This window comes from Haliotis cracherodii, unplaced genomic scaffold, assembly GCF_022045235.1.
Source record: "Haliotis cracherodii isolate W230 unplaced genomic scaffold, xgHalCrac1.p SCAF_3, whole genome shotgun sequence".
NCBI classification, from domain to species: domain Eukaryota; kingdom Metazoa; phylum Mollusca; class Gastropoda; order Lepetellida; family Haliotidae; genus Haliotis; species Haliotis cracherodii.
In genome coordinates this window covers 61172472-61244560 of record NW_027266286.1, presented here as the reverse complement: position 1 = coordinate 61244560, position 72089 = coordinate 61172472, and the positions used below count along the sequence as shown (strand labels likewise).

The 72089-nt window shown below is 41.3% G+C and overlaps 2 protein-coding genes across 2 annotated transcripts in view; one reads left to right on the top strand and one right to left on the bottom strand.

The window, feature by feature from the left end:
- The window catches only part of LOC139475587 (uncharacterized), a 14687-nt gene extending 7330 nt beyond the window's left edge, over positions 1-7357 (bottom strand). The window contains exons 1-8 of the mRNA XM_071258778.1: positions 7271-7357; positions 6924-7031; positions 5692-5760; positions 3993-4092; positions 2973-3089; positions 2199-2293; positions 1453-1577; positions 1-205 (exon numbers count right to left, since the gene is read on the bottom strand). The exon at positions 1-205 is cut by the window's left edge and continues 19 nt beyond it. Coding sequence (XP_071114879.1) covers positions 1-205; positions 1453-1577; positions 2199-2293; positions 2973-3089; positions 3993-4092; positions 5692-5760; positions 6924-7031; positions 7271-7357 — 906 coding nt within the window. The remainder of the gene's footprint in view (positions 206-1452; positions 1578-2198; positions 2294-2972; positions 3090-3992; positions 4093-5691; positions 5761-6923; positions 7032-7270) is intronic.
- A 4223-nt stretch (positions 7358-11580) lies between these two features.
- LOC139474232 (guanine nucleotide exchange protein SMCR8-like) lies at positions 11581-71486 on the top strand. Its single transcript, XM_071257153.1, has 26 exons — positions 11581-11906; positions 13006-13218; positions 13932-14020; positions 14654-14720; positions 15580-15662; positions 16784-16829; positions 18768-18852; positions 19723-19877; positions 27395-27539; positions 28621-28685; positions 30317-30433; positions 32316-32373; positions 32713-32779; positions 34335-34416; positions 37255-37355; positions 40108-41117; positions 42005-42077; positions 43045-43109; positions 46497-46659; positions 49167-49296; positions 50711-50767; positions 53562-53638; positions 56162-56236; positions 57239-57338; positions 64793-64856; positions 65554-71486. Exons 2-26 carry the CDS (start codon positions 13012-13014, stop codon positions 65616-65618), a joined length of 3246 nt encoding a protein of 1081 aa, XP_071113254.1. The 5' UTR covers positions 11581-11906; positions 13006-13011; the 3' UTR covers positions 65619-71486.
- Positions 71487-72089: the final 603 nt, after the last annotated feature.

Sequence of the window (72089 nt, the reverse complement as noted above, 5' to 3'; positions counted from 1 at the left end):
GTTGAAGCCGGATCCAAATCCGTGTGAGATGACGAGGGGCCGGGTAGACTCTTGGTACTGCTTGGCCACATAGAGGAATGCAGCCCCCTTGGGGCTACACAGCCACTTGTGGGCATTTGAGACGTAGAAGTCAGGCTGCAGGGTCCGGAGACTGAGAGGGATGGAGCCCAGGGCATGAGCGCCATCTACCAGCACCGGAACATTTCTGTAACAGAGCCCACTACAATGTAAAGAATCCGCTTCATAAACCTACAGTGACGTCATCCTGTTGTTTTTTTAAGTTTTTTTTCAAATAGTGGAAAGCCCGCATCGTGACTTTCTAACTCTACTGAACAGTGATACATCATCAAAAATTAATAAATAACCTTTAATATGCATCTTATGATGACTTTTCACTGGTCAAGCGTCACAATCTATCTACGTGGAAATTCCATGTGAATTGAACCTGCAACCACACACTTCATGTTTGGTATTGCAACCAACTGTTTTCCCATGCAGCCACCAGGGCAGGTGATGAACAGGTGTTCAATCTAACATATCACTGACTTCAGTTGTCTGCATGCTGCACATGGCCTTGTCTCACCCACTGTCATCAAAATCGTTTTATATTGTGATGTTACACCATAAAGTATCCGATGTCTTTTATTCTTACAGATAATTCTTGCACTTAGTTATTTAAGACACTCCTCGGTCTTGGTTGAAAATCTAAAACAGCAAGCACAGAAAACGCCCAAAGTCGAAGTTTTACATTTTCCATCAAAACCTCATCTTCCCGAGGCAAGGGAGTTAAGTGACTATGTAAGTCCAGTTCCACCCTTGCCAAACTAGGCTGGAATTATGGAGTTATATTTTAGCCAGACTAAAGAGTCTGTGCACAGTCCGATCAAAATCATGTAACAAAATCGGCATCAGGTTCCTCAACTGCCATGCAGATTTCTGTCAATTACAGGATTTACAAAGCATGTGTACCATCAACATGAGGTCATGGGAAATTTTTCATGTTTTTGATCAAGGTGCTCACATGATTTGATGCACTTCGCAAAGAAAGACCCCTTACAGTATAGATCTTGAATATAGATTAGATCGTCTTCACTGGGTGCTGCCATTTTGTTTGAAGCAAACACAAGCGATATGAGAGGTAGAATCTGTTGGTCAATAGGAGGGACATACAAGGGACATAACTTGTAAGAGCCACTAAGATCGAGCCCCGAAATTCAAACATGGTTCGGCAAGGGTGGAAACTGGACTTTACAGTTTGTTAACTCCCTTGCCTCTAGAAGATGCAAAAAACCTCAGATGTTAACTGCATTAACTATAACATTTGGTGTATATGTACCACTAACATTTCCATGATGGGGGCACACTACCTTAGTACCATTACATACAAAGAACATGAAGGTATATCTGGATTAGTTAAATACACATAGAAATGTTTGGGCTGTATGAACCCACCTCTGGTGACAGATCTGTATGATGTCTGACAGTGGGGTGATGTACGGCGTGTTGCTGGGGATGTGGTCAAATATAGCCAACTTTGTCTTGTTCCCATCTAAGTTGTCCTTTACCAAGTCTATGAGCTGCAAACAATATACATAAGATTAGCAATAACTAAAAGATATATTGGTAACTAGAAAAAAAAAGTATCTCTACCATTGTTTGTTTGTTGTTTAACGCTGCACTCAGCAATATTCATGCTACATGACAGTAGTCTGTAAATAATCTATACTGGATCAGACAATCCAGTGATTGACATCATGAGCATCGATCTAAGTAAATGGGATATGATGACATGCATCAACTGAGCCAACAAGCTTATCCAGCCAATCCCGTTAGTCGTATCTTGCGACCTAATCTTAACGGGTAATCACCACCATTGAGAAATGTTAGATGGCCTATTTGACATGTTCTTTTTCAAAGATAAGAGAAACAAAGACAAAAAGTCAAGTGACAGGTATCGTCTGTGTTTGTACATTTGTGACCTGAATTTATCTGCACCACATCAAATCTGTTTTTAGTTTAGTTTGTAGAATTGGACATGTTTTATCTTTTATGAAACTCAAACAATGCATGTCTTTCACTGATTGCAATCATGCCATATAACAAAAAATATATACCTAGTTTTTAGTCTTTCTTGTTTTCTACACTTTATTAAACCAAACAAGCATGTTAAAGACTTTCACATTCTGATATAATGTTACCTGCTGGGGTCCTTCGAGAGGGAAGTTGACCGTGACCTCGGACACCACAGCCCCTGTGTCCACACATACTTGCCGCACCAGCTTCTTCACAGCTCCTACAGAGTTTAGAGTTTAAATATACTTATTGGCAGAAATAAGGGAACACATATAACAGGAAATGTCCTGTGTCCTCCGAGTGAGTGAGTGAGTGAGTGAGTGAGTGAACAAAAACATGCATGACCCAATACATTATTAACTAAAAGAGCAAATGTAAAGCGCTGTCAAATCTAGAAACATATGTACCCAGAAAACCAGATGTATGTCCAGAGTACATCTTATATATATCTAAATTACAGATCTTTTTCCTCTACTTTTAAGAATGGGTGAGTGAGTGAATGATGTTCAGCATCACAGTCATAAACAATCAAGCACTGTCATTAAGGCCAGTAAATAATCGAGTCTGGACCAGACAAACCAGTGACTGAAAGCATCATCAGTGATCTATGACACATGATAAACACAATCAGTCACAGAGCCTGACTGCACAACAAATATAATTTTTTGATAACAAGCATGAGATACGAGGTACTGGGGATCTTCTAGCGCCTCACAGGCAGCTTGGGTTGTATACTCTCCAGGGAGCTGAGAATTAAACTGCACACTGATCCAGTGACCAGGGTAATAATATTGTAGCGCCATGAACATTCACTTGGTATCATAATTATTATTATTATTATTATTATTATTATTATTACTATCACAAGGAATGATCACAGGGCTTGCACATTGCCTCACCATAGGTGTTGGAAAACATGAAGATGACGTCGCCGGTCTTGAAGTCGAAGCTCCTGATGACACTGTTGATGCCAGTCGTAGCGTTCGTCATCAACACCAGGTCTCTTGGGTCACAGTCTAGGAGAAACAGTCAGCGTCAGGGGAAACCGTCATTGTCAACATTCAACATACACACATTCCATTCAGCATTATGAAAACAAGAAATTTTGTTTTCAATTTCTTAGTTCAAGGATCCAGTGACCAAACATTTCACAATATGGAATAACTCATAAAAACAACTCTTTTGTATCACTTTCTGTACTTGACACGACAACCAAATATGTTAAGGGATGTTAAGGGACGGTTACTTTCACTGTTATATTCACAACCACCGGCACACAATGATCTCTCATATATTGAGTGGCAATGTCTCATTCATTGAGCAGCAATGTCTCATTCATTGAGCAGCAATGTCTCATTCATTGAGTGAGTGGGTATGGTCTCACGACGTTTTTAGCAATATTCCAGCAATATCACAGTGGGGGACACCAGAAATAGGCTTCACACATTGTACCCATGTGGGGAATCGAACCTGGGCCTTCGTCGTGACGAACAAACGCTTGAACCACTGGGCTACCACACCACCCCCATTCATTGAGTGGCAATGTTTCATTAAGTGGCAATGTTTCATTAAGTGGCAATGCATCATTCAATGAGTGGCAATGTTTCATTCATTGAGTGGCACTGTCTTATTCATTAAGTGGCAATATCTCATTCATTAAGTGGCAATGTCTCATTCATAAGTGGCCATCCTGGATTATCCAGTGTATAATATCTCCATTCTATTGATGTAAATACCCTGAATCAATTTGCTACCATAACTTCATTAAGTTTGAATGACACGACACAAAAAATAACTGTCCCATCAAATTAAACTCACGTGAAAATCTGAAGAGAAAATGACAAACAATTTTTAGTCTGATTGCAAGACTTTGGATTATGAAATTAGGAGAGAAATGGTTTAACAAGTTCAAAACCGACCCACAAACTTGGCAAGCCTTCTTGTGACATACACAAGATGGGGGAGCAACTCCCTGTCGTAGAACCTCAGTGGTTGTGACTCTGTGTATCTCTGCCATTGCTGGAGGGAGAAAATACCCAGATTAGACAGAATGGGTATACTTTTAAGACAATTACAATGTGTTATGAAGTAGACCTTGTCTATTAACTTACTAACTTATCATAACCCGACCTGAGGGTACCACAGAGTATCCATATTACAAACCATTTGGGAGCAACAAAAGCTGAGGGAACTAGACAATCTCATCCATATCAGCTCTCAGTTCTCGCTACCACTAAACAAAGATCTGAAGACATCACACGACAGATCGTTTCAAAAGACCTTTTGCAAACTTTGACTGACCAATGAAATGACTAACAAGAAGTTCACATTAGCCAATCAGAAACCAGCTTTCTCAAGCTTTGAAAAATACTGATGAAAAATACAAAAGCTGAGCAAAAGAAATTTCTGGAATGTCTAATAAACGACCAAGATTGTAGGCAGTACTTCTGCTGTGGAAAGTATCTTCCATTTCTAATGTTTATCCCATTGAAGTGAGAGACAGGTAATGATTTAAATGGAATCAGGTGTACACCCTGTTTCTGTCGTTCAGAATACCCAGTGTTAACCCATTCCAAGTTGCATGATTAGAAAACATATTCCGACTTTCACTTTCCAGATCTGGTGACAGGTCATTCTGTGACCTGTAATGGGATGTCCTCAGGTCTTTATTTAGCAGCAGCAAAAACTAAGATCTGTGTTAATGAGATAATGTGTACTCCATATATACCACTCAAAACAAGTTAAAGACCACCATGAAAAATTAACTATAGCAGTATAAAAGAAGTTGGTGCTCTTTAACTTCTTTTGAGTAGTATATTATTTGTTTGTGCAATTCTTTTTGGATTTAGGCCATGTGTAAGTATAGGTCTTCCAGCTTTTCAACAGGACTCAGTGACTTTCCTTTAGAATAAGTTAAAAGTCTGCCATATGGTTAAAACAATGCCAATATAATGTAAAATTTTAACTAACAAGTAAAAGAATAAAACTGTCTTAACCAAAAGCAACACTACTCTCCTGACACTGGATATATGTGGACTATTACCTATCCATAGTCTGTCTTTTATACACCACCTTGATTTGTTTGTTTGTTGTTTAATACTGCACTCAGCAATATTCCAGCTACTGTCAAACACCGTTGTGTCGAAGTTAAAGGGGCCTACCTAAATACTTCGAGTTATCCGAGGATCGACACAACCCAAAATGATGAATAAGGAATACACAGGGACCAAGCTTTTACTTCGAGACAAATGTAAGTTCGACACATCAGTGAGTGAGTGAGTTTGATTTTACGCCGCTTTTAGCAATATTCCAGCAATATCACGGCAGGGGACACCAGAAATGGGCTTCACACATTGTACCCCTGTCAGTAATCGAACCCGGGTCTTCGGCGTGACGAGCAAACGCTTTAACCACTAGGCTACCGCCCCTTCGACACATCAAAGTTCAACACAATGGAGTTTGACTGTATATGACAAAAGCTTGTAAACAATAGCGTCTTGACCAGACACTCAAGTGACAAATAATATGAATATTGATCTGTGATTCAGGAGTACAATGCCATGCAGTCAACCACCCGATCACCACAGAACACACCATCTTCCAGAAAGATCTGTTTACCTGGGTTGCATCTAATGCCTCCTTCAACACTCCTCCAAACGCGCCATGATTCAGGAATGTGCAGCTTCCCTTAAGGAAATATTAATATGATAAGTAACAAGCAATCCGACAACAGTTCTCAACAATATTAGCTACTGTTATCATGCAGTAGTAAACATGTCAAGTTCTGCCTATTGCAAAAAAATTTGATGCTCATTTAATATGTACAACAAACATATCCTAAACTATAATCTAGAGTAAAACTTCCCCTGGGATAATATTTAGGTAGGATATAATCCTTACTTACAATACCACTTTCAGTGGAAAAGGTGGTATTCATAATTCATAATTGTGTCCCTTTGGCTTGCCAGGATCTGATGATCAGGAGTTTGAATCCCAATTTGCTCTGATCTCATCCTTGGTTCGTCAGCACCCCCTGTTCATGGGTTTTTCCAAATTGGTAAACATCTAAGACCTGCAATACTTTGGGAATACCTCCCACATCCAGCTGTCATGTCGTAATATGACTGAAATACTGTTCAACAGCTTCAAACCCAAGTCAACCACACATTCCTACTTCTCTCCATCTGGGATAACAATCAAACCACGTCCTCCAACACATCAACACATTACGCCACCACTCCCATCACCACACAAGTGAGTGAGTATGTGAGTGAGATGAGTTTAATTCCTATTTCAATTCATGTTAATCTATGATGGGGCATAACCTCAGCTTAGAGAAGTGGGGCCCAGGAGTTATTGGGATTCATAACCTTGTATAATAACCATGACTCAGATCAGAGCAAATTGGGGTAAATATGTATATACTCACCGACAACAGAAACACGAATACCATATATATATATGTTGGTTAATATATGAAGAAGTACTCAAGTTCAAGAGGAACCGGTATTATAAAGGTTTCATTCACAAACAAACATACTGCCATGTTGTGTGAACCAACACTCATGAACCCATCACATGTGACATCATAGATCTATGACTACATGCACCATTTGTCTTGTGCAGGATTAGCATGTACAGTTTGGAAATCATGTCAGCATATTGTGATAAGAATAAAGACACACTTGACTTATTGTTAGTTTTGTCATTAAATGGTACCCTCGTACATTGGAAACATCTTTTCCTAATGTACATTCTTCTATATGTTTCTATGGTTCGGATTTCTTTTGGCGGTGAGTATATATATTGTCTTCAGCGGAACACCACCGGGCATTGCTGATCGTGATTACCTCCAGGAGGAAGTGCTTCTCTCTGGCTTCCTTGCCAAACTGTAACTCGTCCTGCTGGAATAAGAAGGCTGGTGACTTGATGGGTAGCTCTGGCGGACTGTAGTCTTCCTGGGGTCAAACAAGATATACTACACCATATACATTTTCATATGTACAATATACAAGATATTCAATATACAAGAAACACAATATACAAGACTGTGGTACACAAGATATGCTGTACAAGATATACAAGATACAAGATCACAGTATACAAGATACATTATACAAGATACTAGTACACGATATACAACATAGATATACAAAAACGTTGAATACGGATATAATGGAACACCTCACATCCTCACCTCGGGGATGTTGATCAGCTCTTGTACATTGGAAGCATGGAAGGAGCCGAAGTCTCGCTTGTTTCTCTGTTCAGTAGGTTCCGACATGACCTCAGGGATGAAAGGTCACTGAAACAGTTAATTGAAACATACATCAGTTGGTAATGCTTGAACAAGTGACACTATTGACAATGTTGCCAGCAAGAATACACGTATATCATCACAGTCTGTCTGTCAAGTCTGGAGCACACATTTCAGTGGTTGACTGCATGAATGTGTCTGTTGTTTTACCCTGCAGTCTGCATCATTACAGCCTTATCACAGCTGCCTGTCAATAACTGAGGAGATTTTTACAAACTTTTTATAATTCCAAACATAAATACTCAAGTTATTCAGTACTCACACTTTTTCATGCCTACCCGGAGGTTCATTCTGTGTGACCTTGACCCTTAATGTCATGCAATTATATGTCAGACTAAGTCACAAAGGGTGTACCTGATACGAAATATATCATGTATATTAATATATATATTTATATATATCAGGTACAAAGTCTCTAATGTGTAATAAGTGTGTGGTTATGAAATCTAGATGCACCAGTAGTCTTGGAGAGGCAATCTGTGGTCGACAGCATGATCAATGTCTACACTTGTTTCGTAAGTGTGTGTGTGTGTGAATCCTGTTAGAAATGTTCCGGCAATATGAAGTCAGGCTATGGACAATCAATAAATGTTAAGCAATATGAAAACAGCCAAAAGACCATCCCTTGAGATGGGGGGGGGGGGGGGGGATTTCGTAAAAATCAAATTCGGGATACCGCAGTTTAAACATGCTGGGGATGGATTTAGTAAGAATTAGATAGCAGTGATATTATCGGCATTGAAGATATGGGCTGGGGAAGATAATGCCATAGTAGTGAGAGAGATGTTCAGGAGGAAGCAGTGTTCATCTTCAACCGCTCCCAAGTGGTACAGCTTACATCATCTTCGCTCATTTAGTTGGTTTATAGATCGCCCTCTCTAAATGCCAGCTACTGGGCACAGAGACGCACTTTGGTCAGAGCTTGCCGAAGGCTCGTTTCTGACAAAACTAACACAAGATTTTATTTGTAATTTGTCAGTAATGATTCTCAGCTTGTGTGTTTTGTCTTTTGCTGTATATTGAATCATTATTGTAGATGTCAATAAATTTGTTGTGCAATAATTCCATGAATGTATCTGGAGTTCATTTATGCCAGTCTTGTCAGTCTGAACACTGTCAATAAGTGTTGTAATTGTATGCAACCATGACAGTTTTGAGTTTTACCCTTGAAACAGCAAGTCCCCCATCATAGCAGCATCATGATACATTAGGCCATGCCTTTCTTATTTTTTCATTTCACAGGCCTGCTGTTCCTACTGAAAGGTAGTCATTGCCTGTTTGAGGGATCCATGGTCACCCCTAAATATGTGTAGGAGTTAGGGCTGGGACGGGTAACTCTGGTCCTCGGGTCAGGTGGGTACTGAGTAGGACCCGGATACCCACAGGACTACCCGGGCACTAGGTAGGTCATATGTTGTTTTATGAGAAAACTATCTGGAACTCTATGGTTACACTACAAGTCACTAATGTTCACATTTCTTTCTGACTATGAACCCATTCCTTCTGAATTTTACATGTTTGAATAAAGATAAAACTCCAGTGTTCGATGACCAGATCGTTTTATTTGTGTATCTAAATATTTTGCAAAGGCTACGGTCAATCTATCCCTAATCAGACATTTTGTACCAATCTCTTGAGACCTACAGAAGGTACCATGGTAGGGTCAGGTAATAACGGGGTGGGTGGTGCCCGGGTAGTTCATTTGGACTCATCCCAGCCCTAGTGGGACTCAGAGTCACAAATGTCAATGGTGTTATTGTTTCTGTAGCGCTGATGGACACCAGGGCCCCGTTCCACAAAGCGATCTTAGTGCTACGTTGATCGTAAGCCTATGCTGAAGTATGGGAGTTACGACCAACTTAGCGCTAAGATCGCTTTGTGGAACGGGTTCCTGGTGCCACTGCTTCATACAACAGTCTTAGTTTTGCTGAGGTTAATTTTCAGCTTCCATTCATCCCAGAAGATTGAAAGCTTGTTTATACTATTTAGCAGACTTTTCGAGAAATGTGATAACAATACAAGATCATCAGCATATAGTTTGTTTGTTATTTGTTTCACACTGCACTCAGCAATATTCCAGCTATATGACGGCAGTCTGTGGATAATCAAGTCTGGAACAGGAAATCATGCAGTGACTGATATCATCAGCATCAAAAACATATATCAACCAAGTCAGCGAGCCTTACCACCCAATATCGTTAGTCCCCTCTTACGACAAGCATAGTCGCCTTCAGGGCAAGCATTGGTTGCCGGAGACCTATTCTACTCCGGATCTTCACGGGTCCAGCATATAGTATGTGTGCAGTATCTAGACTGTTTAATTGAGGGTTACATAAAGAACCTTTGGAAAGATAATCCTGCAGGTAATTCATATAAATATTGATTTATGTGCAGGGGGCCTAGAAGTGTTCATATAATGGGGGTGCCAACCCCACCAAGTTAAGAACTGTTATGGTTCTGTTCTGAGGAACAAAACCTTCCAAATGGCAAGCTGGTTTTCTTGGGGGAATTAGTCAGCAAAATGCCGTAGTCACAGGAGACTAATTACAATTTTATTTACAAGAACAAGGAATAATTTACAATATCTTAACTTTACTGAGGGTGCCACAGAGAGTCAGTACAACCGTATGTATTTAACAAAAATTAGAACAATAAAAGGAATATTATTGGATGATACACGATGGGGTGTGCCCTATGGTTAATGAATGGCTAGACAGAGGGGAATATTTAATCCTGTTAATCCTGTTGGACTGACACTAATCTTGTTGACATCTTTACTGGGTGCTTGTAAGGAGATGAAGGTATCACTTATAGACGAGCTTGTATTGGGGCTAATCCTTAATGCACTATAGACGAGCTTATCTGGGGGCTAATCCTTATTGAGTCTTAATATTGGCTGAATGTTATTCTAATATAGGTGCTGATAGATTTACCTAAATAAAATAGTTCAAGGCAATCTATAAAACTATGTAGAAATATCTTTTGTCCTCTTCAATATTGTATCAGGGAGTTGGAAACTTGTTACCTTAGGCTAGTATTTATCTAAAAGCTTTCAATCTATTAAACTATGTAGACATAACTTTTGTCTTATTGAATAGTATGTCTGTCAGATGTGTTTTTGTTACCTTTGGCAGAGACCATATATCGGTATATGGTCTCTGCCTTAGGCTAGCATCTATCTAAAAAGCAATAACTGACACTACTGATATTTTGTATCTGCATTTTACTTTGATTAATGTATTACTTGCTTAACTATAATTATATGAAATTTTGTATAAATATTACAAAATGATAACTTATAACAGCCATTGCTGTGGATCTAATTATCATATGAAAATATAATGTTATATCATGATAGAACTCTTGAACCATATCACTATACACAGCTAGTACACATACAATTAATGTTTGTTTAATGCCGCACTCATCAATATTCCCGCTAGAGAGAGAGAGGGTGTGGAGGGAGAGGGAGAGAGAGAGAGAGAGAGAGGGGGGGGGGGGGGGGGGGGGGGGGAGAGAGAGAGATGGCAGTCTGTATAAATAATACAATCGAGTCTTGACAGGCAATCCAGTGATTGACATAATGAGCATCGATCTACGCCATTGGGTCACGATGACATGCAGCAACCAAGTTAGTACCGTACAATTTACAAACATGTCACAATAATAGCCTAAGACGTTTTTTGTGACATTTTGTTGAAAGATACCCCATGCACAGATGCAAACCCGCCCTCGGTCACGTCAGTTTAGCAAAAACTATTTCACCTCATTCTTTTACAAGCCTCTCCCCGAGACAGTTTTGCCCATATGTGACTTTGACTTAATCCAACGAAAGCAAATAACCAGTCCCTTAGCCCTGTCAGAACTAGGCGCGCGACATATGGTGAACTAACCAGCTAAGAGTAAACAGTAATGTCACAACGTGGGAAAGAACACGTGTTTACAGAGCATGGTGATATGTTTTGTTTACAACACTTTTCGTACAAAAAGTAAAATACAAAAACTGCTGTGCATTCAATGATGTTATTTTGCGATTCTATTTAGTAAAATTAAATATAGTTAAATATCGTTAAAATAATAGCACCAGTGTCACATTAATATCAAAAACATATACTTAATACGAAACTAACTAATCATATGTCGCGCAAAGCTAATCCCGGAAGTTGTGCATATCAGCTGTATGGAGCGTATGGAGGCGGTGCAGCTAAAGTGCACCGTTGTTTTTTTCCAACCAGAATTAAAATGCCTTGAGACAGATTAGAGCTCAGTGACAGTAAATGTTCGGTCGAGAATTTATCCCCTGAAATGCAAAACTGTCAATTTTTCGCATGGAACGTGGATTCGTTTTTCACTCATAATGTTCTGTAATGCACGACGTTGAGAGTAATGTTAAGTGTTGTTGGCAGTGCTGAACGTGACAGCTGGCCTACTAGATTAGTGGTGACCGTTTGACGCTGAGTTGGAAATAACTGGCTCAGGTTTGCAGCGCTGGATTGACTATTGCTAGAAAGAAAAGGTAGCAAATTATTTTTATTTTTCTCAATATTCTTTAACTAGCGTAAAAATTCCAACCTTCAATGACTGCCAAGCAGCAAAACTGGATCAGTAACATCACGGATGTATATTCTATATACGTCTTTGGTAACATGTATTGAGGGAACACAGTGCGATACGTATAGTGTAGTTCGGTGATCTAAATAGACCAGAAGAGATTATAGCTTATAGATAATAGTGTTTGGACCATCACCAATCCACCGACCTTTGACCCAAGCTTTACAGAAATACAATACTGAAGATGTACCGAGATGCATTGTTTGGGGATTGACATGTCTGTGTGGGTGATATTTTATCCATTCCATATCCAGATCACACATTTCTACGTTTACTAAGTCATGATGGGTTTTAATTTACGAACCTGCGTCAACATAGATGTTTGTAGCTTCCTCTTGCTGAACCTCATTCTCATGAGTTGTTTTAGAATACTGCATGTTTAGTCTTGTGTATAATATCATAATAACCAGTAAGGATGCCTATGTCCAAACAGAATCCCGGAAAAATAGTAAGATTTTTCAAAAGTTAAACATGGTTACATTATGAATGCTTTTATTTTCGTGTTCATACTGATGAATCTATTTTTCGTTAATGTAATGTCATACAGTGAAGAAAGACTGTGGAGACTTGACTCAATTCCAAATGATGAGCAAAAAAATTAGCAGGATTAAAACAAGTCATTCAAAACTCACTTTATTCCTTTGCTAACATAAAGTGTATGGTGTATTTATGGGATAGCCATTCGCATTAGCCGGTTGGCCAATGGTTAGCCAGAATCAGTTTGTCTTATGTTAAAGGTATACTAAGAGTTTGTAGAATTTCAGGATTTTTGATGGGTGCCCTTGTGATTATGTATTGTTATCACTACATTGTATTAAGGCAAATAGACGTTTCAAGTTAATTATTGGTCATTTAATGAAAACCCTAATAACGCACAGACAAGATGTCAGATTCACACATGACAACAGTGACAGGACATAGGTCATAGGTCACCCTTTGATGTGCATGTTTGGTGAACATGGTGAAAAATGGATGCACAATGAATTTATGATATGTTGTTTCAGAAAATTATGATTGGAGCCGAGTATGCCCAGTTCACCTCGTACATTCCGAGTGAGAACCTGGTGTCGGATCCTGACAAGATGTTCCTGCCGTCCTATCTTCTGCCTACATTTCATGTCCCTCAGCCATGGACAAGTAGGACAAACAGAGCGGGCTTTGAGGAGGATTTCATCATTGTGGCCGAATTTTCAGAAATAGAGGGCCCCAAACCAGTGGTGTGTAATACTATATAGTGTCACTTCTTTCCTTTTCTTTCCTTTTTGAATATGATCTTGGCTCTAAGATGATCGTAACTCCCATACTTTAACACAGGCTAACTATAGTCGTAGCGCTAAGATCGCATTGTGCAAGTGGACCCTGATCCACTATGAACACGTTCAGTCGAGAAAGTTCGGCATGATCTGTTTTCATGGTATTGTTTCGGGCAGTGACTCAGTGTGCTTACAGGAATGGAAATTATTTATTTTCTAGTATGCCACAGGGAACAACTATAGATGTTCAGATGTGCCTTTTGCAATTTATGTGTGCAAACCAGTGGAATAAATTTTATCTATCATCTAAGTTGGTGAATGTTATTTCGCCAAGGAGAGATAATAATTTTAAGAAATAGTTTGCCCTTCCTTATAATGAGGATTACAGTGCGTGACCCATTTGTTTGGGAAGTGACCATGGTGATGCTGGTATGTGTTCAGGTTAAATGTTTTTAGAAGCTGGAAACTTTGTTCAAGTATTTTTCAACATAAGCATGATAAGGTAAAGAAGGAAAAATTGCAAAGTGTGAGATGGGATAAGTATGTAAATGTATACAATTTAATTTAAGGTTTACAATACTACCATAGCAAATCTGAAGGACAATCACTGCAAATTCCACCGTATGAAATTATGCGAAAATATCAGGTAATGAATCACAATGGGGTTTTTTTTACAGATGCTGATACCCAAAAACGGTGGAGGAAACTTTGACCAAAACACTTTTTCTGTGAAAATCATGGCGGTTGACCACCAAACAAACTCTGTGTAAGTATCATCATGACCATAGCCATGTACACCACTAAAAAGGGAAAATACACCCAAGTGCTTTTGTTTTCAAAGCATTAAATGTTCTAGGACAATAAGATGGATACAAGAATCAATCTTTCTGGTAGAATTTATTGCCATTTCAAATCGAAGGTCATTACTTTTGACAAAAAATAACTGACAAAGAACAGGAATAAGAACACTGATGATGATTCATTTTGGCTTATCCTGAATTATTAATCTTTATTTTGTTTGAGTTTGAGAGTATCTTGCAAATCCGTGCATATACAAGCAGACGACACTCTCCTCTCTTTGCTTGTGAGTGAGTGAGTATGGTTTTACGCCGCTTTTAGCAATACTCCAGCAATATCACGGCGGGGGTCACCAGAAATGGGCTTCACACATTGTACCCATGTTGGGAATCGAACGCTTTAACCACTAGGCTACCCGACCGCCCCTTTTGCTTGTGAAAACAGAAGCAAGTGATAATGGTAAGGTGTGAATATGTGTTTTTGATGTTTTTTATTCACCTGTTAGTCTGTTGAAAAGTTAGTATGATCAGTATTTTTTGTTACTGTCAATCGGAAACTCTGGCATTGACTTGTAATCTCTCTTTCTCTCTCTCTCTTTCAGAGGATTTAGCATTTCCGAGGATACACAGGTTGTTATATCAGAAGACAGGGATGGAGTCTACAGCTTTGTAAGTGTCTTCAACTGGGAGTTGTTAAACATGTTAGAATGCTTCCGATGCTCTGATAAGTTATTATTAGGACATTTATTGAAAGGATAGGATATTTAATGAAAAACTTACAGACAATCATGGAATGGAATATCTGTCGAGTAGGGTCTGGGGACATGTTCAACGGCTGCGTCATAACAAAAGATGTTAAAAGATGGTACTTGTTGTTACCCAGCCTCGCACTCGACATTAAGGGGCTAAAACAAGGACTGGTCTGCTCGGAGTCAGTATACTATGTCTGAGTGGGGTATTCATGTTAAACTGCAGCATGGTATCTCAGTGGGCTAGTACTATAAATCGGCATCAGACTGGACTAGTACAAGGAGCCACACACACACACACGTGCAAGCAAGTCACTATGTAAATGCAATAATCTTGGACGCAACGCTAAACCCCATTTCACCTCACCTCACATGTTTAACCTCCATTCACAAAGAACAGATAATAAACGATGGACAATATGCAAGAATGAATAATTCATAATTCTTAGTGAAATTTATCATTATCGAAAATTATATGCCCCTATTTCTTTTATCTGGTGGTTATATACATGACAAGGGACATCTTCATCATTTTCTTGTTGCAGGCAGATAACCCATAAACAATGACCAACATTCTCAGTCATTCTAAGTGAAATTTATTGAAAATTATTTGGCCCTATTTTAACCATTTGGTAAACATGGTAATATATATCATATTCAATAATGATGTTTTTATATGTCTTTCTTACAATTTTTTTGCAAATATGACATATTTTAAACTACGTGTTTAAGGTTTACAAGGTTTATGCAGTTTAATTTTAATTTTCCTTTTGTTTCAGGTTCACCATTTTGTATTGTATGACAATGAAGCTCGTGGTTTTGTACGTCCTTTCTGTATGGCCTATGTCACCAGTGAGAGAAGGTAGCGTCTCCCCCCAAAACAGTTCTATTTATCTCTGATACTCCTTTACCATACCTCTTGGCATGAAGATCAGACAACCCATCTAAGTCTCATCATGTGAATCCTGAGCGAAGTTTGACCGACCTTTCTCAATAAAGGATGTTAAGAATGTTAACATCCTTTATTGAGAAAGGTCGTCAAACTTCGCTCAGTCAATCAGATGCAACGGCTTAATTAATTTTCCACATCAGTTTTGAAATTTTGATTGTAACAAAAGAACACCAAGACAGAACAGAAATAATTCTTTAATGGTACCCTGTTTTGGGTTTAGCTGCCAAAGTGCTCAGAAAGTCAGGGTGTGTAAAATATCAAGAACAATACAATGCTATGGCCTTTATTATTACATTTGGAACTGTCCGTTTAACTTTAATTTTCAATATACAGAAAACAGCAGTGCTTTTCTGAATGCTTCTTTGTACGAGAATTTAGAAACCTCCATGCTCATTTGCCAATTAGAAAGCTCACCTGACATGACTGCCTATAGATGGTTTGTTAGATAATCATGCACAGGGATATCAGATCGGAGTAAAAGATCTAATTTTTATGAGATTGCCTCAAACGCTTACACGTATAATTGGCCCAATTCCTGTCAAATCATAGAACGATTACATTGTTGTGCATTCTAGCATAGTAACAACCTAAAATCTAAATGCTTGGAGGGGTCTGTTACTAAATATTGCCAGATGCTGAAGTAAGCATATATTATGACGTCTTTATTGACAGAAAAGTTTGCATTAACTGACTTTAAAAATACAAATCTTCAAGTTTGTGATTTTGTTTCTGTTTATTGCCATGATATCAAAAGCTAAACATTGCAATGGTTTACACATGGACAAGGGGAGATAATGTTGTGTATTCAATGCTTTTTTGCATTACCTCCCTTTATCTATAGCTTGTCATGTCAAGAGAACAGACAAGAAATATCAGAAAGGCAAGGCATCTACTGATTGTATGTAACAAAGGAAAGTCCAAGTTTCAAATATATTCCTTCATATATCATTTTTCATATTGATGGGTGAAACCTCTACTCTGCTGAATATTCAATGTGCGCTTAATTTATCCTTTTAATCCATCGATTTCAGGAAAATTATGACTTTCTATGAAGAGCTTTCGGCACAGTTCAGAAAGGTGAGAGCAATGTTTTATATTTTTCACATGATATTACCTGGGTAGTCATGGTAGTTAAAGTTTCTTCTCCCTTGCAAGTCACTAAGGCTTCAAAAAATAAAAGAAATGGTTCTCAGGCAATGGCTTTTGCAAAAATAGTTTGGGGGGGGAGGGCGGGGGGTGGAACTAGTATGTAACTTAATAAACAGTTTTGTACAATCAACCTGGGAAAGGGCCTCCCTACATAAATGTATTCCTTGATATTTTGTTTGTTTGTTGTTTAATGCCGCACTCGGCAATATTCCATCTGTATGACGTCGGTCTGTAAATAATGAAAACCAGACAATCCAGTGATTGGCATCCTGAGTGTCGATCCACACTATTGGGATACGATGACATGCATCAACCTTGTCAGCGAGCCTGACCACCCGATCCCGTTAGTCGCCTCTTGCGACAAGCATAGTCGTCTTTTATGGCAAGCATTGGTTGCTGAAGACCTACCAGGAATCTTCACGTGTGGACTACCAGTGTGTGTATAATATACACATACAATGAACTTATGATTTTATTTTACAATGCGAAAACCTTATCTTGAGCACCTAACACCGGAAGACGCATGATAACACTGTCTGGCTATAAAAGTGTTTATTGTGTATCTGGACTTTCGTTTGTACTCTATTGTATTACCTTTCTCCAAGATTTCATTCATTTCTGTTTACATTAATTTTGGTGAAATCTTGTATGATCTGATCAGCAAATCACATTAACTCAACGTGAACTCACTTTGAAACGAACCTTAGTTGTAAGAGATACGAAGTCTTCGGTATTCCTATCAATTCCTATGAAATTTCTTTCCATGTTTGATATTGGCCATGACATTTTTTTAACTAAATGAAAAACTAAAACTAAATCACCCATAGACCTGATAGATCGGGGAGAAAATGTGTGAACAGCTGATTGCTATTTTAGTCTTATTTTGCGAGACATAGACACCATATACACCACAACACAAGATACGCAGTATAGCAGTGCACATGTAAAGGGAGGTAACTGCATGTTATATTGATTTTGATATTGAGATGGTTGTAGCTCATTTGAGGTAGGGATGAGACAAGTCCAAATTTACTGCCCGGGTACCCACACCCCTATTACCCGACCCTACCCTGGTACCCGCTGTTGGTGTCAAGAGATAAGTACAAAATGTCCGATTGGGAATGACAGTATAGCCGTGGCAAACTGTATTTAGATACACATATGAAACGATGTGGTCATGCATACACCGAAGTTGGGTCCAGGTAGTCCTGTAGGCACCTGGGTCCTACTCAGTACCCACCCGATCCAAGTAGCCGAGTTACCCGTCCCAGTCCTAGTTTGAGGCACCACTCTTCACTGTGCAGAGTTGCGTCCCTTGGACATGCCAGAAACCTATGATTGCGTGTTTGAATGCCAGCTCTCCCCAGTTGTTTCTAGGTTTGTCAGCACCCTACTCGTGCTTGTGGGTTTCACCAAAGTGGTAAACATCAGATACCCGAATCACTTCGAGCTTTAACACCATAATATAACTGGAATATTGTTCAAAGGGGTTTTAAACCCAACTCACTTACTTTCTTGCCTCAATGAATGTTATATTTTACAGAGATTTATCAACTAAATGCCCTAGGGAGGCATATTTTGGGGAAAAGAGTGTGATTTTGTCAATATTGAATTATTTTACTGTTTATACTTTTGTAAAATTCTGAGGAAATGGGGATTTATTATGTTTTAAATTGGAATTATTTACTGTAAATTGCTGCAGACGTGGGGCAAAATATCGGCCTCTGAGCAGTTCCAGATTCATCCCTGTTTCAACAAATGAGCCTGCATAATTTGCTCAGTGCAGCCTATGGACTAGTCACGGTTAAGGCCACATACTGGTAGCATTACACAGTACATAGTACTACACTGTATTCTCAATTGTAGGTAGCTCGCTTTTTGAAGTACGGAAATAGAATGGTCTTTGTCCGTGACCTTGACCGATACCTCAGTGACCTGGATTTTACAAAAGGTAATGTTGTGTATTTATCCTTTAAATTATGATTGTTAAAAATGATGTAGCTTGATAAAGAATCTTGTACTTGTTGTATGTTCCATGATAAAGAAAATCCTATGTACCTTGATAAAGGACCTTGTACATGTTGTATGTTCCATGATAAAGAACATCCTATGTACTATAATAAAGAACCTTGTAGATGCTGTATGTTCCATGATAAAGAACATCCTATGTACCATGATAAAGGACCTTGTAGATGTTGTATGTTCCATGATAAAGAAAATCCTATGTACCATGATAAAGGACCTTGTAGATGTATTTTCCATGATAAAGAAAATCCTATGTACCATGATAAAGGACCTTGTACATGCTGTATGTTCCATGATAAAGAACATCCTATGTACCATGATAAAGAACCTTGTACATGCTGTATGTTCCATGATAAAGAACATCCTATGTACCTTGATAAAGAATCTTGTACATGCTGTATGTTCCTTGATAAAGGACCTTGTATGTACCATGATAAAGGACTTTCTGTATGTGTCATGATAAAGTCTGTTTGTTTGTTGTTTATCGTTGCACATAGCAATATTCCAGCTATATGATGACAGTATGTAAATTATTCAGCATGGACCCGGCAATCCAGTGATTGACATCATGAGCATCAATCCACGCAATTGGAATACAATGACATGCTTTAGATAAGTCAACGAGCCTGACCACCCACCCTATCCCGTTAGTCACCTCGTACGATAAGCATACTTGTCTTTCACAGCAAGCATGGGTTGCTGAAGACCTATTCTACCCCGGATCTTCACGGGTACATACATGGTACTGTATATCTTTTGCATTGATAATAAATGTATGAGAACATCCTTTGTACAGGGCAGTTGAGGATGAAGAAAACATCACATCCAGAATCTGAGTCTGGGGAGGAAGAGAGGCGTCATGCAGAGGAAGAAACGTACCAAGACCTACAGAATATTCTAGCGTCAATGGACGAGGTGAAGGAAATCCTCACAACGCTCCGGCCCCTACTGGTGAGAAAGTTGTTTGTTTTTCAAATACTTCTGTAAAGTAAAAGATGGACCATAAGAACTATACCTACCATTTCTGTCTTACAAGTGCCACCTGGGGGCACAGGTGGCCCAGTCTTCTAACATTGTCTAAGGCGCCGCGATTTGCTGTGCTGAGTTGCGTCCCATGGGCACGCCAGAAACCTATGATTGTGGGTTCGAATCCCGGTTTGCCCTGATTATGTTTCTAGGTTTGTCAGCACCATACCCGTGCTCGTAGGTTTAACTGTCTGAGATCTCATCACTTCGGACTTTCCACCCATGTTAAGCTGACACGCCGCGATATAACTGGAATACTGTTAAAAGCGCGTTAAACCCAACTCACTCACTCACTCACTCACTCATACAAGTGCCACCTCCTCCTTGTTTTACTTAGTTTCTTCTTTATGCTTCATTTCAATAAAGATGTCATCAAAACTAAAAGCAGGAATGAATAATCAACATGTTATGTTAAAAAAGAACACTTGTCTTATTGTTTCGAACATGCTGACATCATTTTCATTGTCATCATCAAATCTTTCAACTTTCATTTGATCATTTTGGACTGACCAATTCTTTGTTTGTGGTCTTTGTTTCCTTGCCTAGACCTGCTATGGCTAATTGTGAGAGGGACACATTCTGTGATTCTATAACATCCATGGTACGACAGTGCTGCAGCCATACCAGCAGATTGCAGGAATCAAGCCAAACATACCAACATTATTTCAGAAACAAAGCACAAACTGTAAAAATTGTGGATGTGTGTTTTCACAGCACACTGTGGCTGTCTTCCAGAGCAATGTTTGACACTTTATCCAAATGCCAGAAATGTTTACTCCTTACACCACACTCAATACAGTCGATGTATGGAGCTTCCCATCACAATGGGAATAACACCAGGGGTATTGTGATACTCCTTACACCACACTCAATACAGTCGATGCAGGGGTCCGGAAACCGTCATATGCGCCGGACATGTCCGATTGGGGATCTCAAATGGCCGGTTTAAAATATTGCTTACCGGACATTTAAATTTTTCTGTCCGGACATTTTAAAAAGTATTGTCCGGACATTCTTAAATTTTGACCGGACATGATCAACAGTTAGGACTAAGCAATTTCTGTCTACAATTGTAACACAATGAAGATTATCTACACTGACAAGCTTTGTTTGTTTTGATTGCTGTAAATACATCGTACCTAGAATGATAGTCCAATCGGTCAATCACTGTAATAGGCAATAAACTGAGTTGACACTGATTAATCGAGGATTTATTACTGAGAACATCTTGTTAATTTGAGTAAAATGTGTTTACAACTGTACATAAATACCTTGCAGCATCGATGTACCTCACTATCCTCACAATGCTACGATACGTATAACCTCAGACAAGAAGCGAAAGCGTGACGACAGCCAGTCGACCAATGCAGATCAGTCGAGCGGATCTGACAAACCCACAAAGTCTGAATGATCATTTTGTAAGTCGTGGCTAACGACTTTCACTTGGTTGACATACAATGAGGATTTGCAGATTTTATTGTTTTCAGTAGCTAGTCGTATATTGAATCTTGATTGACCGCCATTTTGCTTTCTGTGACGATTGATATCAAATTTTTTTATGGTCAATAATTAAGTACAGATGAAAAAGTTTTCAAATAACTATTGCTATCAACGATAGTTTAGGATTTATGATTATATTATCTGTCTTGTTTTTAAATAATCTTTAGTTTAAAAAAAAAACTTTTCCCGTGAGGTCACGTGATAACCAAATATGGGATAATAGTCTCGATCCAAATGTTACAACGTGTACACTTGAGCAGACTCATGAATATTAATTAGAATGTTCACAACGTTGACAGATCGTTATTATAACAGAAACAAACGTATGTTTTCCATATCTAAAATGATATTATGGCTCTGATATTATTTGTTATTAATTGTCCGGTGAATTAAACAATTTAAATTGAAACAATTCATAATTCATCATATTATAAAATACGTAACAACTTGTAATTTGTGTGTAAAAAGTCATACTAAAACACGCTGTTTGAAGGGGGCGTGGCATAAATGTAAATGTCCGATTGGGATTTTAAATTTTCCGGACCCCTGAGTCGATGTATGGAGCTTCCCATCACAATGGGAATAACACCAGGGGTATTGTGATACTCCTTACACCACACTCCATACAGTCGATGTATGGAGCTTCCCATCACAATGGGAATAACACCAGGAGTATTGTGATACTCCTTACACCACACTCCATACAGTCGATGTATGGAGCTTCCCATCACAATGGGAATAACACCAGGTGTATTGTGATACACCTTACACCACACTCAATACAGTCGATGTATGGAGCTTCCCATCACAATGGGAATAACACCAGGGGTATTGTGATACTCCTTACACCACACTCAATACAGTCAATGTATGGAGCCTCCCATCACAATGGGAATAACACCAGGTGTATTGTGATACTCCTTACACCACACTCAATACAGTCGATGTATGGAGCTTCCCATCACAATGGGAATAACACCAGGAGTATTGTGATACTCCTTACACCACACTCCATACAGTCGATGTATGGAGCTTCCCATCACAATGGAAATAACACCAGGTGTATTGTGATACTCCTTACACCACACTCCATACAGTCGATGTATGGAGCTTCCCATCACAATGGGAATAACACCAGGTGTATTGTGATACTCCTTACTCCACACTCAATACAGTCGATGTATGGAGCTTCCCATCACAATGGGAATAACACCAGGTGTATTGTGATACTCCTTACACCACACTCAATACAGTCGATGTATGGAGCTTCCCATCACAATGGGAATAACACCAGGAGTATTGTGATACTCCTTACACCACACTCAATACAGTCGATGTATGGAGCTTCCCATCACAATGGGAATAACACCAGGTGTATTGTGATACACCTTACTCCACACTCAATACAGTCGATGTATGGAGCTTCCCATCACAATGGGAATAACACCAGGAGTATTGTGATACTCCTTACACCACACTCAGTACAGTCGATGTATGGAGCTTGCCATCACAATGGGAATAACACCAGGGGTACATGATACATGATACATGTACTCCTTACACCACACTCAGTACAGTCGATGTATGGAGCTAATGTTTGCAGTTTCTCTTGTGAAACAGCCATAATGTGAATATGAGACTTTGACCTCCCACATTTTGTCACAGTTTCAGCTCATTAATTACACACCCATTTCAAACAAACAATGGCTGCAGCACTTGTAACAGCATGAGCTAGTCTTTCCTCACAGATTGCATATATCCCCTTGCTGTCTTACTAGCTCTTGCAAAAATTTGCTTTAGCTATTAATGCATCAATTTCAGCATTTAAATGTGTCAGATAATCAAAGCAGACAATATTAACATACCCTCTATCTTTGTCCAGCATGCCTATATTGTTTGTCTTCTTGCTGAGGATTAATGTATCTTGTGCGTATATTTCATTGCAGAATGGTTCACCTTACCGAGTTAGTACACGCTCTTTATGTGTCTGTCTAACATCACGTATAATCTTCTATTATTCTGTATTCAGTCAGGGGTTAAAAATTAACTTTGTCAATGTTTAGATTTTGTCATCAATATATTGCCAATTCACATTATCATTTAAATTTCAAATTTGATGTTGACTTCCATACATCGATAACTTTTTAACCCCTGACTCTGTCATAACCATACATCTCCTAAAGGACAAAAGTACATGCTACCATGACAGTTTAGAATCCTGCATTCTGATTGGTCGCCCAGCTTTATCACAATTACTAGAACGACCATGATTTTGCTGACGAGTGCAGTTCTGCCAAAAAAAGATATTTATTTAGATTCTTTTATTTTCTGGGAACCTGCCTCCAAGGCAATTTCAAATTCTGATCTTTCTTCATAATTATAACGTGTTTTGATTCCTAGACTAACGTGAGTGGTGCAATATTATTAGTTGGAAAGTTCAATGAACAACGACTGAGTATATTCTCAAATTCAGTAACATATCACAGCTTGGCAGCAAAAACTAGACTCAACTGATGCCACATTATTCATCACTTTCTGTTATTACGTAAGTTTTGATATCATTTTGCTTTTTGAGGTAAATGTTATTTAGGTAAATGTTCGGTTCCAAATAAAATTTACAGGTGTTGCACAAAGGGATGTGTCAAGCTTGTTTTGAAATTTGCAGTCATCTCACTGTAGATTCAATACCTATTAGTGTTTGTTTGGAATCAAACACTTTATCATTAAATGTTATCATTAAACAGTCTGGGTTTGATCTAGGACGTCATAATTGATTCCAAAAACATCCTATAATGTTCCGATATCATGCATATGGTTCTGAGGGTTAGCATGGATTAATACGGAAGCTATCAATGTCTTTATATGCACTCATTTGTGTGAAAAGGTTTAATTCAGTGGTGTGAAATGGAAATTTGATACCTTATTTTAACCAATCAGAATCAAGCATTTAATGTCATGGTAGAATTACCTTGATTATAATTTGAAACCTCTAAAATGAAAAGTTTCCCAAGTGTATTCAACTTCAGTTTCTCTGCAACGTTCCTTGAATTAATCCTTCAAAATGTTCTCTCTGTTCACATGATACGCTCATATCATGATCATCTCCATATGCATGTTGCCTAGTAACCCTGCCTTTTCATACCTGCACAATAATTCTACCAAAATGAAAATACAATTTGCACAAGCAGCTTTCATGAACAATGATGAAATCTACAGGTATTATGTACATGATGTATTGCGTGGCTTCCTCCATCCTTGTGTTACATGTATGTACAGTCAAGTCCCGTTAATCCGACATTGTCGGTTGCATATGATTATGTCGGATTAACGAGTATGTCGGATAAATGAAATTAGATAGTATCAACGTTCGTGATCGAAAATCAGACAACTACACAATAGATAAAGATACAAACATGTGATAAAAAAATATAAATGAAATATTGCTATTGTTATGTTACATTGTTAACGGAATATGTTTTCTAATCATGCAACTTCTAAAGCTCAACACAAAACAACTGTTACTGTATGACTTATTCAAAATAATTTTAAAAGCATAGTCTGGAATGGAAGTCGCAAGTTTGAAACTGGTAACGCAGAGCCTAAGAAAGCTGCTTTCCAAGTGGCTAACGTTGACTTCCTGTTAGTTATTTCATTGGTCGGTCATAGTTCGCGAAAGGTTATTCTGACGTGACCACCTGTAATTGGATGTCCTCGGCGATAGCGAGAACTTGTATCTGACATGAATAATATACTGAGGTAATCTAAGCATGTGATTTATCCTGTTGTCCTTATTTAAAGTATGAATTGTTTATTGTTAAGCAAGTTTATCTCTACAGCCGTTGTAATATGCAGCCATCAACCGACTCGTCTCGCATCAAAACACGGGGCTGTGTACTCGTGGGCAGATGACCACGGAGTACGCTGATCACTGTCGGATTAACAAGACTGATTAATGAGTGATTTCAGTTATTTGATGCAAATTAGGTGTGTCGGAGTCGGAGTGCGAGACTGTCGGATTAATGGGTCTAAAGAGCACTGATTTGATCGGTTCCCATCATTAGTGTCGGATAAAGCCGATTGTCAGATTAACGAGTGTCGAATTAACAAGACTTGAATGTATTGGAAACTCCTTATCTAAATTATCATTTTTTCGGAATTCATGATTTCATGTCTTAAGGGTAGTGATTATCGTTATGTTTACAGTTCAAGTTTTTAATGACCCCCAGTTTGGATTTTAGTGTTAAACGATTCAATGTTGTCGGTTCCCATCATTAGAGTCGGATAAAGCCGATTGTCGGATTAACGAGTGTCGGGTAGCTAGGGACATGTCCAATCCCGGAATCATGAAAGTGTTTAGGATAAGTTGGTTACAGTGTGTGACTTCTTTGTCACCTCCCTGAATACTGCATCTTCCTGAGGTAAGGGAGTTAACTGATTATAAAAGTATAGTTTCCACCCTTGCTGAACTAGGCTTGAATTTCCAGGCTCAATCGTAGCACCACAAGTGGCTTGTATGAGTTATCTCCCTACTATGTCTCCTCGTGACCAATCAGATTCCATCTCTCATCACTTGCATTTGCTTCAAACAAAATGGCAGCCCACTCAAAACGATCTGATCGATTATCAAGAACCATATTGTAATATGGTCTTACGCTGCAAAGTGCATCAATTCACTTGAGCACCTTGATTAAAAACATGAAACAATTTGCAACATATCTCTTGAAGCCCTTTTGGCAGTACACATGCTTTGCAAAGTCTGCAGTCGACCAAAATTTTGCGATTTTGATTGGACTATACATAAACTCATTAGTCCAGCCAAAATGTAACTCCAAAATTCCAGCCTAGTTCGGCAAGGGTGGGAAGTGGACTTTTATAGTCAGTTAACTCCCTTGCCTAGGGAAGATGAAAATACTGCAGTGTAAGGCTACTTTCACTCACTCACTCCCTCCCAAGGGGCAAGATTTACTCACAGCATATGACTACAACTGACTCTCAATGTGATTATGGTGATGCTCAGGTCTCTGATGTGATTGACGACAACAGGTTTGACAAATGTATATCAAATATATCAAAATAGATATCTGTCTCCATATTTTATGAAACTTTTCACTTCAGTCACCAGCGTCAGCTTCTATATATGGATCTTCAAACATATCAACTATTGTAGGAAGTGATAATGTGTTGGTTGCAAAGTCCTGTAACAGTTGTCAATATGTGTTAATACTGATGTGTCTGTTTGATAATCATGATAATGGGTATAGTAATTATTTTGGAATAACATCCAAAGGTTTATTAAAGATAACACTGCATTATTTCTAATGCACTTTGTTTGTTACACACTGTGTGTGTATGTCTGTGTTTGTTACACACTGTGTGTGTTGTGTGTTTTGGGTGAAGGTTAGAATAGAAATAACTAGATGTGTGATATAAATAAATGAACATTATACCTAGAAACATGTTTTTGTTTGCCCCCCTCTGAGTTGCAAGATATGTGAAGGTTCGAAGTCAAAGACTTGTCAAGTGAAACCATTTATTCATGTTAATTCTGTCCATGGATATCATCTCTAAATGTGATGTCATCTGTAAATCTGATATGCAGAATGGACCCTTGAAGATCCGGGGTATAATACGGGTAGAATAGCAACCCATGCATGCTGTACAAGGCGACTAACAGGATCGCATGGTCAGACTCGCTGACTTGGTTGATGCATGTCATTGTATCCCGATTGCGTGGATCGATGCTCATGATGTCTATCTCAGGATTGTCTGGTCCAGGCTCGATTATATACAGATCTCCGTCAAAGAGCTGGAATATTGCTGAGTGTGGCGTTAAACAACAAACAAACAAACAAACAAACAAGAAGTAAATTGTGGCATCTCCTAAACTATGTTTGATAGTTTTTCTGTTCAAATTTTGTCAGAATGTTGTTTGTTTATTGCAGAATGACCGCCGAGTTGAATGTCGGTTTCAAACACTGGAAGACCGTGCTTATCACCAGAAGTTAAAAGCTGAGACAACCAATGTGGACACACTAAGTTTGGAGGAGAACTTCTTCTCGGAGGGAAAAGCCAGTGCTACTTTCAGATGTAAGCATTTGACTTTAAAGACTCATTATCAATTTGGACCAGGTGGCACATGATGGTCCTTGGAAACACATTGTCCGTGATTGAAATTCAGGGTTGCAACTGATCCCCAGCAGGGACATGGGTGGTCCGGTCATCTAAGACGCTGCATTTCACTGTGCAGAGTTCTGTCCCTTGGGAACCACTTCAGGCTTTCCTCCCACATAAAACTTACACGCCGCGATATTAGTTGAATACTGTTCAAAGCGGCGTTAAGCACTCACTCACTCACTCACCATGGTCAGATTTGGTGATTGCCTGTCTTTGTGTGGCAATATTCCATCAAGATCATGTTTGAAATATCAGAAATGGGCTTCACTTATCAAATCAGACCTACATCGTGACAAGCGTGAGCATTAACCACAGTGCCACAGCCCGTCAGTTTCTAGGGTTTTGGTCTCACCCCATACAGGTTCTAAAATATGTGGTGTCTCATTAGGCAAGTGGCTTTGTTACAAATTTGACTTTGTTAACATTCTAGTGCCTAACAAACTGCTTTGGGTGTATACTTCTCAGGGAGCTGAGAATGCAGTTTGATTGCACAATGGTCTGATGATAGGGCTGTTAAAATGTCATGTACTTCAAGCAGCTTTGGGTGTATACTTCTCAGGGAGCTGAGAATACAGTTAGATTGCACAATGGTCTGATGATAGGGCTGTTAAAATGTCATGTACTTCAAGCAGCTTTGGGTGTATACTTCTCAGGGAGCTGAGAATGCAGTTAGATTTCACAATGGTCTGATGATAGGGCTCTTAAAATGTCATGTACTTCAAGCAGCTTTGGGTGTATACTTCTCAGGGAATTGAGAATGCAGTTTGATTGTACAATGGTCTGATGATAGGGCAATTAATGTCATGCACTTCAAGCAGCTTGGTGTGTATACTTCTCAGGGAGCTGAGAATGCAGTTTGATTGTACAATGGTCTGATGATAGAGCTGTTAATGTCGTACACTTCAAGCATGACCTATTGAGCAAGCCATTCTCTGTAACCATGGTAGGGGTGCAGGCCAATCTGTTCACAGATTTTTTAATCTTTTGTTTCAAGGTGGATCCTTCAATGGTGCAGCAGACACGACGTTGTCATTGTTCCAGAGGCATCGCACCTACACTGTAAGTAGCTTAGAAATAATCCCCTGGGTGCCATTGTACAAAGCGATCTTAGCGCTAAGGTGATCCTAACTCCCATACCTTATCATAGACTTACGACAGTCGTAGTGCTAAGGTTGTTTTGTACAGCGGCACCCTGGTTCACAGACACCCACATGGATTTAATACAACAACAGATAATGTTATCCCACACAGGTGTAGGTTGACAGTCAAGTCTTTATTTAAAGCATTAATTGTTTATTGTAAAGCAAGTTTATTTCTACAGCGGTTGTAATATGCAGCTATCAGGCGATTCTTCTCGCATCAAAACACGGGCTGTGAACTCGCGGGCAGATGACCACTGTGTCGGATTAACGAGACTGATTAATGAGTGATTTCGTTAATTCTTTGCAAATTAGGTGTCGAAGTCGGTGTGCGAGACTGTCAGATTAACGGGTCTAAATAGCACTAATTTAATCGGTTCCCATCATTAGTGTCGGATAAAGCCGATTGTCGGATTAATGAGACTTGACTGTACAATGGGTCAAGTAAATGGTAGTAGCAGTAAATAATAAGCCCTATTATTTATGATTGTGAACTCACAAGTGTCCAGAATTTTGTCATTGTTGAATGACTTGAAACAAGCCTGTCTCTGTTCTTGAATCCAGAATAGTGATGGCAGCTGGCAGGAAATCAGAGTTTCCAAATGGTTACAGTCCACATTTAGCAAGTAGATTAGAAACAAGTCTAGAATCGCCCTTTTGTCACTTGTACATTAGTACCGTCAGCATTATAGAAACTAGAAACTAGAAACTTCCAGAATAATCAAGCCTGCCATGTGCTGTGTTAAGGATAAAACCTGGCTCCTGGTTGAAAATATAAAAGCCTCGAGCTAGAGGAAAACCCAAGCTTTTCCTGAGTTCAAGATTGCCTGTCAGCTCTGACTTCGGACAAAAAGCTTGTCACTGCACACAACAACATGCCCACCTTACTTGGAGCAGGGGGGCAAGGGTGGCCCAGTTGTCTTAGGCGCCGCGATTCGCTGTGCAGAGTTGCGTCCCTTGGGCATGCCAGAAACCTATGATTGTGGGTTCGAATCCTGGTTCGCCCCAATTATGTTTCTAGGTTTGTCAGCACCATACCCGTGCTCGTGGGTTTCACCTTAGTGGTAAACGTCTGAGACCTGCATCACTTCAGGCTTCCTCCCACATGAAGCTGACACGCCGTGATATAACTGGAATAATGTTAAAAACGGCGTTAAACCCAACTCACTCACTGACTCACTTCAGTGCGAGGTTTCAAGTGTATGAATATGAGGTTTCAAATCGACAGTTAGACTACCTCTTATTTCAGAACATTGTAGGTTTATATCCATTCCACCATGACGACAAGAGCACTTTGAAAACCCGTTAACCGTCCCAGCCCTACTCTCTTGTAACACATACACACACATGGGCAAATTGGTCAGTGATCTTAGAACATTTCTAAAAGGGGACATGGGTCATGACAAACATAAAAAATAGTATTCATGGTCAAGATTACTTGATTATTTCAAAATAATGGTTACAAAATACATCGTTTTTAAAAAAGTTTATTTACGTTAGTGAAATTGCACTCCATGACTTCTGCTTACTGAGGTTAAACATTGATTATAGCCGAAGATTGTTCCCCCGAATAGAAGAAAGAAGTTTGACAGCGCATTGAGGGGTCTCCACGAGTTGTGTTCCTGGGGAGCGAAGGAGGGGCTGAAGAAACTGAGATGCATCCAGGAGGTAATAAAACTCAAAGAGTTCTTTCTGTTAATTCCATGCACTCTTTGCATAAAAAATGAAATGCAGTTTAATGAATTTCTTTTCAATATAAACAAAATCCACATTTTTACAATTTTTACTTTTTGAATCGTGTATTTACTGAGACACCTGAAAATCAGGTAAAAATGAATCGGCGTCGGGCTCTGTTGGTTGTATGTGTGTGTCAGATTATCAGTGACAGACCACTCACACTGATGTTGAACGACCTGTTCACAGACACTTAAAATGAAGACAAGTCTTTGGCCTATTGGCACTCCCAGCAAATTACCTAGTTTTTCAAACACACTGCCTACTCTAACGTTATTTTATAAATGATTACCCATGTACATGATGTAGGGCCTCATGTGTTTATGTAACCCCTGGAGACCTGGATTTAAATAGGTCCTCAACATTCAAGTGTTTGTGGGGAGAAGCTGCTGAGTTGGATCAGGTGGTCAGTCAGCCTTAAAAATTCAGGTGGTTTTTTTATCCCTCTGGTTTGAAAAAGGGGGTATATAGCGATCAGCATGTACATCCTTCCGTCTGCCGTCCATTTTCCATTTCCAGAGCAGAACTCCAAACCCGTTGAATATTTCTAGATGAAACTGGTGCCTTTGGATGATTTCAGATTTTAAAAATATTTCTTTGTTGTTTTCATGACGACAAGTTGATCTTATACTTAAAATGAGGGTAATGCTTGTTTCCAGAGCAGAACTCCCAAACCGTTGAATATTTCTGAATGAAACTTGCTATGCAGATCAGTCTAGTGGAGAACTGGTACCTTTTGGTGATTTAGAATATTGAAAATTACTGAGAAGCATAATTTTATTCTACGCTGAACTGAAGGTCTCCAATGGCGTTGAACCAAAAGTGGGGTATAAGTAGCCAAACTCCATTTCCGAATAACACCAGACTGGGGAAATATGGCATCTCCTGATGACTCTTAGTCCAGAGGACTAGTGGAAGCCTGATCTCGCTGGTCCTCAGAGTTTGTAGCTAGTCCTACTTGAATCATCTTCCTGAGGCAAGAGAGTTAACTGACTTTAAAAGCCCAGTTTCCACCCTTTCCAAACTAGACTGGTATTACGGAGTTAGATTTTGGCTGGACTAACAAGTCTATGTGTAGTCCAATCAAAATGAAATCAAAATCAGGTTCGTAAACTGAAATGCAGATTTCGGTCAATTGCAGGATTTGCAAAGCATGTGCGCTGCCAACTCGTTGTCAACAGATATTTTCCAAATCTTTTCATGTCCGTAATCAAGGTGCTCACGTGATTTGATGAACTGCGCGATGTAAGACCAGTTTTATAACAATATAGACCTTGATTATCGATCAGATCGTCTTGACTGTAAGCCACCATTTTGTTAGAGGCAAAAGCATGTGATATGAGAGGTGGAATCTGATTGGTCCATAGGAGAGGCATAGAAGGGACATAACTCGTAATAGCCACTGGTGGCACTACAATCGAGCCTGGTAATTCCAGCCTAGTTCGGCAAGGGTGGAAACTTTTAAAGTGAGTTAACTCTCTTGCCTCGGGAAGATGACTTGAATGAGACAAAAATGTTTACTATGTCTATCATTCAGTTCAGTTCAGCTCCAAGTTGTACCAAATTGAAGTGTTGAGAACTGGTTCAGAATTATAGCCCTAAATGCAACTATTCAATAAAGACTGCCGTCATTGGATGTTTACTTGTTCTCAGCACAATTGAGTAGTCTCAGGCTAGAACTATGAATGGTGTGTGTGGGACAGACTTGATAATTTGCAGAACACTTGCTGCCTGGGGCGGTAAACAACATTCACTCACTTACTCTAACTGTTGTGCTTGAGAAACATATGAGCAGTCAGTTCTCTTGCTCTTTCAGCACTATAAAAGGGAGACAATGGTTTTAGAACTGGAGAGAAGCGAATCCAACCTTCTAGGTGAGTGTTGCCATGGAAACAAAGTCCCACTGGCCGTTAACTTGCCTTGACATCATATACTTCCATGACAAATGAGCAAACTGGTTATCCATCTTACCAGAGTGCAGTGAAAATTTAACACAAAACGTGTTTGTTCTGATAAATATTGTCATGATTATTTATAAACCCCAGGTATTATATTATGATGTAGTGTTATAATGAATTTAGTCTTCATGTCACAGAGCCTTATTGATGACTGTAATATGTGTGTTCCTGAGTTTGCCTTCTATGAATAGTAAGACATTGCATGCCCTGAGGACCAGATTCTAAGGGGAAACAACTCTGTCTGTACTGTTGCAGATCCACCTGGCTCACTGATGACCTGTGGACGATGTGTGACCTCCAACTTTCTCACAGGGATCTCCATGTAAGTCAACAGAAGTATATCTGCCATAGATATGACCTCAACCAAGGCTGTCACACAATCTGACCGACCTCAATCACAGATGTCGAGAGTTTCCACCTCTACCGTTGTCAAGAGATCTGTACCGCAGCCATAGACATCACAAGATGTGACTCCTGCCGTTTATGTCAATTGAGCTGTACCTCAACCCTGTATGTCTGGGGATCCGACCTATCAGCCCTAGATGTCAGGGGATCTGATCTATCAGCCCTGGATGTCGGAGGATCTGATCTATCAGCCCTAGATGTCGGGGGATCTGACCTATCAGCCCTGGATGTCGGGGGATCTGACCTATCAGCCCAAGATGTTGGGGTATCCGACCTATCAGCCCTGGATGTCGGGGGATCTGACCTACCAGCCCTAGATGTCGGGGGATCCCACCTATCAGCCTTAGATGTCGGAGGATCTGATCTATCAGCCCTGGATGTCGAGGGATCCAACCTATCAGCCCTAGATGTCGGGGGATCTGACCTATCAGCCTTGGATGTCGGGGGATCTGACTTATCAGCCCTAGATATCGGAGGATCTGACCTATCAGCCCTAGATGTCGGGGGATCCCACCTATCAGCCAAAGATGTCGGGGGATCTGACCTATCAGCCCTAGATGTCGGGGGATCTGACCTATCAGCCCTAGATGTCGGGGGATCTGACCTATCAGCTCTAGATGTCGGGGGGGCATCCGACCTATCAGCCCTAGATATCGAGGGATCTGATCTATCAGCCCTAGATGTCGGGGGATCCGACCTATCAGCCCTAGATGTCGGGGGATCCAACCTATCAGCCCTAGATGTCGGGGGGATCCGACCTATCAGCCCTAGATGTCGGGGGGATCTGACCTATCAGCCCTAGATGTCGGGGGGATCCGACCTATCAGCCCTAGATGTCGGGGGATCCGACCTATCAGCCCTAGATGTCGGGGGGATCCGACCTATCAGCCCTAGATGTCGGGGGATCTGACCTATCAGCCCTAGATGTCGGGGGGGATCTGACCTATCAGCCCTAGATGTCGAGGGATCCGACCTATCAGCCCTAGATGTCGGGGGATCTGACCTATCAGCCCTAGATGTCAGGGGATCCAACCTGTCAGCCCTAGATAGATAGGGCGGGATCCAGAACCAGGCTAACTTTTGGGAGATCTACCCCAGCCGACAATATTTTGAGTCATTGCTAGCATTCATTGTCTACAACCAAAGTGGAAAAGCAATCTCTTTAAACCGTTGTGCCTACAAATACAAACATACACTGGCCTCTCCACACATCACTGCTGCTCCCAACTGTTCTGTCACCAACCACGCACTAGTTTCTCTCCTACTGCTGTGGAGTAGCAGCAAATGTTCATTAATCCCTGTACTGCATAAACGTGAGAGTTACTTCAACACCTTGATTAGCATGTTTAACAATGGTCTCCTTCTCAGTTATTTAAAATTCAAATGTTTTGTTGCATAAGGGCAATGATAGTTAACAAATCAAGATTTTGATGTGCAAATGTATTTCTGCTAATGGCATGTTCTTGTTACAGGCGTGGTTTAGACATGTCGTCCAGTCTAGCCGACGCAAGTCTGTCTACTCCCGGCTCAGACATCATGAAGAGGTGGCCTTCGGTACGTATGAACTTAGCAGGGTGTCTTTTCAATGTGCCTACAGTTCCATTGTGTATTCGTGACCAACTCATGTTATTCCGGGACAAGCCAAATATCGACTCGTGCCCCTCCCGTGGCCCTTTTTTGCAACAGGGTTCGGTCTAAGCGCAAACGAACATAGCTAAAAGAATAAGCCCACCCATTGCATAATGATTCAGGTATATTTTCCCCATATATATATATTTTCCAGATGCTATTTAAAACAGATCTGGACATCTGGTATTATACAGCATGTTTGAACACACTTAGCTGTATGTTTGGTAAATTCAAATATTATTCCTGAGGGATTCTTTGGATGAAGTACTTTAAGTCATACTAGCAGTCTGATTGCTTTGTCGTATTTTCGCACATGACATTCATCGATAGGGAGACAAGTCTTCTTGCAGGTTATGAAAAGGGGCAATGTTCCATACTGTAAAATCATGAAATGATTCGGTCTGATGGTCACAAAGTGATGCACGAGTGAACATGACTATGACCTGTTTTCACCTGTGATATGAGATAACCTGGTCCATACTAAGACAACAAAAAAATAGGCACAAAGGGAAACACAGAAAAAACGTAACAATAGTTTGAGCAATAGTTTTACATTCAAATCCAAGAAAGCTATTGTAGTAATTTGATAAGGTGACCAGTGGCATCTAGGAACTGCATGGGTGTCTTACTTCCAGGGTCTGAGGCTTATTTTTTATAGTGTGTGAGTGTGGTTTTACACCGCTTTTAGCAATATTCCAGCAATATCACAGCTGGGGGCACCAGAAATGGGCTTCACACATTGTACCCATGTCGGGAATAGAACCTGGGTCTTCAGCGTGACGAGCGAACACTTTAACCACTAGGCTACCCGACCGCCCCTTATTTCTTATAAAAAATAAGTCAAATATTAATGGTTGTTATAAATAGGGATGAACCTAAGTTCCCAATGTGCCTACAGTAAAAATTAGTGTAGGCAAATTGGGGTGTAGGCACAATGGGATTGAACCCTTAGTAACAGCTTTGTCAATGGCAGCAACTTTGTTAGTACATTTGTATTGCTGCCATGGTAACAGTGTTACTACGGTAACATATTTACATCTGAAATAGATCTAATGTCAGCAAGACTGAGTGAGTGAGATGGGTTTGATGCTGCTTTGAACAATATTTCGGTGTTGTCTTGGCTCTTCCGCTTTTAGGATGAAATTGTAGGCATCTACCTCTTTGGTGGTGCCTACCCACATGGGTCTGGTACTGACAGACCAAGGATCCAAGTCAAGGTGATTTTAGGATTCGAACCCACAATCAGCAGATCCTGGCACAAGTAAGAGATGTAAATGTGATTGTAGGAATCAGGGAAGTGAAAGAACCTTGTTTGGCCCTGGGATCCCACATGATACAATGTGTACTTCAGATGCACCATCTCTCTCTCTGTCCATGGGACCGCCTCCGTGGTCTAAAGGTAGAGCGTCCGCCTGGAGAGCAGAAGGTCCAGGGTTCGATCCCCGGCCGCGTCATACCAAAAGACGTTAAAAGATGGTACTTGTTGTTACCCTGTCTGGCGCTCGGCATTAAGGGGCTAAAACAAGGACTGGTCGGCTCGGAGTCAGTATACCTTGTCGGAGTGGGGTATTCATGTTAAACTGCGGCATGGTATCTCAGTGGGCTAGCACTATAAACCGGCATCATCTAGTACAAGCAGCCACACACACACACACGTGCATGCACGTTGCTATATAAGTGCAATAATCTTGGATGCGACGTTAAACCCAATTTCACCTCACCTCTCTGTCTATGGTCAGAATTATGTTTTGACATTATGTGTTTTTTCCCCCTTTGGGTTTCTGGGTTAGAATTTGTCCCAACAACTTATGCTGGTCGTAAGAGGCGACCAAATGCATCATGGTCAGGCTCGGGGACTTGGTTGCTTCTGTGACTTCGTAACCCATGGCGTGGATTGATGCTCATAATATCAATCACTGGATTGTCTGGTCCAGGTTTGATTATTTACATACTGCCTTCATATAGCTGGAATATCACAGTCTGTGTCAAAAACATTTGACTCTATTTAGTCATTTTCATTAGATTTCAGTGTTATTGAATGGATGATTAATAGCTGAGCTCACTGGACCAAACAGAATGTTTTTGGATTCTGGCTTTGGACTAGTGGCTAAAGCTGCAGGGTGCACACATACACGTTATGTCTTCTACCAGATGTGACCAGATTTAGAAGCTTCCAGGCTCACCTATCTGTAAGCAATTTTTAAGGGAGTTAACTCACTTTAAAAGTCCAGGTTCCACCCTTGCCGAACTAGGCTGGAATTCCTGGACTTGATCGTAGCGCCACCAGTAGCTATTACAAGTTATGTCTCTTCTAAGCCTCTACTATTGACCAATCGGATTCCACCTCTTGTATCACTTGCATTTGCTTCAAACAAAATGGCGGCGCCCAGTCAAGACGATCTCATAGATAATCAAGATCTATATTGTGATAAAACGGGTCTTACTTCACAAAGTGCATCAAATCCTGTGAGCACCTTGATTACGTTCATGAAAAGATTTGGTAAACATCTGTTGACAACAAGAATGCACATGCTTTGCAAATCCTGCCATCGACCGAAATCTGCATGACAGTTTACGATTTTGATTTCTTTGATATCTATGCATAGAGTTATTAGTCCAGCCAAAATGTAACTCAATAAAACCAGCCTATTTCGGCAAGGGTGGAAACAGGACTTTTATATTTAGTTAACTCTCTTGCCTCAGGAAGATGACTATCTGTATGAATTGAGATCTCCAACAACTGATGTATCTTTTATTTTTCAGAGTGACACACTAGATAGCTTCAAGTCAGTTGGGTCCTTTGTCTCTCTTCAAGATGAAGATGGCGATATCATGTCTTTGGGATCGGCTGATGGACATGTCAGGTAATTATGTTAACATCTTTACAGAGCCATAGAAACATCATTACTTTCCAATCATTAGATGTACGAATGAGTCAGGTCGTCAAATTGTGTACAAGCAATACATGTTCAGAGGTAAGGATTTTTTATGTAAAGTTTACTTATTGGTCAAATTTTAACATCACATCAGAATGTTAAATCTGGCAGCATGCTGCTGAAAATGTACATCTTACAGAGCTAATATAATAATACACATCAAGCTTTTAGCAATATTCCAGAAATATTATTGCGGGGGACACCAGAAATGTCCTTCACACATGGTACCCATGTGGGGAATCGAACCCAGGCTTTCGACGTGACAAGCAAATGCTTTAAAGGGCAAGTTCACACGGAAATGAACCTATTTTTCTTGTACTTTTTCCACATTAAAAGTGCTAACCTAGAAGTGTCGTAGACAAAAATATAAAGATATCACAATTAATTAACATATTTTTTGCATTAAAACGATTTATATATTTCACATTTACCAAGTGTTCTATTTCCATAACAAAAACACCATGGCTTATGCCCCTTGCAATATGACGTCATTGGTGCCAATTGATAAACATTATGACGTCATCATGCTTTGTTAGAGCCGCTTCACGTGGTGTAGGTACAGGTGTGTGATTCTTGCGTCTCAGATGCCAGCCAGCATAGTGTTATGCTGAGTCACCACTGCCCCGGAGTGTGTCGTAGGCCATGTTGTTTTACCGGAAACTGGTACTTGATATCTTTTGCGTTGAGAATAGACAGGGACACAGTTGAATTGGCACCAATTACGTCATAATCTAAGGGGGATAACTCAGGCCTGTTTAGCTCGAAAAAACGAAGGCCTCATAACGGCATAGCATTTTCACACTATTGTGAGCTTCCTACATTCACTGTGAAAAAAATGAGTGTATATTTTCAAACACATATACTAACTAATCCTAAAATTGCGTTTTGTTTAGAAAAAGAAAGAAAGTGATTTTTGCGTGTACACTTCCCCTTTAACCATTAGGCTACCCCACCGCGTCATGAAAGAAGGTTTTTGAGAATGTAGGCCTCTGGCCCATAAAAAAAGTGCAATACATTTTTATGCTTAAAACAATGCTTTTGTAGCAATGCATTTTGTGTAATGCAGATAGAGACTTTGCCACGGCATCATGATGTGATTTGCCCATTATTAAGATGTCCTTGCCCAATTTGATGATTTAATTGCTATGAGTTTTCAAATATTTAAAATGCTACTGATATAATTTACTGAATGCACACACTGTGATGCCATGGATAAATTAGCTTGTCTGACATTCAGCACTTTACAATGTTGATCTTGAACAAGATTAGTATGACCTCGATCTGCCTGAAAACTGTTTACAAGTGGAACAGGACTGTTTCTGTACTGCCTGTTTCCTCCTTCAAGATACTGACAGGAGCATCAACTCACTCACTCACTCACTCACTCACTCACTCACTCACTCACTCACTCACTCACTCACTCACTCACTCACTCACTCACCCACCCACCCACCCACCCACTCACTCACTCACTCACTCGCTCGCTCATGAAAGAACACATGTGTGAACATTGATCAAGACAACAGTTCTTTCATGTATAAAGATGCAGACAACCAAATTTTCTAAACAAATTCTTGCAATTATGGTTTAGATGATTGATTAAACAATGGATGCACTGCAATCATCCTTGGTCAGTGACAAGTTTGAAAATAAATATAATAATATAGTCTGGGTTCACAGGCAATGTCTGCATAATCATGAAGTCTGCTACATGTTTCTTTTTTATTTCCATTTAAAAAAATGAATCTTTACATATTCCGCACCTCAAACACATGACCCCCTCAGTGAAATGCTACAATACTTAAGATCAACATGATTTTGCCGAAAGTTTTGTTAAAAAAATTTGGTTGTACAACCAAAAATACATAAAACACTGCCTGCCCACACTATTTTTTCAAAAAAGGATGCTTGAGAACTAATACTTCTTTTTTTTTTAGCCTTAAATATATTGACCATTTTCTTCAACCACAAAACAGAAATGTTGAAATCCCTACCTGTTTTGTGCGTGCCTCTTCTCCCTTGGACGTTACCACTAATCCTTACACTGTATAGTAGAGAGTGCAACCAGTTCCGATACTGACTCAACTCAACACTGCTGGACACCTTGTCCGTGGTCAGCTAGTGGTCAATGATGTCTCACCTGCCTGGCCCACACAGTGTGGTCTGTAGATGGACAAGACGGTCAGTATATCTTGTGGTCAGCAGGGCCTCTCGTCTGCTTGACCTGCACAGTGTGGTCCGTGGTGGACCTGTCACTCAGGTTATACAGGCTGGAGGAAGTCAAGTCTCCATCCTGCTGAGGAGAATTGTTTACATCACTGCATGTGGTTTATGTCATGCTGAGATAAACTTTTGGTTGAAAGACTAGATGATAAGATTTTCATGATTATGTTTTCTTATTCTTTAAAGATTGTTTTATCCATATTATTTTATCATAATAAAAGGAAAAAAATGTACGTGTTATGGTTTTAAATATTATTAAGTTCAAAGACACAGGACAATTGGAAGTCATGCTTTATCTGATGGAGCTGTCGCATGTTACAACTGTTTGTTGTTGACTGTGTAGTTTAAGATGGTGTCCTGTGCACAGAGGATACTTCTTCTTCTTCTTCTTCTTCTTCTTATTATTATTATTATTATTATTATTATTATTACCTAATCCTTGGCTTCTATATTGCAGTTTTGACTCCCAGGGATTTCAATACCCCTCAGTTCCTGCCTCCCCCATCAGCTCACCAACCAAGTCCCCCTTCTACCGTCTAGGCAGCAGTTGTGAGAGCGAGTCCACCAGCAGTATCTACCACACAGACGAAGCATCCAGCACCGCATCCCCATCTCAACCACCCTCCGCTCCGCAGACACCAAGCCTAGCATCCCCGACCCAACCACCATCCTATCCTCAGACAGCAAACCCAGCATCCCCAACTCAACCCTCCGTTCCACAAACACCAAACCCAGCATCCCCAACTCAACCCTCTGCTCCCCAGACACCAAACCCAGCATCCCCAACTCAACCCTCTACTCCCCAGACACCAAGCCGAGCATCCCCAACTCAACCCTCTGCTCCCCAGACACCAAGCCTAGCATCCCCAACTCAACCCTCTGCTCCCCAGACACCAAACCCAGCATCCCCAACTCAACCCTCTGCTCCCCAGACACCAAGCCTAGCATCCCCGACTCAACCCCCCGTTCCACAAACACCAAGCCTAGGATCTCCAGCTCAGCCCGCCACTCTTCAGACACCAAACCCAGCATCCCCATCTTGCCCAGCCTCCGCTCCCCAGACAACCAACTTGGCACAGACACCTGCCCCCACATCCAATCCACCCCACACTGAGCCAACACCTGACACAGCTGACCTCTCACTGAGGTTATCACCGACTGACTCGGTCACTTCTCCACCTGACCAGGCCATGGACAAGGACCAGAGTCGTGTCTGTTGTGACCATGGTCATGGAGACTCCGGAGAGACAGTGACCGAAGGTCAAACTACAAGCTATGGTCAACAACGGATGATGTCGCGGCAAATAAGTGCCGACACCTCGTGTTCCGAATGTTCCATTTCTCCGTCTCGGTACGTGCAATACACAGATAAACAGGCTGAGATGCAGTGTTTCTCAGCGCTGGACCATACGCCAGACTTGCAGTCAGCCAACAAGTACATGGGTTCCAGCCAGGAAGACACTTCGGGTATGTACAGTGTAAAGGGGCTCTTATACTTTGCTGAGTTGCATCCCGAGTATGGACCCGAGCTGACTTGGGGATACCTGTATGGAGCTCGTAGTGAGGTCATACTAAACTCGGGGTAACTCGGGATACCTTGTACTGATCTACGAAAGTTTTGGAACTGCTCAAAACAGTCAGGCCACCAGCCAACTCCTAAGAAACTCATAACAAACTCGTAACACACACGTCCTACTCGTAGTACCCTCGTGGCGACCTTGTGGTGCTCGTAAAGAACTTGTTTGAAGATCGTCTGCAAAATTTATTGCCAAGTTGACCGAGTCTAATACGAACTATACAAGTGTAATTCCCGCCAAATTATTTAGCAGCTCGTAGCCACCTCGTACTAAAGTCGTACTAAACTCGTACCAAACTCGTACCAAACTCGTACAGCTCGTATTGAGATCGTTGTGCTCCTATGCAACTCTTAATAGACTCCTATTGGACTCCTATGGGGCTCGTAACACACTCGTAGTGTACTCAAATGATACTCATATATATATTGTCCCTTCCCGAGTCCTAACAATGTTGACTAGTGCATATATCACTTCTAGCACACCAGTGTATTGTTTCCGTTATCCGGATGGCAGTTTTGACGTCATTTGAATCTTATTGTGACATAAGGTCAGAAGATTTGACAAATTGTGGTTTTCTAAGGCCGCGGTGGTGATCACTGCAGTTTCTAAAAGAGAGCTCAAAAGGATTAAGAAATAATGGGACCCTTGCTGTCGCTCTTGAAATATAAAAATTCTGACACTCATTTAGTAAAATCAGTATGACACACGTTCTCGTATAATAATCTCTGTATATAACTCCCCCTGAGGGTGATATGTTACTGTGATGTGTGTCTGCAGGTGATACTGTGCCCAGCACCAGCAGCGGAGAAGACACGGGACCAACATCCACCTGCTCCACGCCACCGTCCAGGTGGGTAGTCCATGTCCTTCCTGCAAAACATTCAATCTGTTCGAAGCCCAAATGAGACGTGTGGACTAGTTTAGCACCCTGCCATGAGGATTGAGTGGTCAACCTAGCAGATCCTGTGTCATTCCACCTGATGGTACAATCTCATTAAAATCAGATCTGAGGCACTACAGATCAGATTACAGGTCACGTCAGAACGACATTTCATCCGACCAATCAAAGCGTCGCTTACCAGATCGGGAAAGTGACAGTCAGAATGTGTTTTCTAATCATGCAACCTCGAAAATGTTAACACGGGGTATTCCAAACGACAGTAAGGGCCCGTACGACTGATTCCATCAAAATTATCGCCTATCTCTCACTTCCGTGGGATAAACATTTGAACAAAGGAGACATTGCACAGTATGTGGGAAGCACTGCCATACAATCTCAACCAGACATTTCGGAATGTTTGTTTGTTCAGTTTTCAAAATTTTAATCGAGAACTGTGTCATCATATTTTTCAAGCATGGTCTGAAATGGAAGTCGCCAGGTTGAAACGAGTGCCGTAAAGCTCGAGAAAGCTGCTTTCTAATTGGCTGATGTTGACTTCTTGTTACTCATTTCAGTGGTCAGTAGTTCACGAAAGGTCGTTCTGGCGTGGCCCGTAATGGGGTGTCCTCAGATCTTTGTTAAGCAGCAGCCAGAACCTAGATTTGATTTTAATGAGATTGCCTGACAGTACAGACACTGAGGATGTCATGATTCCAGGGAGGAAGAGCCGCCTGTGTCCAGCTTGCAGGAAGTGTGGATGTGTGTGTTGAGTGATGGCTGCCCATGCAGGGTGACCTCCAGGTGGACTCCCTCTCTGATGTGTTTCTTGTTATAACCCTGGCGTTGTAGCACTGTAGACCTGATGGACTTCCATGCTCCTGATCCTACTGCGGAGTTCTTATCCCAAATACTCAAACAGCTTTTGTATGATTCTCAGGAAACCCAAGGCAGGGTTGTACAGTCTGGGGGACCTGATGGAGAAGCTGGGACCGGGGGTGCCAGGTGAGTTGATGACCTCCCCCTACCTATAGTACCTCTCTCTACCTGTAGTACCTCCCCCTACCTGTAGTTCCCCACACACACACACCTATAGTACCTCTCTCTACCTGTAGTACTTCTCTACCTGTAGTACCTCTCTTCCTGTAGTACCCCCACTCATACACCTGTAGTACCTCTCTCTACCTGTAGTACCTCTCTACCTGTAGTACCTCCCCCTACCTGTAGTACCTCTCTCTACCTGTAGTACCTCCCCCTACCTGTAGTACCTCTCTCTACCTGCAGTACCTCCCCTACCTGTAGTACCTCTCTCTACCTGCAGTACCTCCCCCTACCTGTAGTACCTCTCTCTACCTGCAGTACCTCCCCCTACCTGTAGTACCTCTCTCTACCTGCAGTACCTCCCCCTACCTGTAGTACCTCTCTCTACCTGCAGTACCTCCCCCTACCTGTAGTACCTCTCCCTACCTGTAGTACCTCTCTCTACCTGCAGTACCTCCCCCTACCTGTAGTACCTCTCTCTACCTGTAGTACCACTCTACCTGTAGTACCTCCCCCTACCTGTATTACCTCTCTCTACCTGCAGTACCTCCCCCTACCTGTAGTACCCCTCCCTACCTGTAGTACCTCCCCCTACCTGTAGTACCTCTCCCTACCTGTAGTACCTCTCCCTACCTGTAGTACCTCCCCCTACCTGTAGTACCTCTCCCTACCTGTAGTACCTCTCTCTACCTGCAGTACCTCCCCCTACCTGTAGTACCTCCGCCTACCTGTAGTACCTCCCCCTACCTGTAGTACCTCTCCCTACCTGTAGTACCCCTCCCTACCTGTAGTACCTCCCCCTACCTGTAGTACCTCTCCCTACCTGCAGTACCTCCCCCTACCTGTAGTACCTCTCCCTACCTGTAGTACCTCCCCCTACCTGTAGTACCTCTCCCTACCTGCAGTACCTCTCCCTACCTGTAGTACCTCCCCCTACCTGTAGTACCTCCCCCTACCTGTAGTACCTCTCTCTACCTGCAGTACCTCCCCCTACCTGTAGTACCTCTCCCTACCTGTAGTACCTCCCCTACCTGTAGTACCTCCCCCTACCTGTATTACCTCTCTCTACCTGCAGTACCTCCCCCTACCTGTAGTACCTCCCCCTACCTGTAGTACCTCTCTCTACCTGTATTACCTCTCTCTACCTGCAGTACCTCCCCCTACCTGTATTACCTCTCCCTACCTGTAGTACCTCCCCCTACCTGTAGTACCTCTCTCTACCTGCAGTACCTCCCCCTACCTGTAGTACCTCTCCCTACCTGTAGTACCTCCCCCTACCTGTATTACCTCTCTCTACCTGCAGTACCTCCCCCTACCTGTATTACCTCTCCCTACCTGTAGTACCTCCCCCTACCTGTAGTACCTCCCCTACCTGTAGTACCTCCCCTACCTGTAGTACCTCCCCCTACCTGTATTACCTCTCTCTACCTGCAGTACCTCCCCCTACCTGTAGTACCTCCCCCTACCTGTAGTACCTCTCTCTACCTGTATTACCTCTCTCTACCTGCAGTACCTCCCCCTACCTGTAGTACCTCTCTCTACCTGCAGTACCTCCCCCTACCTGTATTACCTCTCTCTACCTGCAGTACCTCCCCCTACCTGTAGTACCTCCCCCTACCTGTAGTACCTCTCTCTACCTGTATTACCTCTCTCTACCTGCAGTACCTCCCCCTACCTGTATTACCTCTCCCTACCTGTAGTACCTCCCCCTACCTGTATTACCTCTCTCTACCTGCAGTACCTCCCCCTACCTGTAGTACCTCTCCCTACCTGTAGTACCCCCCCCCCCCCCCCCACACACAAACACACACACACACCTGTAGTACCTCTCTCTACCTGTAGTACCTCTCTCTACCTGTAGTACCTCTCTGCCTGTAGTAACCCCCTCACACACACCTGTAGTACCTCTCTACCTGTAGTACCTCTCTACCTGTAGTAACCCCCCACACACACACACACACCTGTAGTACCTCTCTCTACCTGTAGTACCCCCATACACACCTGTAGTACCACTCTACCTGTAGTACCTCTCTCTACCTGTAGTACCTCCCCCACACCTGTAGTACCACTCTACCTGTAGTATCTCTCTCTACCTGTAGTACTTCTCTACCTGTAGTAACCCCCCCACACACACACACCTGTAGTACCTCTCTCTACCTGTAGTACCCCCCGTACACACACACCTGTAGTACCTCTCTACCTGTAGTACCTCTCTACCTGTAGTACCTCTCTGCCTGTAGTGACCCCCACACACACACCTGTAGTACCTCTCTCTACCTGTAGTACCTCTCTACCTGTAGTAACCCCCCCCACACACACACACACACCTGTAGTACCACTTTACCTGTAGTACCTCTCTACCTGTAGTACCTCTCTCTACCTGTAGTACCTCCCCCACACCTGTAGTACCACTCTACCTGTAGTAACCCCCATACACACACACCTGTAATACCTCTCTCTACCTGTAGTACCTCTCTACCTGTAGTAACCCCCCCCCCCCCCCCCCCACACACACACACACACCTGTAGTACCTCTCTCTACCTGTAGTACCCCCACACACACCTGTAGTACCTCTCTACCTGTAGTACCTCTCTCTACCTGTAGTACCTCCCCCACACCTGTAGTACCTCCCCCTACTAGTAGTACCACTCTACATGTAGTACCCCCCTTCCTGTAGTTACACTCTACCTGTAGTAACCACCCCCCACCCCCACCTGTAGTACCACTCTACCTGTAGTACCTCTCTCTACCTGCAGTACCTCCCCTACCTGCAGTACCTCCCCCTACCTGTAGTACCACTCTACCTGTAGTACCCCCCCCCCCCCCCCCAACACACCTGTAGTACCACTCTACCTGCAGCACCTCTCTCTACCTGTAGTACCTCTCTCCACCAGTAGTACCCCTCTAGCTGCAGCACCTCTCTCTACATGTACTACCTCTCCACCTGACTCTCACTGACCTGACAGTCTATCATTGTACCATATCCTGATAGCATGATCAGACATGTCAAGGAATGAGTCATACCTCCCATGTCATGTTATGTCTCCTATTGTGAAACAAAATCAGAGAAACACAAGTTTTGAGGCTGATGGTCCCAAAACCTGGTGATTCTTCACCATTACTTCCATGGGGTTCCAGGTTAGAATAGGTTCCCAGGAGCCCATGCTAGTCATAAGAGATGTCCTAAAGGATTGGTGTTCAAAGGATAGGTGACCTCATGGATGGCGCATGATATCCATCATAAATTCACTGCCCACCTTCATACAGCTGGAATATAACTAAGTGTGGCGTTAAACAACAAATAGACAAAATAACCTAAGACACTACTAGTGAACAACTCTCCATTTCAGGATATGGCATTGTTAATGTACTACTCTCCTGCAACAACCTACAACACATACTCTACAGCTTGCTGATTGGTCGAACAGTCCTTGTTGTCGGCTCGCCGAGACTAGAAGGGGAGGTAATCAGGATTGTCACAGCATTGGCTCTGTTCCTGCCAGACCACCGGAGGTGACTGACTGTTTGTTTGTTCATGTTACTTGTATGTGATAAAGCAAGGACCTTTCAGTCTTCACTATTTACCTGATAATCATCATAATCACTGAAGCTGGGTTTTATATTTGGTTCTAATCAAGTTTATACAACACCATGTGTCACATACTTTGAATATGAAAAATTAAGAAAAGTGTCAGTCAAAATTGTACATAGATATTCCCCTCTTATGTACCTGAGGATGGTATATATATATATATTCTCAGCTCCAGCAGCTGTACACTCCCCAGGGAGCGGAGAATGAAAACTGAGTGCGCACTGATCCATGGGGTAATAATACTATCTCTTAGGGCATGCTTGTTGGAAGATTTGGTGTTCTAAAGTTCACATTATTATGCCCTGCCACGAAGTCGAGTTTGTCCGCCTATCCTTCCTTCCGTCAGTCCACTTCTCATGGGGACAAATTCTCTCAATAACTATTACAGAGGGAAAAAAGAAATTTTATCCACTGATGTTACTGGTCATGTTCTCAGTAGAGTTGAAAATTGCTGTCGTAAAATCATTTTTTACAGAGTTATGCCCCTTGCTCCATGCTTTGCAACTTAGTGCGTACTGCGTGATTGGGGACAAGTTTTCTCGAAAACTATTAAATTTAGAAAAATGAAATCTTGTACACTGATGTTACTTGCACGATCACAAATGTGTTCTAAAATTGTTGTCTTAAATTTATTTTTTTTCAGAGTTATGGCCCTTGGTCCGTGCTCTTCCACTTAGTGCATACTCTATGAAATGGGGACAAGTTTTCTTAGAAACTACTGAAGTTACATGAATGAAAGTGTGTGGGATTATGTAAGAGACACTTGTCAGGACTGAGTTCGAAAATTGGCCCCGTAAATTGTATTTTACACAGTTATGTTATTATCCCCCGCCCCAGCGAAGTTGGCGGGGGATATAGAAATGGGTTCCGTCTGTGTGTGCGCGCGTGCGCGCGTGCGTGCGTGCGTGCGTGCGTGTGTGCGTCCCGAAATCGTTTCCGGAGCATAACTCAGAAACTGTTAAATATTTCTCTACGAAACTTTGCATGTCTATCAGACTCATGCTGCACTGGTGCCTTTTGCTATTTAGGAATTTTATGATTTTTTATTTTTTACGTTTCCATGGCAACAAGTTGGACTTAGGTTCTATAAGGGTGCTGTTCATTTCCGGAGCGTAACTCAAAAACCGTTAAATAATTTCTTACAAAACTTTGCATGTTTACCAGACACTTACTGAACTGGTGCCTCTTGCTATTTAGGAGTTTCATAAATGTTTATTTTTTTACGTTTCCATGGCAACAAGTTGGACTTAGGTTCTATAAGCGTGGTGTTCATTTCCGGAGCGTAACTCAAAAACCATTAAATACTTTCTTACAAAACTTTGCATGTCTACTAGGCACATACTGAACTGGTGCCTTTTGCTATTTAGGAGTTTTATAAATTTTTATGTTTTACGTTTCCATGGCAACAAGTTGGACTTAGGTTCTATAGGGTAGAGTTTGTTTCCGGAGCATAACTCAAAACCCATTCAACACTTTCCAACAAAACCTGTGCATGGTTACCAGACACATACTGGACTGGTGCCTCTTGCTATTTAGGAATTTTAGAAAAAAAAAATTTTCATGTTTCCATGGCACTAAGTTGGACTTAGGTTCTACAGGGGTGGTGTTCATTTCCAGAGTGTAACTCAAAAACCGTTAAATACTTTCTTACAAAACTTTGCATGTCTACCAGGCACATACTGAACTGGTGCCTTTTGATATATAGCACTTTTAGAAATTTTTATTGTTTATGTTTCCATGACAACAAGTTGGATTTAAGTTTTAATATAGGATTGGTTTACTTAAGTAGTATAACAAATTAACTGTTAAATATTTCCTTGCCAAACATTGCATGTCTATATATAAAGCGCATACTGAACTAGTGCCATTTGATGTTAAGGAGTTTTAGAAATGTTTATTTTAGAATTTCCATTGCAGCTATTTTGACATGGGCTAACAGAAATGTTGGGTCAGTTACCTGGTTTGGGACCATAACGTGTTAAAATGGGCGGGGGATATAGATGACTGTCAACTATACGCTTGTTTTACTTCATGTATCGTGTCTTCAATGGGAACAAGGTTTCTCAGAAACTATTGACATTACATGAATGAAACTTTGCAAACTAAATAAAAATATATATATATAACGTTATCACATTATTGCAATATGTCAGAGATAGGTGATACGTTTTTGTTAATACCAAGACCGGGTGCCATCTTATGTCTGTTGTTGATATCTGTCTGGACGACCCTGTCTCGTTATCTTGCATGTCAGGCATCTCAAATTAACAACATGGTATCGCTCGGGTCAAAACAACAAGGTTCAACTGTATATAGCTTTACTTCGGGACCATATGTTCATCTCTCAGTCCGATAGGTATATTATTTAGTTTTCTTCATTTGTTAATAGATACGGTATCCATGGTAACAAGTGCTGTTGTTGCTTCAGGAAACACCCATCTATGATAGAATGGCTATCCAAGCCCTTTAGACTCACAGATCTAGCCCGTACAAAGCTGGCTGGTGTGTGTCGGCCGGAGAAACGATCACTGGAGTCTGTGGTGCCCAATGTCGTCAAGGTAACACACCACCCTACAGTGGAACCTCTTTAATCTGGACAAAACTGTGGAAATCATGTGGATTGAGGAATTTACAGATTCTGAAGGTTTTCTCGGTGTTAGGGCAATGAGGCCTATTTACACCTTGCCCATATTACAAGTTTGCTAAATGTCTAGAAATGAAATAAAATATTATAAAGTTGAGAAACTGCCACCTGCTTTACTGCTGAAAGATTTAAAGAATGTCTTATGTTTTCATATGAGTATGGTTAATCCGTCTGACTCTATGAGATTAAAGGGGCATCTGCGCTAGGAACTACGGCACTCTAGTGGGTGGAGCTTATACAGGTGAACATGTGACACAGGAGGATACATGGAAGGATGACAGTTCTATTTTTACCAATGAAAAAATAATAAATTTGAACATTATTTAAGGACTGGTCATTTATATTTATTATAGTGGGGGAATATTTATAATAGTGGTGGATGGGGTGTCGCGAAAAAATGGTACATGTATTTTGAGGTATGGGACAGATATGATACAATCCTAAGACCAATCTCAACAATCACCCCTCCCCCCTACCATCACCCCCAATAAATGACCCGTCCCTTATAACGATTTCGCTATAGCAGATTCATTGCTCATGATTGGGGTTATTTCCCTTGGTATGTAGACAGTGAGAACACTTATAAAATAGATATTACCGCTGATAGCAGGGTCTCCTGTCTGTATGACCTTCATTAATTGTGAAGAGATACATTAAAATGACATGAGACCAACTCAAAGGGACATTGGATTTAAAGTACTCACGGAAATGAAAAAAAAACTGTTTTTTCGACCTCAGATCTTAAATAAATGCAGTTAATATACAAAATATGTAAATATTCAAACAACTCAATTAGTACTAATTGGGCCTTGGCACAAATACAGCGTATCAAAGGTTTTGATGCCTTTTTACAAGTAAAAGTGTGTAAAGATGTGAATAAAACAGACTATTGTGAAACAGGGCATAACCAGGTGTAAGTAGATCAAGGTGAATGTCCATGACCTATGACACCTTGACGACAGGTGAGAACAGGTGCATAATGCCTATAGTCTGTTTCTGCTATGTCAATTTGGACTTAGTTTTATTTTTGAATGTTGAAAGTGACGACAAATTACCTCCTGTAAAGTACATTTTGTATTGTTCACTGAGATCAAACTAGCAAATCCAGACTAGTACTTTTCGAGTTGTTTTGTTATTTCGTAATTACAGCGACGTAACACTTTGTGTCGATTTTTTACTTTAGCTGCAAACTGAGAAAACTAGATTCAATAGAATGAAGGTGGTTGATTCCACCAGTGACTTAACCTGTTATTTATCATGTGTTTTTCATAGCTGATTCTATATGCAATGTTGCTCCCTCCCTTTTAATCTAAACTGTCTGTTTTCAGAAATATTCCTCCATAATTGATGTTGACAGACAAGGCATCCTAGCTCCCAAATACCAGGTAATACATTAACGATGAAGCTGATAGCAGGTTTACTGTGTGAATATTATGTATTTCATTTCATTGTGATTGGTACAGTTATAAATAGAAGGTGGACGGGTAGCCTAGTGGTTAAAGCCTTCGCTGGACACGCCAAAGACCCGGGTTCGATTCCCGACATGGGTACAATGTGTGAAGCCCATTTCTGGTGTCCCTGCCATGATATTGCTGGAATATTGCTAAAAGCGATGTAAAACCGTACTCACTCACTCACTCACTCACTAAATGTGATTTATTAGTATTTTGTACATGGTTCATTAATTTCCTGTATTAACCATCTCAACCACCCTTTGGAGAGATCACCGAATATTCTTTTGCTATAATGCATGTCTCCCAAGAGCAGAGAAAGAAATTTATTATGTGTGCCACAGGGCTCACGTGTGCAATTTTGAATTTAAGTGTGCCAACAAGATCCTTCTTCGAGCTGTGAATGTTATTTCCCTTATCAGAGATGTGAGATCGATCAAAGCACCGTTGTTCTTAACACAGGAACTCGATGATAGCTTGCATGACATAATATATTTGTAAAGAAAACAATCACACCCCTCTATATACATATAGACAAGGAGTGACACCCGCCATCTTGGTTCTTATTCAAGATTTCGCACTCGGTTCGAATCACAGCTCGATATCGCATGAAATATGAATGTCACATATTTCAACCTATTGGAACTTGCTAAAAAAACCATAGGCTACACAATCGTCTTAATCTGTGGTCACCTTACCTCGTATTTATTTTAAAACAATCATCAAATATCTGCTCTATGCAGCGCCTCTGAGGTAAACATGAAAAAGGTGGATGGAAGTTACGGCATTACACGGGCTTGAACACGGCTAATGTTTCTGATTGGCTAAAATACAAAGTAGTGAATCTAAATATTAGCACACAGTGAAGGGAGGGAAATTCAAAACCGTCAATGGTAAGCCTGCTTGCAAAATGTTGCGGTTGACAAGGAAATCTACAGCAAAATTAAATATTTCGAAGCAGTTTATCATTGACGTCTTGAATTTCCCTGCCCTCACCATGTTCTAATATTTTGATACACATTTTAACCAATCAGAAACGTTTGCCGTGTTAAAGCCCGTGTAACGCCGTACATTCTGTCCACCTTTTCTTGTTTACCTAAGAGGCGCAGCATAGAGCAGATATTTGATGATTGTTTTAAAATAAATACGAGGTAAGGTGACCACAGATGAACACGATGGTTTGTTTAGCAAGTTCCAATAGGTTGAAATAAGTGACATTCATATTTCATGCGATATCGAGCTGTGATTCGAACCGAGTGTGAAATCTTGAATAAGAACCAAGATGGCGGGTGTCACTCCTTGTCTATATGTATATAGAGGTGTGTGATTGTTTTCTTTATATGATTATATTATGTTATACACGCTATCATCGAGTTCCTGTGGTTCTCAAGTATCAGTGGAGGATGAACGTGTGAGATCAATCCAAGCACCATCGTTCTTTATTATCAGTAGAGGATAAACTTGTGAGATCAATCCTAGCACCGTCGTTCTTTAGTATCAGTAGAGGATGAACTTGTGAGATCGATCCTAGCACCATCGTTCTTTAGTATCAGTAGAGGATGAACTTGTGAGATCGATCCTAGCACCATCGTTCTTTAGAATCAGTAGAGGACGAAATTGTGCGATCACTCCGAGGTAAAGTTGAAATATGTCTGAACAAACTTGCTAAGACTTGACTCAGCCTATGCCTAGACCATCTTCCCGAGGCATGGGTGTCCACTAGCCTACATCAAAGCCTAGTTTCCACCCTTGCGATTCTTGGCTTGACTGTGACACCACCACCTATAGAACATGAGTTGTGTCCCTTGTGATGTAAACATGATGTATAATCTGATCGCTGTTCTTATTTCAGGGGTTGTGTTGTAGCCTAGTGGTTAAAGCGTTAGATCATCACGCCGAAGACCCGGGTTAGATTCCCCACATGTGAAGCCCTTTTCGGGTGTCCCCTCCCTTTGATATTGCTGGAATATTGCTAAAAGAGAAGTAAAACCGTACTCAATCACTCACTCTTATTTCAAACGGTATCACAAAGATGGCTATCATAGCAGACGACTTGGTCAATCAGATAACAAAAAGATTTGAGATTGCATCCATGACAGACAAACAAAATGAAAGATTACGACAGCATGATACTAAGTACTGCTGCATGTTGCTCTTACAATAATAGAGACTGCAGACTACACAGTATCAAGTAACACTGCACATAGTGATAGCATGAAACATGTATCAACTATCAGCAGGGTCATCTAGAAAAAGCACTGCATCTCAGCCACTGGCATTAATGGCCACTTCGAAAATATTTGTCTTCGCTTACTTTTTGGAATATTTTTAGCGCAAATTGGACAAGCGATGAAATGGGTGAAAACTAGACTTTGATGTAGTTAGGACACACTTGCATCATGAATATGACCCTAGCATTTTGTATTGTTGTAGTTAAGAGCTTTAAAGAGCTTAGGCCACTGTGAAAATATTGGTCTTCACTTACTTTTTGGAATATTTTTAGCGCAAATTGGACAAGCGATGAAATGGGTGAAAACTAGACTTTGATGTAGTTAGGACACATTTGTTTCATGAAGATGACCCTAGCATTTTGTATTGTTGTAGTTAAGAGCTTTAAAGGGCTTTGTGGAAATTATGTCATTATGCTCCAGAAGTTAGAATGAAATCCAGTTTGAAATGTTTGCATATACCTTGAATGTTTGGGAAGAAATGTTTTCCTTCATTTCAGGGTAATCTTCTGACAGCATTGATAAACAAGAAGAAGGTCTTCAATACAGACACAGAATTTGTAGGCTTTATTCACTGGTGAGTAGAAACATCCCATCTTGGTGCTCTGCCCTTGTATACTAATATATATATACATGATTTTGGTGGGGACCCTTGGGCACACAGAAACCTATGATTGTGGTTCGAATCCCAGTTTGCCCCCATGTTTCTAGGTTTGTTAGCACGATACCCTTATTTGTGGGTTTCATCAAAGTGTAAACGTCTAAGACCTGCATAACTTCAGGCTTCCTTCACAATTAAGCTGACACGCAGTGAAATAAGTGGAATACTGTTCAAAGCAACATTCAAATCAAGTCACTCATTGATATACAGGGGTGGTCGGGTAGCCAAGTGGTTAAAGTGTTCCCTCATCACGCTGAAGACCCTGGTTTGATTCCCAACATGGGTACAATGTGTGAAGCCCATTTCTGGTGTCCGCCGCCGTGATGTTGCTGGAATATTGCTAAAAGCAGCATAAAACCATACTCACTCACTCACTCACTCACTCACTCATTTGATATACATCATAAACAACATATAAGCAGGTGAAAAAGTCAATCATTCCTCAGCTATGTGGAAAAGGAGACCAGAAAGCAATCACTGAAAGTAACGAGAAGGACTTCACATAGACAGGGAGTGTTGTTCCTAAGTTCCCATGTTTATTCCCTTGCTGTTGCCTTGATTACCTCTGTATTACATGAGTCAGTAAAGTAACATAGGGTGGTATGTGAAATATCGAGGTGTTCAAGAATTTCTTTGTTCCCGCTTCCGCTTGAACAACGATCTGAGGACATCCCATTAGGGGTCATGTCAGAATGACCTTTCATCCGACCAATCAGAGCGTCACTTACCAGATCATGAAAGTGACAATCAGAATGTGATTTCTAATCATGCAACCTCAAAAACTTTAACACAGGGTATTCTGAACGAAGGTTACGGGCTTAACGATTGAATCCCTACAATCAAGACCATCTATTAGCCATTCCAGAATGTTCTGTTCAGGTTTCAATTTTTAATTGAAGCGGAGTCACCAATTTGAAATTAGTGCCATAAAGAATGAGAATGCTGCCTTCTTATTAGCTAATGTTGACTTCTTGTCAGTCATTCCATTGGTCGGTCAAAGTTCGCGCAAGGTCGGTCTGACTTGTCCCAAAAAGTATTGCAATTGTAAAGTATTCTCTTTTGATGAATTAATATGGCTATGTTTGTGTGTTTTTTGTCTGCCCTGAATATATGTATCCCCACATACCCTATTTTCTAACAGTTAAGATGGTATTGCTGATATTTTGAGGGATGAGTGAATAAAAATAAAAATTCAAATTCTGCTTCATAACAATAGGCAATGTCTTCAACAATAGAATAAAAATCCTCAATGAAAAGGCATGACCTCCATTACCTCATCTGTAAACTTCCGCTGCACTTGAGTGGCGTCGCCTATTGTCAAACACCTGATTGGTTTCAACTTTAGCAGGGTTTTCATGACTGAACAGACATATTTTGGCGCACACTTCTCAACATAATTCTTGCAGGTCGGCATTAAAACTCAAAAAGTAATTGAAAGTTTGAAACCTGTTCGATAATAGATGTTTTTCGAAATAAGGTATGTTTCTGACTATATTGTATCCTCTCAGCCCTGATATATGTGTCTGACTGTGTTGTATCCTCTCAGCCCTGATATATGTGTCTGACTGCGTTGTATCCTCTCAGCCCTGATATATGTGTCTGACTGTGTTGTATCCTCTCAGCCCTGATATATGTGTCTGACTGTGTTGTATCCTCTCAGCCCTGATATATGTGTCTGACTGTGTTGTATCCTCTCAGCCCTGATATATGTGTCAGACTGTTTTGTATCCTCTCAGCCCTGATATATGTGTCTGACTGCGTTGTATCCTCTCAGCCCTGATATATGTGTCTGACTGTGTTGTATCCTCTCAGCCCTGATATATGTGTCTGACTGTGTTGTATCCTCTCAGCCCTGATATATGTGTCTGACTGTGTTGTATCCTCTCAGCCCTGATATATGTGTCAGACTGTGTTGTATCCTCTCAGCCCTGATATATGTGTCTGACTGCGTTGTATCCTCTCAGCCCTGATATATGTGTCTGACTGTGTTGTATCCTCTCTGTCCTGATATATGTGTCTGACTGTGTTGGATCCTCTCTGTCCTGATATATGTGTCTGACTGTGTTGTATCCTCTCAGCCCTGATATATGTGTCTGACTGTATTGTATCCTCTCTGTCCTGATATATGTGTCTGACTGTATTGTATCCTCTCAGCCCTGATATATGTGTCTGACTGTATTGTATCCTCTCAGCCCTGATATATGTGTCTGACTGCGTTGTATCCTCTCAGCCCTGATATATGTGTCTGACTGTGTTGTATCCTCTCAGCCCTGATATATGTGTCTGACTGTGTTGTATCCTCTCAGCCCTGATATATGTGTCAGACTGTGTTGTATCCTCTCAGCCCTGATATATGTGTCTGACTGTGTTGTATCCTCTCAGCCCTGATATATGTGTCTGACTGCGTTGTATCCTCTCTGTTTCTGACTGTCTCTGCAGCTGGTTGATGGAGTTATCATCCAAGGCCTTCATCTTCTACCACTCCTTCTGCCTGGGCACTGCCGGCATCATGTAGTAAGTCTTGTTCCAATGATTAGGGGGAACGGTTGGCCCTGTTCGTCCAAGACTCGCTGTGCAGAGTGGCATTCCTTAGGCATGCCAGGAACCTATGATCGTGGATTCAAATCCCAGATCTGATTATGTGTCAAGTTTTGTCAGGACAGTGGGTTTCACTGAAGTGGTGAACATGTCTCAGACCTGAATCACATAGGGCATGATCCCACGTGAAGCTGACATGCAGGGATGCTAATGAGATGAGGTGAGATGTGGTTTAACGTCGCAGCCAAGATTAATGCACTTACATAGCGACGTATGCATGCGTGCGTGCATGTGTGCTTGCATGCATGTGTGTGTTAATGCTGAGAGCCAGACAGGGTAACAACAAGTACCATCTTTAAACATTGTTTGGTATGACCCAGTCGGGGATCGAACCCTGGACCTTCCGCTCTCTGGGAGAATGCACTACCACTAGACCACGGAGATGGAAGTACTGTTCCAATAGTTGGGCAGAAGTTATGCTATCTGCTACACATTCCACATTTGTTGTTCATGATTCTGATGCTTGGTTTAACGTACCTTTATTTAATCATGGAATTTACAAAATTACGGAATGTCCATGAAACAGACTGTCATCTTAAATTATTGTGACATGGGGCTGAGACAGGTCCAATTTTAGAACCCACATACCCAACCGCTTATTACCCGACCCTACCTGGGTACAGGCTATAGGTGCCTCTTGAAGGTTCCGGGTTAGAATAGATCTTCAGGAAAACAAGCTTGTCATAAGAGGCAACTAGCAAGATCTGGCTGTCAGTCTCGCTGACTAGGTTGATACATTTCATCGTATCCCAATTGCGTGGATCAATGCTCATGTTGTCAATCACTGGATTTTTGGTCAAGACTTGTTTATTTACAGACTGCCATCATATAGCTGGAATATTGCTGAGTGCGGCGTTAAACAACAAACGAATGAATGTATACAACTTGCATAACAAGGCCCTTGTATACTCCCAACAGTGACCAGAACCTGCAGAGACAGAAGGAACAATACCAGAGCACTGTGAGGAGCTTCATAGCCAAGCTGGGGGTCACTGATGATGATATTCATATAGTAGAGGTAGGTGACAACAGATGTGGGTCAATCTTTATAATGGTAGACAATAATTAGAAGTGGTTTTAGCATGCTGGTTATGAGTTGGGAAATACTTCCGCCCGTAATCCCCTTTAAAAAGTTATATATGTATGCATTGCCGCCTAAACCTTTCAATTAAATATAGTTTTGAGGCGGGATACGGGCAGAAGTCTTGCCATGAGTTGTGTAGCAAATGAGATCTGAAGCAATCTTGGGAGTTTCAGCGCCAACAAGATAGGAGAACTTTGTGTAGTTGGTAGCGTCTTGAATTTTTTGGGGCATTATTAAATTTTTTTTTGATTCTTCTCTCATGTCTAAAGCTCAGTATGGGTAGATCTACTTTTGCCTACAGTCACTTTACAGAAATAGTGATGTGTTGTGTAATGTGATAAATAGTAAAGAATGAAATATAATGAGTTATTAATATTAAGATATAAAATAATGCAACTGATCTAGAACAACAAATAGTTATAAGAGACTTATAAAACAAACTACACTATGTCCTGAGTAGATTCCCATTGTTGTTTAGTAACACAATAAAACTGATCATACCAAACACTAGGATTAATTAGGTTAATTATTTAACAGACTTCAAGACAACATAACAGGAAAATTGGCATTAAGCCAGTGTGTAAACCCAGGTTGTACTGGTGAATATGATGTGTAGGCGTGTGGGTGGGGATGTTGGTGTGAGTGTGGGAAGTGTGTAGGGGTGGGGGTGATGTGTAGGGGTGTTGGTGATGTGTAGGGGTGTGGGTGTGGGTGATGTGTAGGAGAGTGGGTAGGGGTGATGGGTAGGGGTGATGTGTAGGAGAGTGAGTGGGGGTGATGTGTAGGGGTGTGGGTGGGGGTGATGTGTAGGGGTGTGGGTGATGTGTAGGGGTGTGGGTGTGGGTGATGTGTAGGAGTGTGGGTGGGGTGTGGGTGATGTGTAGGGGTGTGGGTGTGGGTGATGTGTGGGTAGGGTGTGGGTGATGTGTAGGGGTGTGGGTGGTGGGTGTGGGTGGTGTGTAGGGATGGGGGTGATGTGTAGGGGTGTGGGTGTGGGTGATGTGTAGGGGTGTGGGTGTGGGTGATGTGTAGGAGAGTGGGTGATGTGTAGGAGAGTGGGTAGGGGTGATGTGTAGGGGTGTGGGTAGGGGTGATGTGTAGGAGAGTGGGTAGGGGTGATGTGTAGGTGTGTGGGTAGGGGTGATGTGTAGGAGAGTGGGTAGGGTGATATGTAGGGGTGTGGGTGGGGATGATGTGTAGGGGTGTGGGTGTGGGTGATGTGTAGGAGTGTGGGTGGGGTGGGGGTGATGTGTAGGGGTGTGGGTGGTGGGTGTGGGTGGTGTGTAGGGATGGGGGTGATGTGTAGGGGTGTGGGTGTGGGTGATGTGTAGGGGTGTGGGTGTGGGTGATGTGTAGGGGTGTGGGTGTGGGTGATGTGTAGGGATGGGGGTGATGTGTAGGGGTGTTGGTGGGGGTGATGTTTAGGGTGTGGGTGGGTGGTGTGTAGGGGTGGGGGCGGGGGTGATATGTAGGGGTGTGGATGGTGTGTAGGGGTGTGGGTGGTGTGTAGGGGTGTGGGTGGTGTGTAGGGGTGTGGGTGATGTATAGGGGTGTGGGTGGTGTGTAGGGGTGGGGGTGATGTGTAAGCGTGGGGGTGATATGTAGGGGTGTGGGTGGTGTGTAGGGGTGTGGGTGGGGGTGATGTTTAGGGTGTGGGTGGTGTGTAGGGGTGTGGGTGATGTGTAGTGGTGTGGGTGGGGGTGATGTGTAGGGGTGGGGGTGATGTGTAGGGGTGGGGGTGATGTGTGGGTGGTGGGTGTGGGAAGTGTGTAGGGGTGGGGGTGATGTGTAGGGGTGTGGGTGTGGGTGATGTGTAGGGGTGTGGGTGATGTGTAGGAGTGGGGGTGATGTGTAGGGGTGTGGGTGGTGTGTGTGTGTGTGGGTGGTGTGTAGGGGTGGGGGTGATGTGTAGGGGGGTGGGTGGGGGTGGTGTGTAGGGGTGTGGGTGTAGGAAGTGTGTAGGGGTGTGGGTGATGTGTAGGGGTGTGGGTGTGGGTGATGTGTAGGGGTGGGGGTGATGTGTAGGGGTGTGGGTGGTGTGTGTGGGTGTGGGTGGTGTGTAGGGGTGTGGGTGATGTGTAGGAGGCTGGGTGGGGGTGGTGTGTAGGGGTAGGGGTGATGTGTAGGGGTGGGTGTGGGTGGTGTGTAGGGGTGTGGGTGATGTGTGGGGGTGATCTGTAGGGGTGATGTGTAGGGGTGGGGGTGGGGATGATGTGTAGGAGTGTGGATGGGGTGGTAGTAAGTGATTGTGCATGTGTCTGTACTAGGATGCTATGTGCAAAGCAAATAATGTTATATTTGTGCCTTCATGTTCCGATATTTACAATAAAATTACATGCGTACACCATGTATTATGGTACCTGTCTTCAGTCTTCAGTTTTTATGCTATTACTGTGCAAATGGCGAGACTATAATGAACAATTTTATATTTTATTGTACTCTGCCTGGGCGAGTCTACAATGTCAAATCACTGGTGCATAAAATATTTTTGATACACTGCTGCAGACGAACTGCACTGTAGATTAAAGTAGACGAAGCACTGGTGCATAAAGATGTTTAGATAACTCTGTAGGCAAACTGCACTTTTGACGAAGGTAGACGATGCCCTCTGTATGGTTCCACTGTCCACAGTAGAGAAATTTGGCTTTTAATTAATAACTCACATCAAGGACTGGAACAATGTCACGTGTGAGAACGGAAAGTGGTCAGGGGGCTGCACAGAGAGGTTGGGATATTTGATCTTGAGGACAGATAATTACAAATACAAACAATACTGAAAACAATGTTGAGTTAAAGTAGCTTATACTCAATCTATATTTATTTTGATTTACTGTTATACCAAATAATACACAACTGATTGTCAGAGTGAGGTACCTTTGCATAGCTGAGGAATATGTGATCTCTATAAACTTGATAACATGGCTTAGTTCGACTTCTTGGCACGTGTCAGAATTCCATTAACAGGTTTCACATCCTAAAACTTATCAGCAAATCTGGCAACACGTTTGACTTTGACTCTGTTCATAGCGGTTCGTTTGTCCGAATCATGTCTCTGAAACTGATAGGCATTCTTTCATCAAAGTTTGTTCTTTCCAATTTGTCAGGGCTGGGGGGATTTGTCATATTCTGATGACTCTTGTCTCATCTTGAAGGCCCCGGCACCATTGGCCGCATGGGGGCAGTCTTTACAGCTCCCTCCCTCCCTCACTCACTCACTCACTCACTCACAGTTATATCACAGCGCGTCAGCTTAATGTGGGAGGAAAGCCCAAAGTGATGCAGGTCTCAGACGTTAACCACTTCGGTGAAACCCACGAGCACGGATATGGTGCTGACAAACCTAGAAACATAATCAGGACGAACCGGTATTCAAATCCACAATCATAGGTTTCTGGCGTGCCCAAGGGACGCAACTCTGCACAGCGAAAAGCGGCGCCTTAGACAACGGGGCCACCTGTGCCCCCTCTTGCATAAGGAAATCCAGAAAAAAACATACATAATGAATACATAATGCCATTTAGAAATTGGTCAACTGTAACAAATTTGGGATGACACTTCTTTCCATCAGGGATTCGAACCCACGTTCCCGATTTGAGGCACCGAAAAAAAGGGATCTAACCCACGCAGCCACCAAGGCTCTGAAATCTGGTAGTCTAGATTAAGACTTTGTGTACCACTCTGACAAATATGAATTGGCACAGCTCCCACAGCCGAAAGCTATGAATACACAATGCCATTTGGAAAGCAGTCAAATGTACATCATGTATCACTGACTTTGTGTGCTGCCTCACTAGAATATGTTCTTTACTAGAATCGGGGGCACGGGTGGCCCAGTCGTCTAAGGTGCCGCAATTCGCTGTGCAGAGTTACGTCCCTTGGGCACACCAGAAACCTATGATTGTGAATGTGAATCCCGGTTCGCCCCAATTATGTTTCTAGGTTTGTCAGCACCGTACCCATGCTCGTGGGTTTCACCAAAGCTGTAAACGTCTGAGACCTGCATCTCTTCGGGCTTTCCTCCCACATTAAGCTGACACGCTGTGATATAACTGGAATACTGTTAAAAGCGGCGTAAAACCCAACTTACTCACTCTCTCACTTTCTCACTCTACTTTACTGAGAAATTTATATCCCAAATATAACATTTGTCAGAGCACAGTGTTCAGAAGTGTGTGGGCAACGCAAGAAACAGAAGGTACTATTTATACCTTATACAAAGTTCATCTTTCAAATTGCTGCAGTTGTATGTGAATATGTCAACAGCAGTATTATGAAGTGACAAGACCCTTTCCTATAAATGTCCTTTGATTCACTTCCCTTTCAAGTTACTGAAAAAATTTAATCACACTAAAACACATATAACTTGTAGGGCATCGTCCATGGCTTCTGTTTTTTTGTAATTTTCTTTCTCTAAAAGTCAACTGAAACAACCCTTAATATAGGTTTCAGACCCTACTGTTACAAAGTAGTGAAGATTAATATGCTGAATGGTGCCAGGCCTTATTTCTGATAGTAGTCATACCGTGGTGCCATGACTGTGGTCCTTGTGACCCATCTGATTCACCATTTTTAAAACCATGCATCACTTGGACATCTCAAGGATATCCTATCGTGTATATCTCCTTCGTAGCCCTGGAAATGTTTTTGACACGTTGACTGGTCATGTTAATGGTCAAGGTTATCGTCAAGGTTATAGCTGAAGAAATGTTTGTTTCAACAATAACTCAATAAGGATATACTTTGGGTCAATAAAACTTGATCTGTCATCCTTAGGGCGGGCCCATATCTGAAAAGGTGACCAGTGTGCAAAGTCAAGGTCACAGCAAAGGTCAATCAGAAAATATGTTTGCTATTTTCACTAAAATCCATTTTCCGGCTGTCTAAATGTCTTAAAGTCTAATGTATGTATTGGTTGTATCATTTGAATACTAATGTATGACAATTGATAACAATCTTATGATATCATCTTTGATCAGTGGTTGGTCACCATTACCTACTTTCAGTCAGGAGAATATCTGACATTTTCGTATTACGTTAAATTCCGCAAGGGGCCATGATATTTGGTTTATATGGTGGATAACTCTTTGGAATGATCTTCAATTACACTTGACTGATATTGAATGTCAAATTCACTTTCAGGGTCCTAAATAAAAAAATGTATCATGTTCGTGATAACTCACAAAGTGTTCAATATATTATATACTTCAGTGTGAAAGACTAAGTTGAGAAAAGTGATATTTTTTAGCAGTGAACACAACACTTGATATTTCACTTCAGTGAACATAACACTTGGACAGAACTGTAGCCATATAAGGGTTACCTCCCCACAAATTGTCTCCCTTTATCATAAGTGTCGGGCCCATACACAAACTGTTGACTTCCTTTTTACGTTAGTTCCACATTGACATGGCAAAATAAGGACACATGGTAATTTATGGAGTTAATATCTCTTCTTGTCCTTTGTCATTCTCTTGAAAATGCTTAGTCCTGAACTGTACAGTTCTCATTTAACTCATTAATTGAAACTCTTTGTATTGCAAATTTGTTAAAATGACTAGCCATAAAGATCAGGGGTAGAATAGGTCTTCAGCAACCCATGCTTGCCCTAAAAGGCTACTATGCTTGTCGTAATGGGAGACTAACGGGATCGGGTGGTCAGACTCACTGACCTGGTTGATACCGGGTATGATGTCATCGTATCCCAATTGCGTGGATCAATGCTCATGATGTCAATCACTGGATTGTATAGTCCAGAGTCGATTATTTACAGACCGCCGTCATATAGCTGGAATATTGCTGAGTGCAGCATTAAACATCAAACAAACAAATAAACAAACAACTTGACAAGCGTGCATTCCTTCATTTCCTTCAAGTCTTTTAGCTTTCAAGAATGATTTTTGTTTATGTTGATTTTTCACATAATCGTATTAAAATCTATGATAAAGAATCTTATTGAACTCAAATATTCTTTTTTTAATTTTGTTTCTTTATTTAAGATTTTTCAAACTCAGAATTACTTTTTTAGTCACAATTAAAGTGTGTGTGTGGGGGGGGATGAAACGTGAAATATCCTCTATGGGTTGAAATTTGGTATATCTGCTTCTTTGAGTAAGGTATTGAGTTAGTAAGATTTTGAGTGACCTTTAATCAGGGTCACTGGAATGGTCATGTGTTTTTCATAGGACTTTCTGTTTCAAGTCTTGCTGTAAAAGGCGACTAGGCTTGTCATAAGAGGCGACAAATGGGATTGGATGGTCAGGCTCACTGACTTGGTTGATACATGTCATTGTATTTCAGTTGCGTGCATCGATGCTCATGGTGTCAATCACTGCATTGTCTGGTCCAGAGTTGATTATTTACAGACCCTGTCATATAGCTGGAATATTGCTGAGTGCAGCGTTAAACATCAATCCTACCTGGCATACCTACTGCCTCCCATTCTGTGTAGGACCGCCCACGTGGTCTAGTGGTAGAGCATCCACCTGAAGAGCAGAAGGTCCGGGGTTCGATCCCCGGCCGCGTCATACCAAAAAACGTTAAAAGATTACCCTGTTACCCTGTCTGGCGCTCGGCATTAAGGGGCTAAAACAAGGACTGGTCGGCTCGGAGTCAGTATACTGTGTCTGAGTGGGGTATTCATGTTAAACTGCGGCATGGTATCTCAGTGAGCTAGCACTATAAATCAGCATCAGTCCGGACTAGTACAAGCAGCCACACACACATGTACATGCACGTCGCTATATATGTGCAATAATCCAGGCGTGATGTTAAACCCCATTTCACCTCTCCCCATTCTGTGTAATGGGGCATCTTGTGTTGATGTTGGTCTTGTTGAAGCTGAGACAAGGCAGTTTGTGTGTCATCACACCGACTACAGGCTGACATTCTCACTTGGCTTAATATCAAGGGCAGCATGGATGGCCTAACTGTAAAAGTGCTGGTTTGGTCTGCTGAAGACTTGAGTTTGATTCCATTCTTGTGTACATATTTTACTACTCATTCTCTGTATCAGTACAGCTGCTGATGTGGGGATGTAAAGTACTGTTATGTGAAGTAGATTTCATCTGGCAGTGTTGTTATGAGATAATTAAAATTGTGATGTTGAGTATCCACTGATCGTGGGCTTGGATCCCAGATTATGGTCCCAGGCCTTGCAGCGCCATGCGAGTGGGTGTGAGTTTCATTAAGACGTAATTGTCTGCATTGGTCTGATAACCATTGATATAAGTGACTTGCTGTTATTGGGCCACAAACAGTTTGTTGATGTTTGAGTTTGAGATTGTTGTGTTTTTCAAGACTAGATGAACACAAACTGGTTTTCCTGGAGGTGAAAGTGTGAAGCTTTTGCTTCTTGCTGATGAACTACATTCACTGTGATCTCTTTGCAGTATTTGGCTGAGATCGTGAAGATGTCAGAGATTGAGCCGCACGTACGACTAACTCAAGTTGGAGGTAATCCCTACAGACAGTTTAAACATTTTTACTCCTCAACTGTTTTACTACTCAGACTCCTCAACTTGGAGCCCAGTTCCCAGAGCAATGGCATTGCCATGAAACTCAGTCAGTCCAGATCTCATGATTGATAGATCCTGTTGGTCCAGATCCCATTATTGATGGATCCTGTTGGTCCAGATCCCATTATTGATGGATCCTGTTAGTACAGATCCCATTATTGATGGGTCCTGTTAGTACAGATCCCTTTATTGATTGATCCTGTTAGTACAGATCCCATTGGTGGATCCTGTTGGTCCAGATCCCAGTATTGATGGATCCTGATGGTCCAGATCCTTATTGATAGATCCTGTTGGTCCAGATCCCATTAATGGCCATGCATGCCTATATAGTTATGATCCTTGGTTTGTCAGTAAGTTACCTGTGATCATGAATTTCACCAAACATTTTAAACAAGTACTGCTTGCATCAGGATTTCCCTCCCACTGTGAGCTGACACACCTTGACGTACTGAAGTACTGTCCAAAGGGGCATTTCACACATCTCATTCGGTAACAGAATGCTGACTTCAGATCTCCTTCTGTCCAATCCTGCTTCTTCATAGAAGTCATTTTCCCAAGTAATAATATCATGTTTGAAATAATTGGTGCAATAAGATTAAAGTTCTGAAAGAATATGTGTTTGCTTTTTATTTTAGGTGGTGTTGCCAGACCGATCACACTGAATTACCTCCCTTGTCAGATGCAGCCTCTGAGGTTCTGAGTGAGGTTACTCCATCAGGTCCATCATTGACTTCAAGATGCATCACCAACCTCCAGATGCATCTCTGCGTAACACCAGGACATGACCAGCTCCCCCATTCCACCATCAGAGCTACTCCTTCACTGCCTAGAAATATGTGCACATGGGTTAGATAAAAAAATATGTTCCACAATGACTGCAGCATACAACGCAGTGTCTAACTCAACAGTATTCTGAGGATAGCCAAACAACAGTTTGACCACAAGCACTAATTTGTGGTCATACAATGGCAGCTCAGATGCATGAAGGGGAGAGAACTCTTGTGTGAAGGATTCCTAGTATGGTGACATCGTCTGACTCAGGAGTTTGTTCATCGTTTAGTGCAATATGGACTGAGTGTACAGTGGATCCTTCCTCTCTTAACTGAACATCGAGTAGCCCAGTGGGTAATGTGTCACAGCATGGGTTCAAACTAGGATGAAAGTCCTTCGTATCCTCATAAAGACAAAGTATTGTGATAAATATTGTACTGAGATTTCAGTGTCGCAGCTTTTGTGAACATCATGAACATCATGAACACAATTAGTGTTCCATGCAGACTGGTGGAAGCAGCAAAGACCTAGCTATCTCAGTAGATGCTCAAGAGAGAAATTGTTTTCAACTCACTAGAAACAGATTATTCAGTAAGGAATGAACTGCCAGATGAAGTAAGCATAACGACCCAGTCATCTCAGATGCTGGAAGTCTTTGTGCAATTGTATCTTGTTGGTTTTTCAGGCCAAGTGTGATATACTTACAGCGTTATACAGGATCAAGTCTGTCCCATGGTTTGTCCAAATGTAGGCCTCCTTTGTTTCTGCGGAAATGTGCTTATGTTAAACATGTCACTAGTCTGAACTGACCTGTTGACATCTTAACAAGGCAAGGGAGTTAACTGACTGTGAAAGTCCTGTTGCCACCCTTGCCTAACTAGGCTGGAATTTCTGGGTTCGATCGTTGCGCCTCCAGTGGCTATTATGAGTTATGTCCCTTTTATGTCCTTCCTATTGACCAATCAGATTCCACGTCTCATATCATTGCATTTGCTTCAAATAATATGGCATCGCCCAGTGAAGACAATCTGATCGATAATCAACTTGATCAAGATCTATGTTGTAATAAAACGGGTCTTTCTTCTCAGAGTGAATCAAATCACAACTGCAGGGATAGAGGGGTGGGGGGAGAGGAAGACAAGCCGAACCCATTTTATTATCACCCAAACAGGAAACAGTAGTCTGTTAGGCATTTTGGGGGTTCAAAAACCAAAAGCTAAGCTGGGCAATCAAATGGCAGGAATCACTTGCAATTTATTGATTATTGGTGACACCTTTCAAAGTGTGGTCTGCTTTATCATGCTGCTATAATGCAGGTGGGAACTTGTAAAACTAGATGAATGTATATGTGTAAGCTATCATCATCATCATCATCATCGTCATCATCATCATCATCATCATCATCATCATCATCTTCACTTTTTTCCATCATTTGCTGTTTGCTGACATTGAATGAAATATTATTCAAAGCAGCATTAAACCCAACTCACTCACTTGGTCCTTGTCCCCGATGACATGGATTGTTGCTTACAGTATCAATCACTGGATTGGCTGATTCGGGCTTGATTATTAACAAGCCACCGTCATACAGCTTGAATATTGCAGAGTGCAGTGTTAAACAACAGACACCTCAATTAGCAATCCTTGGAACTTGAATTTGAAAGAACAAAATCCCACCAACATGTCGCCTTCATGAAAAGCAGACATGAAGAGCTGCATGTTTAGTAGTAGTCTATGTAAAAACACTTCACAGGATAGACATAAAGAGTGTTGTCCCTGCTAATGGACTAAAAAGTCTGAGCCACTGACGTGAAATAACGGATTATATTGACACGGTGAAACACACCATGCATTCTTACATGTCTCTGTCAGTAGTGGTCCTGCCATGTCTGCCGTGATACAGAAAATACAGTCAGTTCCTGACATTGAAGAAATCTTTTAGATCCATTTATGGGTCAACATTTACAATTCCTGTTATTTCATAGTTGATGACCAGTCTTTGGGGATTGGATTTTTTTTGTGGTTGCAGCTATGCTGAATTCGGACTGTCATATTGAATTATTTTAGAGCCCCATACATATTTCAAGACCAAATTCCTAGTTTCCTCTAATACGGTCAAATATTGATTTCCTCCTGGTAGATTTCTTAAGTTGTTATGACGTATATAGCCCTGTACTCTAGCGGTGGGGTAGCCTAGTGGTTAAAGCGTTCGCTCGTCACACCAAAGTCCTGGGTTTGATTCCCGACATGGGTACAATGTGTGAAACCCATTTCTGGTGTCCCCCGCCGTGATATTGTTGGAATATTGCTTAAAGCGCCGTAAAACCATATACACTCACTCACTCACTCACTCACTCATTCCACCCAATGCTTCAGATGACTGATCAGTGTTGCCAGGCCTCCCTTCTATATACTGCACATGAAAAGTTGGGGATCATGAATATTTTTGGGATATGTTTATCATCTCATGGGCTCAATCCTCACGACAAGAAGATATCCCTAAGTGAGTGAGTTGTGTTTAACGCCGCTTTTAACAGTATTCCATTTATATCATGGCGTGTCAGCTTAATGTGGGAGGAAAGCCCAAAGTAATGCAGGTCTCAGACGTTGACCACTTCGGTGAAACCCACGAGCACGGGTATGGTGTTGACAAACCTAGAAACATAATCAGGGCGAACAGGGATTCAAACCCACAATCGTAGGTTTCTGGCGTGCCCAAGGGACGCAACCCTCCACAGCGAATCACTGCGCCTTAGACGAATGGGCCACCCGTGCCCCCACTGATATCCCTAAGCATATTCATGATCCCTAACTTTCCTTGTTCAGTATATGTTAGTTATATAGCGAGAAGCTTGCTTACTTGTCAAACATATCATTAAGTCTTCTTTAGAAGTTGGAGTACGAAGTAATTAAGAGCGACATTTTGGTGTAGGTTCTAACACTTGCTTTATAACAGTGTTAGAACCTACACCAAAATGTCGCTCTTGATTGTAATAAAGACGTTGTTCATCCATAAATTCTTATCCTTACATATCAATAAGTCAATAAAGTTTTACCCTGATACTTGCATACAGTAAACTATGGTTATAATGAACTCAAAGGGACCACTATGTTTAGTTTGTTATTACCGAAGTTTGTTTATAAGCATTGTACAGCATATACCAATAATACCAATCATTTATAACAACAATGGCTGTAGTCGTGGCAACTTCCAAAGTTGTAATCTATCAGACCGTCATTCAGGCAACGTTTCTGACAGATCACGATCAGAAAAATACTATCATGAAAGAGTATCAGGAAGATGCAAAGTTGTAAACGTCTGAGACCTGCATCACTTGTGGCTTTCCTCCCACATTAAGCTGACATGCAGTGAAATAACTGGAATACTGTTAAAAGCGGCTTTAAACCCAACTCACTCTCTCACTTAGTCCTGCACCATGACCATGGAATATATTTATTTTAGGAAAAAATAATAATCTAGAAATGCATACAAAAGCAAGTCTAGCCAGCTCAAGCTAGCTCTATTCCACAATCAGCATAGGGAATTCTTTTTTATTTTTGGAGTCAAGAAGGATATTGTGTAATATAAGACTAAATGTTAGTCTATCACTCACTCACTGAATAATGATATTGTAGGAATATTGCTGCTGCAATATATATTACAGCAGCAATCACAGCAGCAGAATGACATTGTTATAACCTTGAAAAGGTCACAGGAAATTCTTTATAATTGTGATTGTTTTTGTTTTTTTAAAAACAACAATCTGTATGTTTCTTCAACATATTTCTCAGATTTGTATAATTAAGGGTTTTTTTCAGTTTGATTTATCTGACACTTTAATAACCTAGGATGAAAGTGGTTGTTATTTGTTTTAAGTATAAGATATGACGGGGTGATCTGGTGCAGCTGTAACTCGTGCCACAGAACAAATAGCCTCCCAAGGAGCAATGTTTTTTTCACTGTAATTAGGGCTAATTAGCTTACATGTGTCAGGGTACAGTGATTGTCACAGAAGAACTTCTCACGTTGGTCTTAAATTATTTTCTTTCATGATCATCCATTTCTAAATCTGAAATAATACTCAATGAGATCCAAGTACTAACCCGAAAGCTAGATGTCAGAAACTCTACAAATTGACAAATGTAAGTGGTGTGACTTGAGTATCAGATTTTTAATCATGTTTTAATATTTTTTGTCATAATATTTTAGACTGTCATGACAAATGATGACTCTTCAAGTCTTTGACAGTATTAAGGATATCTGCTCCATGTGGCATTTGTAGAAAACCCATTTATGAAATTCAAAATACATATTGCATTTAAGCTAACAAACTCACACTCACTCACTCAAAATTTATCATTGACACTGTTGTTATCTGGAATAAAGGAGCATGGGTTACCCAGTCTTCTAAGGCGCAGCGATTCACTGTGCAGTCTTGCGTCCCTTGGGCATGCCACAAACCTATGATTGTGGGTTCGAATCCCGGTTTGCCCTGATTATGTTTCTAGGTTTGTCAGCACCATACCCGTGCTCGTGGGTTTCACCGATGTGGTAAATGTCTGAGACCTGCATCACTTCGGGCTTTCCTCCCACATTAAGCTGACACGCCGTGATATAACTGGAATACTGTTAGAAGTGGTGTTTAACCCAACTCACTCACTCACTCACTGATATGGAATGAAAACTATGAAAGTAGAAAGTAGAGTGACATTGTCTTATTTCAATGTGACTGAATTATTATATCATATATTGGACACCGACAGGTAAATCAAGGAAGATGCATACTGTGCTATTCTTTCATTGTGGCCCAGTCACCTGTGGCAATGAAATTTCTGTACAGAGTCGCAGAGTTTGCAATAATCTTGGACGTGACATTAAACCCCCTTTCACCTGACCTCACTGGACAAAAGAACATATATGCTAAAACTCGGATTTGATCAAACACTTACTAATGTTATAAAAATATTACCTGACTCGAAACAGTCGTTGAAACACTGCAACCTTAAGGTCAAAAACACAACTATGATACCCGTATCAATAAATCACCATGGAATATCAATTTCTCTAAATCGTCATCAGTCCTGACTAGTGCAAGCACACACACAGAGGACTATGACACCCTCTACCACAGGATGACACCCAGTGACACAGGATGACACCCTCTACCACAGGATGACACCAGTGACACAGGATGACACCCTCTACCACAGGATGACCCCCAGTGATACAGGATGACACCAAGTGACACAGGATGACACCCTCTACCACAGGATGACACCCAGTGACACAGGATGACACCCAGTGACACAGGATGACACCCTCTACCACAGGATGACACCCTCTACCACAGGATGACACCCAGTGACACAGGATGACACCCTCTACCACAGGATGACACCCAGTGACACTGGATGACACCAAGTGACACAGGATGACACCCTCTACCACAGGATGACACCCAGTGACACAGGATGACACCCTCTACCACAGGATGACACCCAGTGACACTGGATGACACCAAGTGACACAGGGTGACACAGGATGACACCCAGTGACACAGGACAACACTCAGCATCACAGGACGACACCAACTTCAAAGCATTTCATAAACCATTTGACTCATTGACAACTGAACATGCTAATATTATTTCACATGCTTGATATATCCTGTTTAAGCATACATGTCTAGAATATGTATTGTATTTGAAATTTTCACTGCTTGAATTTCTTTTGTGCCAAATATTTTTGTACTTTCGTCATCTTCAATTTTGATGTTAAGTTATGTATTTGTGCAGATCACCAGCCGTGAAATAAATGTAATATTTTCATTTGTTTTTCTTACTTTTATTTCACAGGACATGCAACATGATCCCAGCAGAGACCACCATGTCTTTGGCATGATGATTAGGTGCCCGTATCCATCCATTCCTAACCAGAATTGGTACCTTGTGCCCTAAGCTGATGATGATGCTAGGCTGGTCAGAACCATAATTACACTTTGGTTTTTGCCAAAGTGGTAATGTCTGTGACTTTCATCACTTCAGGCTTTCCTCCCACATCAAGCGGACAGATGGTGATACGTGTTTAATTGAAATAATGTTCACAACTGTCTGAAACCTAAACCGATCACTCACTCACTCACTCACTCACTCACTCACTCACTCTGTAAAGCAAAAACATAACAATCTGACCTTAATTTCCTCACCTTAATTTCCTCACATTCAAGAGGTCACTAGGACCTGTGTTTCTCAAATATATCATTCATGGCCTCAGATTGCTTTTATTTATGGAAAGAGCAATAGAATCGTATGTATATATGGAAAGAGCAATAGAATCGTATATCACATTTAATGAGCTGGACGATATTGGGAGTGGCACTGATGTTGGGATTTATTTCCA

Coding starts and splice junctions, on each gene's coding strand:
- LOC139474232 (XM_071257153.1), top strand. CDS start 13,012: ATGATTGGAGCCGAGTATGCCCAGTTCACCTCGTACATTCCGAGTGAG. Junction 13,219..13,931: donor TAGAGGGCCCCAAACCAGTG/GTGTGTAATACT, acceptor TTTTTTTTACAG/ATGCTGATACCCAAAAACGG. Junction 42,078..43,044: donor TGCTCCACGCCACCGTCCAG/GTGGGTAGTCCA, acceptor TATGATTCTCAG/GAAACCCAAGGCAGGGTTGT.